This window comes from Xiphias gladius, chromosome 2, assembly GCF_016859285.1.
Source record: "Xiphias gladius isolate SHS-SW01 ecotype Sanya breed wild chromosome 2, ASM1685928v1, whole genome shotgun sequence".
Classification (NCBI taxonomy): domain Eukaryota; kingdom Metazoa; phylum Chordata; class Actinopteri; order Istiophoriformes; family Xiphiidae; genus Xiphias; species Xiphias gladius.
Window position 1 is genome coordinate 20,591,105 of NC_053401.1, and position 72,089 is coordinate 20,663,193.

Consider the following 72,089-nt stretch of genomic DNA (forward strand, 5'->3'; position numbering starts at 1 on the left):
CTATAGTTTGCTCTGTAGTTTGTTACTCGAACTCCTGTTTGAAAAAGATTTGTTAACGGTGCATTTGTTGGGCACTACTTTCAGCAGCAGATGTATCCACATTTGGTGCTCTAGTTGGTGTAAGCGGTGTAAGTAAGACTGAGTCATAAAAAATTACAGTGTGTGTGTTCATGGTAATTAAAGAACATGTCAACCAGTGCAACAGTGTGACTAATCGGCATGGTTTTAATAGTTTTTGGACAACAAAGGAGCCCTATGGCACAGAAAAAAAAGGTATATCACACTTTGTGTACAGTCACAATGCTGGTTAGCAGGAGGCAGACATTGCTTGTTGTCAATAAAAAAAATGTAGAGTAGAACCAGACTTACTGTTTTAAAGTGTATCTCAAAGACAGAAAAAAGACCTTAAATAACAAATGATAGGCCTCTGCCTGCTAACAGAAAAGTACTGCCGCCATCACACTTGAAGATGTCTGTCCTCCAGTCAGGAGCTACAGGCCTCAAATGAAGCGTCGTCGTTTCACATGCTGATGTGCAGTGCTAAGCAAACACACACGTGAGGAAACGTCTCAATCTGGGTCATGCGTTCAGACATCCGGAGAAATTACGTGCAGTTCAGATGTGACAACATAAATATGTGTGAACATTTTATCCGACACCGCTTGCTCAGAAAACTACTTGATGACACCCCGTCACAAGTAGTTTTTTCCTGCCTCAAGTGCTTTCTGTTTTAGCAGCCTAGCTAATTAGATGGGTGATCGGAGTGGCACTGATTGGCATTATAGAAGCTGCACTATCACTCTTCACCGGTTCCCAGCACCCCCACACACACACACACACACACACACACACACACACACACACACCCCACCCGCTCAAAGTTGCCATCACAGGAATTATTTAAGATAAAAGACACTATGGAAAAAAGATTTTCCCCTGACAGATATTATCATTACAACCATTATGGAAAGTGCTAACTTATTTTTTTCCCTTCCCTTCTTCTCTCTTTCTTTCTCCATCTGTGCCACTCTCTCTCTCTCTCTCTCTCTCTCTCTCTCTCCCCGTCTCTGTCTCTGTCTCCCAACGGGTAGAAAAAAAAAGGCAAGGAGAGAGAAAGGAGGAATAGAAGAGTGAGTGAGCTCTGTCAGTTGGAGTCAGTGCACTGCTAAGTCTGGCTACACTACAAAGGTTAGCAGATCTGACTGTCAATAGTGTCTTGTGGGTGGGAGGGGGGAGGAGACATGGAGGTGAGGTGGGGGAGGGGGGCGGTCGCTTTGAGAGAAAGATACTTTGATATTTCGGAATGTTAGAAGGGTGAGTGTGGAGAGCTGGAGGTTGGGGATCTAATTACCGGGCCATAATTGGGGGCTGGGGAATAGGTTGCCGTCCTCTCAACTCGCTGCAGATCAATTATGTTAAGAGAACATCTGTAAGTAGAGCTTAATGAGGTCCATTAGAGCAACATGCGCTGCCTTCCCTAACGGTGCTTGTCAGCTTCTTGGATGAGCTGGAGTGTGCTGCTGACTGGGGACCTGGTGGAGGGGCTTAAATAGGAGAGGAGGCTCGACTCTCCGCCGCTTTTCCCTGCCAGAGAACCAGAGAGACGCACAGACAGGCAGGCGAGGGAGCAGGTGAGGAAGCGACGAGGGGGGGAGAGAGACGCCCTGTGAGCCGGCTCCCGGACGCGCAGAGCCCCGAAGGTGGGGGGGGTCGAGTTTAGTTTGATCCGACGTCCCAACAACTTGAGCAGGGAAGCAACTGTTCTCAAACAAGTTTTTCTGTAGCCAAGCTGGAGTTGAACGAGCTCTGAGAAAGTTGCCCGCTGGACACTTTGGTTCAAGAGTCGACAGGACACGGACGAATCAGACCGCTGCAGCATTTCTTTCTGGGCATCCCCACCTGTACTCCAAGGTACGTGCTCAGTCCCCTTTGTGTTGTCTGGGTTGTGAGTTTTCGGCCGCGCTCCGCTAGAAGATGGAGAGACAGGCGGCGTGTCGGGCTGCTCCTCGAAGCCTCGTCCGCCGCTCGGCATCCGAGAGCGCCGGTGAAACGAAGCCGCCTCCGACGCTGAGGACGCGCTGTCGGGTTTCCCTGGGTACGGGTCCGCGCTGTCACTATATTTCTTCTCTGTAGACGGAAGCAGGGGGGGTGGTGGTGGTGTGGGGTCAGGTGCAGACATAACAAGCCTCTCCTCTCTCCGTTTGCGCATATTGGGGGTGCGTGTTTCCGTCGGATGAGGAGACTCGATCCGGTCTCCTCCGTCCTCCACTTGCACTGCCGCCTTCTGTCTCCATCTTCCATTCACGCGGAGGAGGAGGAGTAATTCGCGGAACGCGGGGAGCGAGAGGAGAGTGGAAGGGCACCGGGAGAGAGGTGGCAGCCTCACACACACTATACACGCTCTGCAGCAAATTGCATGATTACCAAGATAGGCCGCCTTGAAATAATTCAATCCATGACAAAACCTAATTACTGGCAGGTAATACCCTGTCAACTTTAATGCATCTCATCACTCATAATGGCGCGGAGAGCGTTTTATGACCCATCTCATTATCGCTGCGTTTTGGGCTGGAGCCGCATGCCAACTATTAACTTGTCAGCCTGTGGACTGGAAAACCGCGAGGAGCGTGTGTGTGTGTGTGTGTGTATGCAGTAGCGGGTCGTGAGGTAGCGGTGAGGAGGCGGAGGTGTGTGTGTGTGTGTGTGTGTGTGTGTGTCTGGGGTGGAGGGGGGCACCGTAACCTAACATGTGGGCCTCGTCGCGGCCTCGTCCGGTCAGAACTGGGCTGCTAGCTGATGCGGATTGGCGCAATAACGGGGCGAAGAAAGGCCCCGTCCTTTAATTACAGGAATGATTTGAGTAAAGACTGCGCGGAGGAGATCATCGGTCCGGGCAGCCACGGTGGAGACCGGGACCTCACATGACGCGTGCGTGTGCCAGAGGAGCGGGGTTCAGTGTCCTCTGCAGAGATCGATTCAGTCGTCCCGCTTAGATCTGCTTCCTGCTCTCACTCTCTCAGACGAGTCTCAAAAAAAAAAGAAAAAAAACCACCTGAACGAGCCACCGGTTGACTGACACACGCAGACACATGAGGGGCTCCTGATAAATCTGACGGTCGAACCTGACTCATTAAACCATCGGTCTGACGCCACGATGTGGCTGGCGGGGTTCTCATGTCGTTTCCGGGGGGCTGCTCTCGTGGCTTGTGCCCGGCCCGGGATCCCCTCTGTCGGCGCAGCTGCGCTCCTCGTTCCTGTGCCGCCTCTGGCGTAATTTGCGAGGGGCAGGTGTCAGGCAGGTGTCAGGAGGGGAGCGTGCTTTGAGTCCACCGTTGATGACACAAACTTCCGCTACCGGCGGGTTTGGGTGCTCCGGCTGCTCCGCGTGCGCCCGTGAGCCCACGTACCTGTGCCCGTGTCTCCGTAATGTCATGAGCCCGCCGCGCCTCTGCGCGCCCCGAGGGCTGGAGGGGACGCTGATGGAGTGGGCGTTCCGGGGGCGCGCACGCGACGCGTGCCCTCCGTTGTAGTGGAGCGTCTCGTAATGAGTGAATGACCTTATCGTGGCGGTGTAATGTCTCACCGGTGAGGGACTGTGGGCTTGGAGATAAAAAAGCTCGACTCCCCCCCCGTCTCTCGCCACTCAGCCGCCGAGGCCGGGCCACGCGGATGCACACCTGTAGCTGGGCAGCGGTCGCTCTGATCCATGTGGAGCTCGCCGTTCCCATGCTGAAGATCGGTGCGGAGCAACGCGCCCTCTCACTTCGGTCAACTTTTTCTCCTCGCGGGGGGCCCGAAGCTGGAATCCGCGGCCGGAGTTGAGGCTTCTGCTTAACTTGCTGAGAAAGGTGAGCGGGCGGGAGACGAGCTAGGTTCGTATTATTATGGCAGATTTGCATTTTGAACCCACGAGCCTCCGCCGCTGCTCGACTATCCCAATGCATCGGGATTTCGGAAGCGCCAGGCTAGGGAATCGAGATCCGCGTGAGTGAGAACCGAGAGTTCCGGACGCGTCGTGACGACCGGTGGCGAGCGAGGCGGCGTGCAGCCGGAGCCTCTGTGACGGGGCGGCCGGCAGGACGAGATGGTGGCCGCGCCGCGGAGGGGAACCATCTCGTCGTCGCCCCGTCATTCGCTGCCCGCATCGCCCCGGACGGCGATGAGCGTTCGCTCAAACGCCGTGTGACGCCCGACGGCGAGGAGCAGCTCGCTCTAGCTCCCCCGCCGCTTCCCCCCTTCTCCTCATTCCTCTCTGGTCGCCGCGCTGGATTGTTCCCTCTCTAACAAAGCCCGATCCCAGTCTGCCTGCGGGAACGCTGCTCTCCGGACCAGGCGGCTTCGGGTTGCACGGCGGCTCAACAAATGCAGAAAAGGGAGAAAAGTTTCGGTAAGACGCCTTCTTTGCGCTTGGGCTCGTGCGAACGGCGGGTTTCGCGTGTGTTTAGCGGGCTCTGCGGCGACAAGTTGTCCCCCTGTTTCGACGCTACGTGTCCAGATCGGACCTGCCGCCGCTCCGCTCCGGCGTCTCTGTGAATCGGCCGCTAAACCTTTAATGAACGCCTTAATGAGATTTGTGGCCCGGTGCTGTGTTCGTGACCATACAGCTGATATGTGGCGGCGTTCACAGCGGCTCCGGCCGCCGTTATGTGCCGGCGAAGGCTGCATGGCAAATTGAGTGTGTGTGTGTGTGTGTGTTAAATCCGTGACTGGCCTTTACCGGCACTCCGCTGCCATGGCAACAGTAATTAAACGGATAGGGGGAAATGTCAGCGTGTCGCGGCCGAACAGCTGGGACCGAAATAGCGGGCTATCCTCCGCTCCATCCCTCCGTCAGCCTCCACCCGCTCTGGGCTCGGAGGATGATGCATGCGGCCGAGGACGCGCGGCGGCGGCAGCAGCAGCAGCAGCCTGGAAGCCCGCGATGAGAGAATGGAAGGGAGGGAAGGGAGGGTACGAGCCAGCGAGCAAATAAAACAGGCATCATTAGGGCTCCGAGCAGCTGTGATTTCCCCTTTCTTTATGGAAAATGAAGCTTTTGTTCAGCCCCCCTCCCCCTCGGGCAATCGGAAGAGTGAAGCGGCCGAATTCCTGCCACGCTTGCCTCCTTCCACCCCGACTTGATTGCACAGTAAAAGGGCAGTCGAAACTCTTCCTTCCTTTTGGTTTGCTAACGAGTCGCGGGGACTCGGTGGCGGCCGCGGCGCGGCGCGGCGCAGAGCAGCCGGCCGTGCGCGCCGCTCTCCGAATCCGGCCAATTAACGGATCAGCAGCCCCGGCGCCCTGGAACCAATGGGGCCGGGGTGGCTCGCCGCTCTGCAACCTGTTTGATATTGTCTTAGTGACTGGTTGGCACTGAAAATGCATTCGTTTTAATAGAATGTGTAGCAGATGGGGGGGGGGGGGCATACCATGTTTTAAAACTGACTGGCAGCTCTTAGCTTAGAAAGTTAGTTTCTTCTACTTAACTTCCGAGTCCCCCCCCCCCTCGTTCATTCTTGCACAGCGTGAGGTCGGAGCGGGCGGAGACGTGAAACCCCTCCGGACGTAGATAGTTCTCTCCGGGCAACGGCAGGTTTCATCGGCGGACCCGTTCGCCCGTGACAGGACGTGGTGGTGAAAGACAGCGCGGTTTGAAACCACTGGCTCCGGGGAAGGAAGCAAAGCCCCCCCCAAAACAAGGTTGAAGACCGAAGCAGCCTTTTTACTAATGCTTCAGCGGCCGTGATCGGAGCAGTAGTTTAGACTCTGGTGATGTTTGTTTTTGTTTTAAACTTGGAACCGGTACAGACCGACAAGTCATCAGTAAAAGAATTTGCCTACGGACATGTTGAAACTAAAATGGTGAACGGAAAGTTTCAGTATTTCAAAATAACTGAAGCTAAAACTACACCTTAAGAAAAATTGAGGGTGTGTGTGTGTGTGTGTGTGGTGAAAGGAGGACAAAGGGGAGTGGGGGTGTGCCTGTCCTCAGGGAATAGTAGGAGAATACTAATTCCAGCCTGGTGCGAAGCCACATCGCACCCCCCCACCCACACACACACACACACGCACACCCCTCCCCAATCCTCGCCCCCAGTGGGCCTACAAAGCCTCTCCACAGTCAGCTCGGGCCGAACAATGCGGCCGCTGCACAGCTCCGCGCCCGTGGCCACGCCCCTTTCACACACACAGAAGGTCAGCGTTAAAAAAAAAAAAAAAAAAAAAAAGAAAGAAAAGTGTCCGGGGGAAAATGTGAGAGTGGCTTTGTGTCTGTGTGGGCTGCGCCTCGGTCTGCGCCTCGGTCTGGCAACAGTAGCGCTGTGAGTGTAATGATCTTATGGGCCTGCTGGCCCCCGGACGGCCGCCGCCCGCTTCTTCCTCTATGGCCGCGATCGATCCGGGGCTGCTGTCGGACAGAGACCGGCGACGGCGCTTTGCCCACAGCTGTTAAAACGCGCGTTCGTCCGGCTCTGATTGAATAAAACTCTGTTGTTTTCCATGACAATAGTGTGAATGTCTCAAGTGACGAGGAGCTGACCTCTGCACCTGTCTCGTCAGCTCGAGTTACAGTTACTTCAACGCCTGAAAGTGCGGGTCCGAATGTGCCCGAGGAGCGTAAAGGATGGCTCCTCTTCCTGCCCAGCCCGAGTCACATGCTAATCGGCGGCGTCACCTGTTTTCAGCCTTTGTATTTCCATGGGCACTGAGCACATGGCGCAGCTCGTCTCCGGGGCGCCATACTCCACCGGAGGAGGATGGGGCGCCTTCGCCAGCCTTGGGAGGGTTCTTTGTGTGCCCCTACCCCAGTCAGCTCCCTACCCCAGTCAGATCAACATACTTAACAAACAGAAAACCACGAGCATGAACCTGTTTTCCATTTTTTTGCAGTTCCTCCATGTCCTCCGTGCGTTGCATTGTGGGACAGCACTTTGCCTCAACAGCATGCTCACAGGGCTTTTTGAATTTCTGGGCATCACGACTTTTCTCTCTCACCTTACTAGATGTTGTTGTGTATTAAGAATCGTGTACCTTTAGCTCTTTGGTACACTTCAGCACTCTGGGCTAAATCTTTAGCGCGCTTACTTTCGCGTTGAAGCGAGACGCTTATGAACGCCACTGTAAACTCTACTCTCTAAAAAAAAAAAAGGAATTTTATCCCTTCATTTTCTCAGATCTTCCTGAAGCGGTTTTGTTGTTTTGCAGGTTCTTGTGCGGTGCACAAAGCCACAGCCTGCGCACTGGACTTTCCCCCTTTTCCGGTGCGAGCACAACACACAGTCAGACAGCCTCTGAGAATTGTGTGGCGCTGTTGGACATAGCTCTGCAAAAACTCATGGCCCCTCATGTCCCGAGGTTTGAGAGCCACATGTAAATGTTGAGTGACAAGTGAAGACATTCTGATACTTAATTTACTGTTAAAATTAAGGTTACAGGTTAAAATCTTTGATTTTTTTTGACGTTACAGTCTGCGAATGCTCATTTTAACTTTTGTCTCATTTCATTTTAGTCTTATCTCGAATGATTGTTAAATACATGAACATTGCACCACTTCTGCTCAAAGATCAAGGAGCACAATGACAAGTAGGAAACTGTACTTTACTGTCCTTGACCACTCAGCGGAGGTGTATCTGTCATCATTTCCCTTTTCTTGTGAACCAAACAGAAATTAGGATTGTCTTTTTTTTAACCACGAGGACGTCACCATTAAGAAAATGCCGGCCTGCTCCTCAGTCAGTGTGCCTGTATTCGATTCGAGTGTATGAAGCCTCTCTCTCTGTGCTTCTCCCAGGTATACAAATGCTCTCCGTCCAGCCGGACACCAAGCCAAAAGGCTGTGCCGGCTGCAACCGGAAGATCAAGGACCGCTACCTGCTGAAGGCCCTCGATAAGTACTGGCACGAGGACTGCCTCAAGTGTGCCTGCTGCGACTGCAGGCTGGGCGAGGTGGGCTCCACGCTCTACACCAAAGCCAATCTCATCCTGTGCCGGAGAGACTACCTACGGTAAGCGAGCTGACGGCTGACATTCTTGCGGCGCCTGCGTGACGTTCGACAAACACTGCGCTCCATCCAGGAAAAAAGCCCAGTCTGGTCACCGTGTGTTCAGGGGTGTTAGGGAGTTAGCTCACGGAAATCCACTCCACACACGTCCAGAGCTCCAGTCGAGCGGCTTTTTTATTTAGTGGAATGGAGCACAGCCAGACTTTTATTTCCAAAAAGGCTTTCTTTGCCTCTTGGCCTGGGACCTTGCTTTAAGGCCCCAGAACTTGCCATAAGCCAGCATTTAGACAGCAGCAGATTTGACATGTAAATTACTGTGTGGAATTTGTTTCCTAGTTCTGATTTTTCTTTCTTTTTTTTAATCACTTAAATGTGTTTATATTTTTGCTATCTTTCTAAATGTATTATTTTCATAATTAGCAAATATCAATATAACTCTCCGAGGAGTCCTATGTGACCCAATTTCCATAAATTGCAATTTTGTACTTTTCTACTAATGTGTTTATTTGCCTCGCAAAGTCTCTAATTAGCTTCAAATATGGCTGTTGTGGCACCTTTTCGTTTTTCTTTTCTTTTTTTCCAGGATAACCAGGGTTGTTTGAAAATGAAGACAAAACCTTTGGTCTGAATAGTCGCAATCGAGATTTTAATGGATTATATACGTGCAGAATTTAGGTCAGTCTCCAGAAAATGTAGAAATACGACAGCTCGTTACAGGACAGTAATCCAACCGATCAGTGACATCTGTGAGGTTTTTAGTGAAACTGACAGCAGCTACGATCTTAACACAGCATCTGAACTTGCAGTGGGTGGAACACCAGGGTTTCATTGTGACTCATTAATTTGTGTTCACGTATTTTTGTTGTTATCTTTTGAATTTTTTAAGAAAAATGCATGAATTCAGTAAATATGAGTACATTAGTCTTAGAAGTCTCAAGCGACCCCACTTAGTCTTCTGGCCCTCACATGAGAAACTCTGCTGTGGCACAGTTGGGCCTCCTTTCTTTCTGCCTCAGGGAGTAAAGTTGGAGCTTTTTCTTTTACTCTTAGCTTTGTTTTACCTGCACCGGTTTGTTTTTTTCCACGTGACCTCTTCTGATTTGCACCAACAGAAGGTGAAGTCGTTTTAATTAGCGGGAGTACGCTGTTTTGCAGTCCGACATGACAGTTTATCAGTGTCGTTATCAGGTAGCAGACCCAGTGGTATAGCGACGTTGGTGTTAAAGGGTCAACTGATGATCTAAACATCCGGCCAAGGGAGCCCGACTGCTGTAATCGGAATTGATCACTCTCTCATATGACTGACATGTCTCACTAAGTCGGTAGTTTCAGACACTCATTTAAACTGCTCTGTAATGTTTTCTAGCCCTGTAACTGATCATCACTCAACAAACCAGAATTTAGTTTCCCCATCAATAACAAACTCTCCCAGTAATTCCAGAGAATATGTTCAGTCAATACGGTCCAAAATGACTAATTGAGCCTTTTAAAATCCATCTGCGAATAGGCGCTGAGATTATTTCCGACACGAATCAGCCCGTTTTGAGAGATTTCAGTCTGTGAGGCGGAGATCCTTGTTCTCCTCAGAGCCTCCAGTGTCGTGCTGGTTGTATGAGGCCTGCGAGAGGCGAGCAGCTGCTGGCTTTACAGTTGTTTACATAAGAAATGAATTTGTAGTTTATTGAAGCCCGACACATGTAAAGCTTTCTACTGAAAGAATTAGATCTATGGAAGACAAGATAGCAGGTGACCGCATAGTGTATATGTATGGCACTTGGTAATTTGACTTTTCGCCTGCAGTTTTGATAGTGACATGTCTTTACTAAAACCATCAAGGGACGATAGGCCATAGTACGTTCGTGTGGACCACAGAGGACCGTTTTAGATTTTTCCTGCCAACGAACGCCTGGCAGTTTTTGAACAATTCAGTTGTTCTTGCTGACGTTGTTCATAGACATGCGGGACATTCGCACACAAAGTGAACACACTCTGATTCTTAACAGATCAGAAGTAAACGTTGATTTTTAAGGTTACCTGGAAGAAAATATTGAATCAGAAAATGTGACAAGGTGCAAAAGTCAACTTTACAATTTCATGTTGCCTGTCTATATTGATGGCAGCTGCTTTTGGGCCAAGGTTCACATGAATGAGTTTCCCTTTCGTGCCCATGTCTCTGACTTCCTTCTTGCAGCTTCTGCCTCAGTGCGGCTCATCATTCTGGGAACATGTACAGTATGCTGTAGCTAATGGATGCCAGTCTGCGGATGTGTGCAGCCTGCGCACCTGATGCGGGCCCTGGTACACCTCAATCCGTTTAGCGTTGTGAAGGGAGAGTTCCTGTCAGGCGCTGCAGACCAAGTCTTTGAAAGGAGAATAACCTAAAGACGTGTTGAGCCTCAGGCTCATCGATGACCTGCACACTCACACCGGCTGAGTATGCAGACAGGTGTCGGCGGAAAACCATTTGAGAACCCTTTTATTATTAAGTAAAGTTTGTTTCGATCTACCTTTTTTTTTTTTTTTTTACCTTTTTTCAAATAGAAAAACCCAACTGAAAAAAACGAGCGAGAGTGATGTGGCGGTGGCGGCAGCTGTAGCTCAGGTGGCAGCACGGGTCATCCATTAATCAGAGGGCTGATGGCTTGAAACCTGGCACCGCCTGTCCACATGCTGAGGTGTCCTTGAACAAAACGCTGGGCCCCAAATTGCTCCCAATGTGGGCATGTGATGGGTAAAAAGTGCGTTTCCCAAAAAATCCGTGGTGGGAGGAAAGCGGAGAAGAAAAGCCGTGATGTGCCACAGTTACAGGTCCTGTCTTTATGATGCATTAAGAGATCTATCAGACAGTGGCGGGGGCTCAAGAGGTCAGGGGACCCCAAAGCCGGACCCTCTGTTTGAAGTGAGAATGTTAATGACAAGATAAATGTTGTGGAATAGTCAGCGGGTTAGGTCAAAAGTCTAGAAGATCCAGTGAGCTTTTCTCTTTTCTTTTAAAAAATTCTGAGCGTCTGCCCTGCAAACTCACATCTGTATACAGTAAATTATATTTTGTTTATTTCTTCCTACTTACTACAACTGTGCTGTGCATACTCTGCAGTAAAGTTAGTAAAGCACTTCAAATGTTTGACTGCTGAGTAATGGCTCACTTCCCCTCCTTGAGTGGTTGACTTCGATGTTTGTATAATGTCCTATAGTATTTTGTGTGCTAATTGTGTAGAAAAGTGCCAGCGTGAACCTGCCGGGGCAGGAGGGCGTTGGAGAGCAGTCAACCTGCAGCAGCACTTTACATGGCTGTGAGGAAATGTTTCATGCTTTCAGAGGAACTGCTTTTTAAGGGATCTGAAATCTCACTGACGCGAAACATCCTAGTAAACATTAACGGAGGGAAATGCAAGCACTGAATATTTTTGACCCAACCTAGCCCAAGGCCACGGTTTTAAAGTCTCTCTCTCTCTCTATTTTTGACCTACACACACCCTAAAGCAGCCACTGCACTGGGTGACATGTGCCTTCATTACCATGAACAGACATACTGTAGTTTATTCTGACTTGAACCCACACACACCGTCCTGCCGCCCAAAGTACACAGTAGAGCACCAAACGTGGATTAGTCTGCCACTGTCTGCGTCCTGTTTGAGTAACGCTTAAAAAAACTGGGCTGGACAGCTGTTTTAGGAAACTCACCAGTCTCTTTAAATAATGAAACCGTGTATGTGCGAGCCGTCTTCAGTAGGAAGGCTAGACGGCCTGTCTGTAAGCCCACTGCTTCCTACACTCTATTAGTTTGGGTCTTTTCATGAGATCTGTTCTCAATAAGAACATGCAGAATGACGCCCGACTACCTATTTTTTTTGGTGCATCCCCTGCCCTGGACGTGATCGGGTTTATTGCCTCGGTGTGATTGTAAATATATCCACACCTCAAGCTGAGCACCAGGCCCTCCGTCCAGGACAAGTGTTTGTCCGCCTAGAACCCAGCGTCCACAGTGTCTGTCTTTCGCCCTGGTTACTGCTGTGCAGCCGAGCCTCGGAAATGTTATTCTTTCATCTTCAAAGTTCAAGGTGATGTAGACTTGACGCCCGCCGTCGAATGCGCCCTGAATGCGTCCCCTCACTGCCGGCTAATGAACGGCAAATGCGGCGAACCGCCGCACCCCGCATCTGATCTGCGGAGCAACCAGAGATAGCCTGGCTCCGTCAGTCTGGCAATCAATTGCTGCAACATCACGAAGCAATACAGTTTTACACACACACGCACATGCACACACACTCCCTTACTAAAAAGACCACCTCGAATATATTATTTCTACTTATGTTTATCTCAGTCTGTCAGCCCAGGTTAGTGACAGGAGAAGAAAAATGATGACTTCACATTTGGTCCATTTTTATATTCCATTGACTTAAAAGTAGATTATTTGGACCTTCATTATACACCCCCCCCCCCCTTCTCCAAGTCAATCCTCCTCTGCTTAGCAGGGTGGCGTGTTATTAGGCCTGGCATAATGAGGGGTAACAGAATTCTCCAGGGGTCTACAACCATGAGCGATGTGATCCCACCAGCAGACAAATAATAAGCCTCGCAACACATGGACAAAAAAAGTGAGGGGGGTGGGCAAATACAGGTAGAAATAACCTAAAGCTTCAGCAGTCCCCCTGTGATCAAAAAGGATGTACAGAGAGGCATTTGTGTGTATGTGTAACCAAGCTATCCCCTCATAAGCCTGCAACCACAAACATAATTACAGGTATTATCTACTAGAGCTTGATTTGTGCTTTGCTCTCTCTAAATATGGAGAAATTCAGCAACAACATTTTATCAACAAATGATCCCTTTGAAACCGAAGCTTCCATTGATGATACTGGTAATGGTGCGGCGCCACTGTGTATGCTGATGTGTGATTTTTTTTTTTTTCACGGCACAGAGCGATAATGTTTGAAAGCCCAGAGGAGGGAGCAGACAGACTGACACATTTAAGTTAAAAAAACGCTGAGAAAATGAAGACTGCGCCACAGCGGCCCGCTGAGTGCCGCTGCGCGCGCACACACACACACACACACACACACACACACACAACCTGGCTCCAAGGCCGGGTTTAAAAAAAAAAAAGCTGTTGGGCATCAGTTAATGAAAAACTGTAAATTCCAGACATCCATTTTAAAGACAGCACTAGGAGAACACTTATTTATTTATCTATCTATTCATTCATTTTTTAAATCCAACTTCAATTTTCCTCTACAGTGGTTTTACTAAGATTGTAAATGCAAGCAAACTCACAGAGCTGTCAACATGGCTGGATTTATTAACGGAAAGCTGGCTATCAGTGAGAGATAACCAACATGTAGAGCATGGTTCAGTGTAATAAGTTACATTTTTCTCCTTCAGAATCAACTTTGTAGTCCAAAGCCACCTTGTATAACCATATATGTAAATGGAAATGAAAAATGTATCTTCTTTCCATCTCACATTGGGCTTATGAAGCATTGTCAGTTTGTATGTCGGCATCAGGGGTGAATGTGACATCAAGTCAAGCTTTATCTCCTAGGACCGGCAGGGAGTGAAGAGAAAAGGCTCAGGCTGCCTGAAACTCATCTGTTCTTTTCAGAAATCTCATTTAGATACATTCTTCCTTATGAACGTGTGTCATACCTGTAATATAAAAAAAAAAAAAAACTGTTTAGGGGAGGATTACTCACAAAGTGGTAAAATATAGTTTTCTGAGCTCAGGCCCATTCAAATGAAATGTTGAAGGCTTTTAACCACATTCTGAATTGTTCACCATTTTCAGATCCGCTGTACTGATTCATACGTCCGTCCAGACCTTTGTTTGGGGCCACGTTCACCTCCGCCGCAACTCCTGCATGTTGGCTCATTCAGCTTGACTGTGAGCCTAAAGTGACATTAATGTGCTCACGTCCATTAATGTTTTCCTCCTTTGAACTGTAGCCATTTCCCCCTTTTTTACTTTTAATATTTTCCAGCATTCCTGATGAACAGGCGGCTAAATGTGCATTCAGATCGAAGGAGAGGCGAAGATCATTCGGTGCGAGCTTGACCGCTGGACTGTGCAGTTTTATGTTGAATCACCCCGGAAATCTCTTGATGATTTGAAGTCACAAGGAGCCTAAAAGCCTCGGGTTGAAACACTTTCAATGCGCACGGATGCTTCTTTGCCTCGGTTTGTGCCGCAACCGCTGGCATGTTTGCGTCGGGCTTACACGCGCCCTCTCCAAAATTAGTTTCACATTCAGTCTGAACGCTCCTTTAAAGTGATACTCAGGAAACAGACTCTCTCTGTTGACTTTAAGGATGGCTGTAAGTTTTCTCAGCAGAATAAGTATGTATGGCTAAGGATGATATTGTCCATAAACTTCTCAAACCCAATCTCTAGCATAACTCGGTACTCCGCTCATTATGTTCCACAACATGGCAAAATAGTACCAGCTGTGGAGTTTTGAAGAGCGTGATGATGTAGAGCCACTTGTAATTGACATGAATCCAAACTCGGCACAGCCACTATGTAGGACAAAACTACAAACTTTTCACAGCCACACCTCAGGCCTGCAGGAAGGAGTGTTGCTATTTCTTGCTAAACTGTACACTGGCTAGGTTAGCTTTACTGATAATGATGTCAGAGCAGCTAGAAACATCACTCAATAGTGACTGGTTATAAAAAAAAAAAAAAGGAAAATCTCACCCCCCAGCGGCGTTAGGAAAAGCAGCAAAAGAGTAGTCAGTGTCAGAGTGAATAATGAAGTGGTAATTAAATGGCCATTCAGTGTGAATATGAGGCTAAAGATACAAGCTTAGTTCTACCCAAACAAAATACGGCCCTATTCCAGAGAGCAGAGTGGGCTCCCAGCTAGATCGGTCATAAGGCAGTGATGGATGGCAAACAACCCCGCAAAAAGCTGAAGGCCAGGGATTTCCACTGCAAAAATCCCACTCACTGCATGATAGCTGTGCTCCTGGGAGATTTGCGGGAAGCTGGGTATAGTCTTTCATAGCTCTCTCCTCCCTGATTCTCTGCAGGCGGAAAGATTCAGCGCAGCTTCTCTTTCTCTAATGACTATCACAGATGTTCAGCTTTTCTTTTTCAACTAACAGTGAAGGGCACAAGGACATCCTCAGCCAGGCTGCCGGTCAGTGACACCAGAGCTTGCATTTCTTTGGCTGCGCTACTCTAACTGCAGTGTAGGCTCTGCTTAGAGAGTAGAACCATAGTAGTGTTCTTCACATTATTGCTGACCTAAACCATGTAGCTGCGTTACAAGTTTTTGTTTTTTCCCCCCCTTGACTCAAAGCTTGTCTGCTCTCCCTAGGAATATTGTTCATAGTGGACGGCTAAGCAGCGGGGGCGCTAGATGGCCAGCTTATCTGGCTTTCTTGCAGGAAACTGGAGTTCACGTCCTCTCACCTGTAACCGAGCATTTTATTGCTTAACCTTAACCATATCTATATTCTAATTGGCATGGCCCTACCCTTAACCCAGCCCCAGTTTGTTCCCCTCATGTATTAGCATACATTAGGGTCACGGAGGTAACCACCGGTTTCGCTAAAAGATAATTAACCGGGGATATTTGAAAAACCCATAGGGTCATTTAAAAACACTTAAAGCTGTTCTGAAGGGATCTCCAGAGACCTCAAGGACTCCTCATCAGGATGACAGAAACTTCTGCTCGCTGTCACCCTTTTCCAACCAAGTTGCGCCACTGTTCCTGTTTTCTCTGTTTCTTAATCAGAACAAAGATGGCAGCCCGCCAGCTACCTGGAGAGGCTTTGGACACTGATTAAAAATCTTTTTTTATTGTTTGTTGGACAGAATTATTTTTCATCCAGATGGTAAGCAGAGTCTTTGAGGATTTTGAAAATTGTGGATATTATTTTTAAATGACCTGGGTTTTTCAAACATTGCCAGTTAATATCTTACAGAAACCAGTGGTTACCTCTGTGATACCAGATTTATGCTGTTTAAATAAGAGTCACAAACTGAGGCTCATCTTCTCTCTGGCAATGTCATGTTTGCTTGTTACATTATCATTGTGTGGTAATGCAGTTTTAAGTGCAGGCTGATTTTTAAATTGGGTCCTGCCCCAAAACTGCAGTCTGCCAAAAAATAATTGCAGACATCTTGTTCACCAATGAATAACCATACTCAAGCTTGTTTACAAGCCTCTACAAAGTTATTTTACAAACTTGAAATGAATGGCTGTGTGAAAGGAAGAAAAATCCCTTCAAATATCTGAAATAATCTCCTTGAAAACAATTGTCAGTAATGTAAAATTTGTTTGATTTTGTAAGTGGACTGAATTGAGGGTTTGGTTCAGAATCCGGTTTTGTACAGATCTTGAACTTGAGGAAAAAATGAATTCTAGCCACCAACCCACAAACAGGGTCTTTGGAAAAACAAAACAGGAAACAGGTTTTTTCCTATACACTATCCCGTCATTTTAAAAACGAAACTGCTTTTAGATGATTAAAGGAGTGTGACCAGTATACTCATTGGTATGCCATGAAACAAACCACTTTAAAAGCAGGAGCTTGAGATTGAGGTTAGACCACTGTGAGATTCAGAGTCAAATGGGGGTCAACTTCGAGTCGTCTGTAGAATAAGTACAAACTCAGACTAAAAAAAGCTGTAGGTGTACAAATACTGCTTGGTAAGGTTTAGTCAAGGACAAAAGAAGCAATGTTAGCTGTCGGTTTCACACGGGAAATGAAGAGTGCTCTCCTGTGAGAAGGTCCTGTGTTTGGTCGACCCATCCAATCGACCAACCTCCTCCTAAGGTGGACTTTGTAACACTATACACTACGTCACCTAACGTCCTCCTTTGCTCCCGCCATAATTACTATGACCACTAGAGGTCACCTAATAATAACGATGCGTGACGACAAGCTGCTTGCTCAGACGACCTATGGGCCCATTTTCTTTACAGGACAGTCGTATATCTTGTCTAAAATTAAGATCTTTTGTTGAAACATGGCGTGGAAAATAAGCATCGCCTAAGAAACATAGAATGGAGCAGAAGCAGGAGAAGTTTCACGAGAATTTCTCTGTAAATCAATTTAAATCAATTTAGTTGAGCGAAGGACCTGTTTAGCTCAATGCGTCCTCTTCACTCCCTCGTTTAATGGATGTAAGGTCAGCTTCAGCCAGTGTGTGACCTCAAAGATAATGTTTTCTTTCTTTATCTCCTTTGACTGCACCCGGCTTCAAATGTTTGTTTGTTTTTCTCTTTTGGAGGAGAAAGAGGAAGTTTTGCGTCTTTTGAAGGATGCAGTTTTCTAAAAGGTTACAGTGTCAACTGTGCCAGTGAATACCACCATCATTACTTACTCTGTCCCTGTGCCTTGCCACATTTTTGTTTTTTTTTCTTTGGCGTGACCGCAGCAGAAGTACGCTATTTTAATGGCTGCAGTTTAAATCTAAAAGTCAAGTCAGTCACCTACAGACAGAAGAACAGGCTTTGGCTCATCCAGTTATTTGATTTCTCCAACTAAGTGCATTTCCACTTACTTAAATCAGTATCATAAATTAAGTTAAATGGCACATACTGTACGCACCCGAAGGTTAAGTTGGTATGTAGAGATCTCCACCTTTAACTTAAAGATTCCTCTGAGGATAAAATGTTTTCCGAGGCTTCAAAAAGAAGCAGCCTTTAATTTATTTGAGTCCCTCGAGCACTTGAAGGGGAGAATTTGCCTGGATTGCGTCGGTTCTTTCAGGCGCCAGATTGAATCCTGTCTCCAGTGCTTGTTATTACAATAGAGCACTCAGCAGGCACAAAGGGCCTCTCCTGCTCAAGCTTTTAATGGGACCTCTAGGTGGAGAATGCAGCACTCAGTTTGTCAGCCTTGCCACTTTACCTTCTTATTCCTTCATCTTTCCAGACTCACACACACACACACACACACACACACTGGTCCCGTACCGCTCCCTCTCCCTCTCAAGTCTCAGCCCTATTGGCCTTCTTTGATGCTGCTAATAAGACTCTCCGTCACTTTAGAGGAGATAGATGATTACCTGATTCTAATTACACACAAGGGGGACACTTTTTGTTTGATGTCTCCTGTGTGTTGGCTCTCTGGCTTCCTATAGCTTTCACCCTGCCGCACACACATCCGTCTCCTCTACCCACCTTGAGCCCTCTTCCCTATCCCCCAGGAGACTCCTCTGTATGAGGCTAGGTATACACACAGCGGCGAGGCGGCCTCAGCGCTACAAGGTGAACTATTCCCCAGCACATGTTATTATTAATAACTGCAAGAGTGAGGGGTCATCGAAGACTCCTCCTTGAAAAGAACCCCAGGCAAGGCAAGTAGGCCGCAACCGGCTGTGTTGTAAAACAATACCCTCCTTCCCTTTGAGAAGACATGCTGCTTAAAGAAAGAATAATGCATTGGGGAAGAGAGGGGAGAGCCGCATAGCCACATTCTTCGGACGTGAAAAATTAAGATGTCAATGCTGTTTTTTGGTTTTTTTTTAAGCATGCCTTTACCACTCAGCTGAAGGTATTAGAATATGAATAGGTTGGAGCTATCATTTTCAACACCCTTTCTCTCCGTCTCTTTCTCTGCACCGCGGCATTGTCGTTAAACTTCTGATGGCAGCACTAAATTCAATTGGCTGGTGAGTACAGAGCCACCGGGAGGAGCAGTGATGAAAACTGGAGAAATGCTAATCACCAGTCAAATTAGGGGACATCTCTAGTTGGTGGAATTCATAGGGGCTTTATAGTCGTTTTAGGTGTGCAGCACAGCAGTGTAGTTACGGTGAAAATCTACTTGGTGGCAACATGGGCTTGTTGTTTTGGTCAAAGCGGGAAAGAATTTAAACCCTGAAATCGCTCATATCACAATACAGTATATCTGAATTCCACGAGTTCCTGTTTCTTTTACATTTCTTTTGACAGAGGGAAATACAGCCCAGACCTGTGCTTCAGCACATTTAATTTGAAAGGAAATCACGGATACTACATTAAAGTGCCAAGTCCGAGCTTCAATTTGAGTGGGTTTACATCATTATAGAAAGGACTGTGTGGCAAATAGAGCCCTTTTAACACGCAGTGCACACATTTTAGGGGTTCAAAAGTAATTGGGCAGATACACGTGAATTCAAAATCCTCTTATTTAATATTTAGTGGAAAATCCTTTTGCCGTCAGCGAGTGACTGAAGTCTCTGACCCACAGATTTCAGCAGACTCTTTGTATCTTGCCTTGTGATGCTCTCCCAGAGCTTCACTGCAGCCTCCTTCAGCTAATGCCAGTTGTGGGATCTCTGCCTTCAGTCTGGTCTTCCCAGAGTGGACTGCGCCTCAGTCGGACTGACATCGGGTGATTTACTCAACCAGTCGAGGATATTCCACCTCTTCACCCTGAAAAGCTCTTTGTTTGCTTTGGCCGTATGTTTGGGATCGTTGTCCTGAACGAGCCCAGAATGCTCCCGTGTACCTCTGCAGTCATCCTGTTGCTTCCGTCAGCAGTGAAATCATCAAAAAATGCCAGTGTGCCAGTTCAATTGGAGCCATACACGCCTGAGTCATAACTCAACCACCACCATGTGTGACAGATGAAGTGGTGGCTTTGGGTCATGAGCTGTTCCTTTTGTTTCTCCACAGCTTCCTCTACATCATTTTGACAGAAGTAGATTTTTGTTTGTTTTTTCAGTCCATAGAACCCTGTTCCAGAACTCTACTTGTTTCTTGCTGTGTGTTTTTTTTAAACTGCAGCCTTGACTTTCTGTTATTGAGGTTTATCAAGGGTTTGCATCTTGTGGTGAATCCCCTGAGGTTCTGGTCCTGAAGTCGTCTCCGGATCGTTGACAAGGAACAACGTACGCCCACGTCCTGGAGAGCGTTCTTGACTCGCGGGGTTTTTCTTCACCATGCAAATGATTTTCTGCTCATCCTCTAGACTCGTGCTCCTCCGTCTACCCCGTCGTTTTCCATTTTCTAGTTTTCCTGTAAACAGCTGCTTTTTTAGAATTTACCCAGCTACCTTTGATATCTCTCTGATAGATTTTAGCTTTTTTTAGCCTCATTATTTTCTCCTTCACTTGCATGGTCACCTCTCCTCTCCTCATACTGACAGACAGCTCCACCTCAGTCAACTCTGAGTTATTCTTTGTGCATGAACTGACATTGAAATTACACACAGCTGCCCACGAAACATTTAATAGTGAAGTGTCCGATAACTTTTGAACCCTTGCGATTTGGGCACCGTATGTTAGAAGGGCTATATGTCACAAACCTACTGAAAGTGAAGCTGAGACTTGGCACTTTAATGTAGTATCCATGATTTCATTTCAAGTTGACTTGCTCAAGAACGAAAAAAATGTGTAACCGTCCAAATACTTCTGGTCTGGACCGTGTGTGATGGCAGTTTCTTCCCTGTAACCTTTTTCATGAGGTTTCTTTGCCTCACAAATCCAGCTTTAACGTCAACGCTACAGCACAGTTCACCCGTTCAGCCTCTGGTTTGTTGGGCTCGAGGTTCACAGAGTGGCCAATGTCTGATCAGTGCTGAGGAACTCAGTGGGGCGATCCTCCCCATGCAGCTATCACACCTATAGTTTTGTATTTTCACGCCTCATTGCAAAGGCCTAAAATTACTGCGTGACTTTCTCCGGTTTGTTTTGGGGGTTTGAAGGGAACCGTGATGCGTTCTGCTACAGTGATTCCTCCCACACGGTCAGTGAGAGGAGAGTCTGGTGGTTCAGGTTGTTACATGAGAGGGATGATCTCAAAGATTGTCTGAGGAGGAAAACTCCTACATTTTTTATTCTGTTAACTCTTAGATCCCTGAGAGAGGTAGTTGATCCTCTGTAAGACACGAATCTTCTACCACTAACAACACAGCTTGGCATGTACCAACAGCAGTGAAATAACCACATACGGCAGGTAATGAATGAACAGTCCTGTGTACAAAAGGTGCTTTGTCTTTTCTACATGTGATTTGACTTAAAGTTATAGTTTTCTGAATTTTAGGAAACTGAAAGTTGAAGAACTACAAAGTGGACTACAGGTGTCAGTCCTTTACCATATATGGAATAAATGTCAGAAAGGTTTGACTGACAACTAAAAGATAGAGCTGTATTTCCCTACATGATGCACGTTCACACTTCTTATGGTTTGGTCGAAAAAAGACCAATTTTAAAGATATGGACTCTTAAAATATCACAAGCAGCTTTGAAAAAACGCCACGTATAGATTGTGTGGACAGAAGTAACCTCTGAGAATGACTACACTCTCGCAGACAGCAGATTGCAGTTCACCTAGGAGAAGAAGAAGAATTTACATCGTGATTAATACAAATTTATTATAATCCATACGTATACCCATGGAACGCATACATGCAACGGTCAACTATGAGAAAATACACTGGAAGAAAGAAAATAGAATAAATTTGTATGCCTTGATATCTGTGCATTGCAGTTTTCTTCTTATAGAAAGTAAATGCCTCTGGATGCTGTAATTGGCTAAAAAGATATTAACATTAACATTAAAATAATATTGGTGCCTATCCCATGAATTGGTTTTGGTTCTCCTGAGGCTGAATTTGAGCAGAGGCTGAGGTGATATTGATCAGCCAGGGGTGACCAGACAGCTCACGCTAGCTGAGCGTGGTGTTTGCTGTAATGGTTCAGCAGTAGAGTGGGTCGTGCTTGTGCAGCTGGTGTTGTATTAAGGTCTCACAGCCACACGTTCCTGGTAGAGTTATCTAAGTCTCCGAGGTTTGAGATCCCACAGCTTCACCAGAGGTGGCACCTGGTTCACATCTGCTCACTCACCTTCCAACTACAGCAATTACAGACAGCGCTGCCAATACACAGGTAAAAATCGGGGTAAATCTACCTTAGAATGCCCCCGGGATGCTGCATGTATACTATGTAAATTAAACAGTGTTCAGGTCCAGGGGAAAGAGGTGGGTGAGATGATTCACTTGTTATAGTGGATTAGTGTTATTAGTTTGACCAAGAATGCAAAGAAACGAGTGAACACCAAAAGATCACAATTCATCCTGGATGGTGCCAATTCTGGTGAAGAGCTGCATGAGTTGAAAATGTTTCAATGTGAATTAAAAAAGTTGCTTATTCCAAGAATGATTGCATTGCAATGTGCTTGGTGCAGATTGTTAGTTGCCCAAAGTGCTTCCCTTTCTGTCTTTGAATACCTTTTTTAAACAAATACTTTTCCCCATATCAGAATGATGAATTCCAAACACATAAAGAGTGGATCCAAAAGCAACACTAGAATAAAAATACAGCTTCTTAAATGTAGAGATCCTTTTCCTCCTCGTGTCTCAGGTTAGGAGTGACGGAGCCACCAGATGATTCATGTAATAACTCAATAAAATACAAATCCTTTTACATTTCTATGTTGTTCTAGAAATTGCTGTCACCTCTAAATTGTAGGACTTAGTCACAAATTAGTTTGACAGTCACGTAATGTGATATAATGCAAATTCAAATGATTTTTACTCTATTTCCCAGCTGACACTCATTCTAATGATATACAGTTTCATGTTGTGGAAGGAATCCTCGGTAAGTTTGATCACGTGTCTGGTTCCATCACGGACTTAATGACGTGAAAGGCCCTTTCGAACTGCTCATCATTGCCAACGCATATGAGGTGATTCAACTCGCACAAGGGCTCATCTTACCCTGCTCTCTGCTACGGCTGACACATCTTTTTTTAAATCCAACACAGATTTTTTCTATCAGTAATAACAGTACTATTCACACCAAGTTAAATACTGTAATCTAGGAACACAGTGTCATCAAGTCCAACTGGTCAAGATACACGAGCAGTCACACAGTCCCGCCAGGTTTGTCAAACTGTCCACAGTTTGCAGACCCACTCCTGGCTTCAACCTTGACCTACTGTACTTACTGTAGCGGTGTGCGCTCACAGTTTGCCTGTGAAATGAGCAATGATCAGTGACATTTCAGGTGTGCTCACGTTCAGCCGTGACCTCCAGCGAAGTGGTTTTATAAACTGTTGGTTCGTTTCCAACCTGTCTGATCGCCTGACTCGTGTTTCTTGACCCATCAGACGGCGGTGATTTTACCGTGTTCCCAGATATCGGCTTTAAACTTGTTGAGGACGGTTTTATTCTAACCAAAGCAACAAAAGCAGGACAGAAGCTGTAATAAATACCAATATCCCTTGAGCATGCTTTTGCCGACCATCTTTACTTCTTGTAGAAAGAGGAAAAAATAGTCCTTTGCTGTCTTTTTTTTTTTTTGACAACAGGCTAATGAGCCACTATTTCTCAAAATAGTCCGTGCTTCAGCGTTACCATGGAGCCTTCTATCAGTAATTATGGTATAGGTCAGTCATGCTTTCCCGAACACTTGAACAGCACAGTGTACAATCGAACCAAACCTGACCGTATTTCTCTATCTACCGAGACCCTATGAGTCTGCTGCCTTGTGTACGGCCCCGGGGGGCAGCTGATATACATCCTCAGCTCTGTGTTTCATCAGTGGGCTTATCTAATGCAATGTCCCAAACATATCCGCCAGGGTAATGAAAAATTCATTGTCAGTTACGTCGTACAATTGAACACATCCATCATCTCCTGATACTTTGTAATATTGTAAATCATGGGACCGTCCCAGTCATGAACCCCCTCTGACCAGGCAGACCTCTCTGTAATGAATATTGACTTGTATTGCGTTAAATTCACTCAAGCAAATCAAGCCTTTTAAATGTCTGAAGCTCGCTGCGCCCTACTCTGGTCACGGGCACCAAAGTGTCAGCATTAAATTTCTCTCAAGGTTTTCATTTAATTTTCAAACACTGTGGAACCTGATGTTGGGAACTCCATTACCTGCTGACTGGACTCAGGCTAAATTTAACTTCCCTTCCCAGTGATAGCTCATGTGGATTTCTTTCCTCATCCCAACTATTTGATATCCTCTCTCCTTCCAGATTAACCTTTATGGCCCTAATAAATGGTCTGTCTTGACATCAAAGGGATGGGAAGATGGCACTATGCCCTATGGGAAAGGGAACACGGGCCTGCTGAAAGAGCCTGAGCCCAGCTCCCCTTCTCACCTAACAGTAATCGTGGCTGTCCACTTTGAAATTATGCTCTTCTTTGTCTTTTTAATTAAACTCCAGTGCAGTTTGGAGGCTATTTGACCTTTGCTGCCCCCTCTTCATGGGGAGTGCCGCAGGTCATTTCCATGCATATATTAATGGCCCTTTTCCTCTTAGGCAATGATCCTGAAGGCTTTACAGATTAAGGAGAGGTTTTGGTCTCGAGTATTACCCATTTTTAATCTGTTATGTGGGAAGTTCTTTGATAGAGAAAAAGCAAAATGTTTTAGGCTTTAGTACAAAATGGTTGAAGGAAAGTGTAGTTTAAGTGACTGTTTTGTCTGTAGCCCTGGTTAACCTCCTGAACCCCGGTTCTTTATTTTTAATTTTTTTTTCCCCCCTTCAGTTTCCTCTTAAGTAGCTTTAAAATTGAGGGGGGGAAAAAAAAAATCTTTTTTCCTCACTTTTTTGGCAATTTCATATCTATGCTTTGTATCTGCTTGTTTCAGTGTCATTCAAGGTGGAGTATGTGATGCTTATATTAAGTAAAACATTTAAATTCAAATGGTGGTTTCAGTTTTCCATCAAAAGGAAGTATTATGGATGTTTGGTGCATCATTTATATGCTGTATATTTTCCAACAATTCTTTTACCTGATCGAAAATTGGGTTAAGTGTAGGCAGCTAACTACATGATTAAGGCTCAGTCGAGATCAGTGTCATGCTTAAAAGACGCCAACACCAACAGTTGGTAGGAGAGAGGATGTGGACTGTTGTGTTAAAGATCCTTTGGACGCCCAACCATCCACCCAGGTCTCCTCCCTAAGTCGTTTGCTGGCACTGTAACATCACACAACTTTCACCTTTGCTTCTGGGAGACTCCAAGAAATCCTTGTCAGCAAAACATAGTTCATTTTATGCATTTGGAAATGCCGTCATTTTTCTGGGGAAGCAGGGCCGTAGGGAGGATTTTAGAAAGACTGATGTAGTGATTCAGAGTCCCCCAGTGCCACTCGAAGAATTTTTTTACTAGCCATAAAAAAACTCCAATTATTTTACTTATTTATTTCATTTTATGTATTTTGCAGAGATAAATAAAATGAACGAGATCTTAATCAATTTATCACATGCGTACAGAGGAGGTGTTTTGGTGCAGGCGTCAGTCCAGGAAAATAAAGACTTGTGAGAAAAGAATAAGAGTAAGGTTTGGTCATTTAAGATTTAAAATTTTAAAAGTTTGCCATATAAATGTGTGGGAGCATTTTACATCAATATGCTTTTCTCAAAACAATATATACCAAGTAAGTTTCGAGAGGAAGTAAACGTGATAAGTGTGTACACAGTGTGGAAAGATGCCAGGAGTGTTGAGGGAATTAGTGCGGTGCAATCAGTGCTTGGGATAAAATGTACAGAGGACAAACATTTGTAGTCTGTATCTGGATACAACGTGCAATTTACAGGAAAAGCAACTAAAGGAAATGGATTTAACTGTTGAGTTATTTTCTGTAAATTTGATCTAAATGCTGTTTCAAAGCTTTCAGGCTACCAGGATTTAAATCTGGGGGGAAATTCTTCATTCCCTTTATATATATATATATATATATGTCTTATATTTTAACTGAATTCTTTATTTTGTAACTTACAATATAAGATATTGAGACATAATTTTAATAACCTTTGAAAACAGTAAAAACCAGACCAAATTACCAGGCACAACACTGAGGACATGACCTTGGTGTCCTCAGTGGTTGCCACAGCCCTGTTTTGAGGACAGATTCACACTTGCCTAAAATATATCCTGACATCTTTAGTACCCTTTGAACTCAGGGATCTTGGGTTTAACTTGACACCGCGGTGCTGGTTTTGCAATGATTAAGGTAAAGGACATATGGGCCATTAGTCGTCAATCTGACGTTTAGTTATATCACTGCTGAACTGCGCCGCTTGCAGCAGCAGCCGTCCCTGTGTGTTGTGATTTGCTGCCATGTTTGATGTCGTGTGTGGGTAAAGGGCGCTCTGCAGTTACTGCCTCTGCAGCACGGGCCCCATGCCTCGCCTGGAACACACCACTGGCTGCAGCGCCACCACATATTTGGCCGCCGCCTCTCCTCTGCAGGCATGTGAGCGCATGATAACGGCCCTGTTGTTTGACACACAGTGATATGCAGCACCCCGTCCCCTCCTCAGCCCCACAGGCTTTGGCACACATTGGTTTTGTTTTGTTTCGGGGCTATGTGTTTGGGAATCATCCACAGTTTTCAGCTTGTATACAATCACACGCTCAGTCGGTCCAAAAAAAAAAAAAAAATCCTCCTCACCTCTGGAGAGTTGAGTGCCGTGGAGGGCAAGGTGGAACCTGTCTGAAGCCCGAGAGGGAAGACAATCCTCTCCCCGGCGAACCTGCACTTCTCCCTCCTTTTAACCATTGATGCTAAATAGCTCCAAGTGACAAAAGCAGGTGTGTTCCGGCAGGCGGGTCGCATGCATGATTAATGTGGCCTGCCGGAGCAGATTAAGACAGACAAGGGTCTGGCTTCGTGCCCGCCAATGAGAGGATGCAGAGAGAAGACGGAGCAGAGGAGGGAGAGACCCAGAGAGGTGGAAGACAAGAGAAAGAGCACCTGTTAGTTAAACACTCCCCCTCTAGCATGACCTTTAACCTGTGTGTGTTTGTGTTTTCGTGCGCATGCAAACAGTAGTTACCAGCTCAGCGAAGGTCCAACCAGATGTAGCTGTAGGGCTGAGAGGAGCTCAGAGACCAGGGCTCTGGCCCGGGATCAGGTGAGGCCGTCGAGACTCAGGGCGCCGAAGGCTGCTGCTGCAGATTCAGAGAAGCAGCGACTGTGACCTGAGAACTCCACCTCTCTGCCTCCAACCTGGCTTAGCCTGAAGTCGGAACATGTCCAGACACAGGGAAGAGAGTGCATGTCAACTTGCAGCAGTGAGTCCTTCTCCGCAGCATTGGGGATAAATGTGCTAGTGTGTGGAATAGGGCCCCGTCCACATGAGCCTTTTCATCACTGTAAGTGTGACTGTCAACACTGAAATGTCAGAACAAAGGAAACCTCTGCATCATGCCCCAGTTGTTGTTTTTTGGTTTGTCGGTTTGTTTTTTAACGGTGCTTGACAAATAGTAAAACTGCCCAGTATTTTCTGCTACTTTATTACAATTTATTATTATATATATTCTATAAATCTTGGGAACAGGTGACCGTAACTAAAAAGGTATCTGACGGGTAAAGAAACATGAGACACGATCAGACTTCAGTGGGAACTATTTGGGAGGCACACCGTCCACTGTACAGTTTACAGAACTACTTCCCGCTTCTCCTTTGATCGACTGAACGCTTCTCCACCGGTGCACTGTGCTGGTTTCCGAACGGACACACGAATTTGCACATTAAAATTTGGCTGAAACATTGTGGTCGTAGTCACTTATACTGTCAGCAGTCATCCTGCGACCTGCTTGAGTCAGGGGTGGTGTCTCACATTAAGGAGGTCACCTCATATTGTTAATGGAAGTGTGGGAGATGGAGTCAAGCTCTATTATGGAAGAATGAAAGCAGCGCTTCTGCATGTGTTACACTAAATCTGAGCGGCAGTCAGTCAGCTCAGCTGACAGGTGGTGGTGTGTGTGTGTGTGTGTGTGTGTGGATGTGGTGGGCTTCAGCCAGGCCTTCTGCGCCACCCCTGTTTAATGAGGCCTTTATGGAGATGAAGTGGGGGTGCAGGAGAGCAGGATGTGGAGACAAGAGCTAGTGAAGGAGGCTGGAGCTGGCTGCAGCTGTTAGAACAGTGAGGGGTGGAGTGGGGCAGGGGCAGGGCTGTGGAAAACAGGATTTCAAAATGCTGATTGGTTGGTGTCAGCCCCACTTACAGGCGTTATTTGGATGGTATAGGCAGAGCTGCGAGGCCTGCGCTGAACCCCTGAGCGACTTCTCAATTAGTGGGCGGCCTAGCGGAACTGCCAGACACTATTGTGCGCCTCAACAACCCCCCATCCAGCCCTGATCCAGCCGCTGCTTCCCAGCCTGCACGGCAGTCAGATCTCTCCAGTGATCAGCCCTGGTTAAGTTATTCAAGTCACTGAAAGGCACTTTTCAGACATCTTGTTTTCATAGCGCAAAAAAATTGCGAACATAATTTGATGGTTTTGATGTAGTTCTGTCCTTCATGATAACCACGGTGCTCAGAGTGGAGGTGTTTGATGCTTTGCGATGGGTCAAACCTGAATCTCTGAGATAACACACACCACAGCGAGGAAGGAAAGAGCCCGCCTTGTGTAACCAAGCCGAGCCAGTTGTAGTCGCTGTGCTATGCTGGAGTAAAATGAGATGTAAATTCGACAACTCTAACAGCCTGATTTATTCACGGGGAAGCTAAAAGGAAGAGAAGAATGCCAATTCTGCAAACTGGTTTGCCCTTGGCCAGGGCACATCGACAAACAAGTCACTCAGCAAAGGAATTAACAACTTCATTAAGTTACCTGACAGCGCTGGCACATCCAGCCCTGCGCCACTTTGTCTGTGCTGGTTGATGCGCATGAGCTATCTACTGCTACAAAAGGTGTTGGTGTAACCCAAGAACAGTGCTACTTTAAACTGTTTTTAAAGCATCATCTCAGGACGTTTGTCCAAGCCAAGACCCTGATAATTACAAGAAATCACTTTGGCTAAATCCATACAAGGACTCATTATTGAGAAGACATCCAATCTATAATTGGTTCTAGGGGTATAAAAGAATCAATGTGTAGCTGAGGTCATGTCTGTCTCTGGTATATGTGATGTGTATCTGAGCACATGGTGGTAAGAGACAGGGAAAGACAGCAGAGACTGCAGAGGGGCTGCTGCCGCTGCAGTGATTGCACCTTCCACTAGCTTTCCATGCGCTTTTAATCTGGCAAATGCTAAAGAGGCAATCAAAGCCGTGCTGTCAAAGCAGCGTCCAGGTGATTTCTCAGACACCTACACTGCTTCTGAGAGAGTCTGAACAACGGGTGGGAGAGCCGGGCCGTCTACTGCACACAGCCAGAGGTGGTGGGCTGCAGAAATCGTCCTGCCAGCTGGCTTCACAACATATCACACAGGCCCCAAATAACAACTCTGCTTCATTTTCTCTGTGGTGTGAGGATCGTGATGGAGGATTTGATCGGATTTTGTCGATGTACTGTTAGATCTCGTGGATTTAGAAGCTCTTTGAAAGATCAATGATAACACTTAACATCAAAGTATGTGGAAATGAAGACAAAGTGAAAACGGTTTAATCACTTAGTATGAAAATGGAAGAGAAAGTTACAAATGACTGTTGTAAACATGTAAAAACACAGCACTGACCACAGAATAGGAGACAAATGTTTAAACAAGAAACCAAAGATACCAACGTAGCTGCTCACCTGAAAAACTGACAGAAAAATAATTACAGAGCAAATATATTACAAAAATACCCGTACTACAATCACTTCCGAGTGAAAGTTTATTCTTGATATTGAGTTTGCCCCGAGTACACTCTTCACTACTGAAACACTGGGAAGGTTGGCTGGAAGCCCAGAGCAAAAGCCGATGAGTGAAGAAATATTGACACTGGTACCAGCCTTTAAAAGCTCATATCTGAACAGCACTGGTTTTAACTTTCACGTTCACATCAAGCACATTTGTCCTTGTGGTCTGACAGCACAAGTGCTTTTAATGAGGGTTTAGTCATGCTGTCTTGCTCGTGATGTAGACGCTCTCCTCTGGCTGCTGCTAACACAAACGGTTAAAAGATGCTCCACAGCAGCGCTAGAGAAAGCTTCTCAGACTTTAATGCTTGTAATGCTTTTGATACTTAGTGGAATGAATATGTAGAATCTAATATTCACTAGTCACTAAAGGACTTCTTGGTAAAGATGAGATCTGGCATTTAGGCCTGAAAATGATCGGCCCACTTGATAAGCTGATTGACAGAAAAATAATCCACAGCAGTTTTGCTAATTAATAAATGCCAAGCATCCTCTGCTTCTTGGATGCAAGGCTTTGCCGCTTTTCTCTGTTTTATATTATTACAAAGACTGTTGGTCTGACCAAGAAAAGCTATTTGAAGACGTCACGCTGGCTTCTGGGAACTTGCGATGAGTGTTTTACACCGTTTATATGGACAATTTAACAATTCGCAGATTAAATGAAAAACGAATTGAGAGACAATCAACAGATCAAACTAAATTTTCTTTTTGGCATTTGAAGTCTCCTTTTAGAATCAGAAAAGAAAAATGAAAGAGAGAGTGTTATTTGACTTCTATTTTTTTTTTTTTTTACTCAAATTTTTTTCAATCCAAAGACAAAAAAGCAAAAATTAGAACATTTTTTGAAAATGGCAGCAACTTAAAATTGGACTTAGTTTTCAACTTTGATTTAGACAACGAGAAGACCAGTAACTCAGAAACTAAAAAAACGCATTTTTTGTTTCTCTGAACAGCGCCTCCTACGGTGTGCTGTCGTACGTACGGGAAGTTGTCTGACACAGAGAAAGACGAAGTGCTGGGCAGTGTTTAAACGCTGCGTATTTTTGCTCAGTTTCCAGGCGCTGTGGAGACGAAGATTCTGATGAGCTGTGTCAGAAATTGTGACCCCACTGTGCCTGGAAACTGAGCAAAAATACGCAGCGTTTAAACACTGTCCGGCACTTTGCTGGTCTTTCGCCCGTTTCAAAGACTCAATAACGTTAATACTAACAACCACTAATCCAAAGTAACACCGCAGCAACTGCGCCCCCTAATGTCACATTTTATGGTGGTCTCGAGATACGGTGTAACAACGGCATTGACTACCATGGTAACTTGGTGGCTCTTACCAGATGGTTTTGACCTGCGACAACCTAAATAAATAACACTTTCAGATAAATGACGGGTTTATTTATCAATGATAGGTTCTGAAAATGTCCTACTGCCATGAAAAGCATCGCGACCGATTTCATCATGTGAACTTCGATGTTGATTTGACTGTTTTTAAGCCAGGAGATACCATTAATTCAGTCTCTAAGTTCCACAAAAGACTCTGCAATTGAGTACAGGCTGCCGTCGGAAATGTTTTAACCTCGTTGAATCCTACATCCAGTTTCTCTTAACACACCTAGTTGTGTAAAAACTGGGGAAATTCATCAACAGAAAGCTGAATTGGAGGCGTTCTTGAGACTAAAATATAGTAGTTTCCACCGGTTTCCCTGAATGACAAAATAAGCCACAGTATTTATCAAAGATAAACTGTCGGGAGAAAATGTTGACCTTTTTTGATGGCAGACGGTTCAGGTATTTCCTCTGATATGTAGCAGATAGCATAATAAGAGAATGGAATGAAAATGAAAAGATACTGCTGCTGACAGCTTGTGACAGTTGGCTTGGAGGCAGCGCTAGGAATATTTATAATATTCCCACCCATATCGGCGTTCCAACAACGTGTCAGTCAACCAGATTTCACCTGATGTGCCACGTGTCATGCCGGCATCTTCCAGGTGCTGATTTAGAGGTGTAACATGGTTCAGCTTTGGGTGTTTAGGAGTGGAATTGTCAGCTGCACTGCATTGCTTTTCTGTCAAAGACATTTTTTGAGAAAAAACAATTTGATTTGATTTGACAATAACAAGCTGCAAACCAGAGCAGGAAGTTGCAGCATGTTTTTTTGCACTTCCACTAAAGTGGAGTAAGTGTAATGTTTATGAGCACATCACTCGTTTCTAAATTCACAGTCATTTATTATATTTTTCTGTCTCTCTTAAAGGTTCAAATGGCATAAAATATAATACAAAGAAATGTGTGTGTGTGTACCTCCGCAGCTTCCACCTCAGTTTGCAGTTTAATGAGGTGGCACATCGATGTTAAAAGCTCTGAAAGCACACTATAATTGTTATGTTGTGCTTGGGAAAGCTTGGCTGCCATTAACCTCCCAACACCACAATTCTCTTCACACATCTAGCAATTACCTCACCAATAATGCCCGAGCTCGCAAATGCGCGCGTTCTGAAGTTCTTTCTGTAATTAAATTGGGCTTTTCACATGTAATCTGAAAATGCTAAGGGGTCAAACTGGGCGCCGGTAATCACCAGTGATTGAGTCTGAAGGAGGGTCACACATACTGGAGGGTCTGTTTCCATCCAGCGCTTAATTGTTCTGATGAGAGGGGTCATATTTCCTTAAGGAGAGGTTAAGAGTGGGGTGCCTTTGTTTTGTTTCCCCAAAGCACAGAAGGAATGTCATTTGATGGAAAGAAAATGATAGGCCTTCAATGACAATATCATTTAGCCTGCATTTGGATTACAACCTTTATGATTTGAGGAGAAAGCTATTAACCAAAGCTCAGTAGTCTTTTGTCATTTCTAATATCTAAGTAAAGCAGCTCTCCCGTTCATGAATAAGTAAAACCCGCTCAAGGTGATGCACATGGCTCACTAATCCCCAACACTACGCAGTTTCTGTGTGTGGGGATAAAAATTGATTGACAGCTTTTCCACGTTTTTACTGCCACTGAAATCTGGCACTGTAAAAATCGAATTAATATCAAGTTGCTTTTGTCTGTAATTGAGTCCTGAAAGGTTCACACTCATTCAAGTTTGTCTTAAAATGATAGTCGGGTGCTCATACGAACACTGAAACAGTTTTTTAGTGGCTGCAATCACTAGTGCAACAGGCTGTGCCTCGTAATCCAGTGGGGGGCGTTCCTAAAACACACTGTCCGTCTGAGCCGCAGTATGCCCTGGTGCTCTCAAAGCTGTTTGCTGCTTTGTAAAATGCAACCGCCTTACGGTATTGTTATCTTGTCCCTCCCTGTCCTCGTCCCTGAGGGCGATGCCAGTGTCAAGTCTGCAACATAGTTTATCATGAAGTTACAGGGGTTACGGTCAAATTAATTCTGACGGATTTCATGTTAGTTCTCGTTCATTTAAAGTGGAAAAAGTCACCGGCCTCTACTAAATATGGCATCCTGCTGTGGGAAACGCTCACTGAGGCACCACGGAAAACGCTCCTTTTTGAGCAACATTTGCTGAAAACTGTTCAGCTGTTTTGAGGAATTACTGAGCCTTTTTTTTAAAAAATGAAACATTATGTGTGTGTGTGCTGTTTTTTTTAAAGATTCACATCTTGAGTGGGAATCCGTGGAGTTGAAGCTGAGAGTCACAAACAGGTTATGTAAGTCAGAGGCGATTGAGAGGCAAACTAAAGTGGTGTTGGTTTTGGTCTTTTCGTGGGATTTGGTGTGTACTGTATAGAGAATAATGCCTCCTTTAAGTCTCGTGTTCTTAAAACTGCCCTATACTGCACTGCTGCTGTTGTCTTAAAGTATTTTCCAATCCCACGGTTCGGTCTGTCTTGATTCTGTTGTTCTGTTTCAAAATGCATATATATAATTCATTTCTAGAGGAAACGCCACAAATCTTCCGCACAGATCTCTGCTTTTCTCTCGCTGTCCTGGAATAACAAGGCCACCATTTCGTCTCCATGCGGGACACAACAATGGTGCTCTCATTTTAACTAAAATGCTTCAGTTCAGCCGCCTGGACACATTATTTTGCGGACCGTCCCCTCCAGTTGAGATTAGCTAAATTAGCTGTGAAGAGCTGTGGCTCGTGGGACTGTGCATGTTTGGTGCAGATAATTGCAGGGCTAGTGTGCTACATCCTGGCACCCGGCTTGGGATTGCAGGTGGGTTGGCGTAGGGAAGTGCCTATCGAACTGCACATCTGGCCCCTGCGGGGGTCAAAATCTTTCATTCCACCCTCTCCAAAATGGACCCAAACACAGCCCTGCCAAAAAAGAACTGTGCTGAAAGCCTTTCCCCGGTTACTTTGTTTGGAGCACATTATTTTGGAAGTGTTGTTTCTCATTCAAGGACAGAAAAGCGTGGGTCAATTTTGACCACGAATGATGGGATGCTTGGGAGAGGGGGGTAAAGGTTAAAGATAAGGGATAATCTCTTAATGGGTTGGGGCAGAATTTGCTTTTGTAAAAAATTAAATTTCAAAAGATTTGTCCATGCACTCGCTTTGGATAAAGCTAAAATTTGAGGATAGTAACACACAGTTAATTCGGTAACACGCTACCAGTAGCTCATCTCGCCTCCTCACAGTTTCAGAGATGCGTGATGCGTAATGTTTTTCAACCTTTTCCGGGAGTTTCTATAGGAGCCAATTAAGTAGCGCTCTCCGGCTTCTCTTCAGGTTGACAGTTCAGGGGAATGTTCCTCTGCATGGTCGGCAGTCTCTCAAAAAAGCAGGCCATAATTCATCATTAGGATATCAGAGTCCAGGTGCAGATGAGAACTGATAGAGCCGGCAGCCAGGCAAGTCGGGGCACTCAAGGAGGAAAATCTTATCCCAGGGACAATTCCCAGGTCATGCCCACAGTAATTGAAATAATTTTGCCCCTAGAGTTGTTTAATCACTGACAATCACACATGCAGGGAGGACTAAATTGAGCAACGCATGAGTCTGATTACATCTGCCACCCTTAACTGTCTCCTCTCCCCCCACCACCACAGCTCACATCAGCACCTCGGATTTCTGCAGCCCCACCTTTCAGTTGCTGTTCTCCTGCTCTTTTTTTTTTTTTTTACCCCTCTGACTTTCCTGTAATGAAGCCTTGATGGACAAATCAAATCAATTGTTTCTTGCATCTCTCCTCCTCCCTTTTTTATGGACAGACCCTTGAAACTTTAGCTTCTCCTCGCTGTGATTAAATTCAAGGGGGACACCAGCGTGACCCCAGCCAGAGTGGATCATCAAATGGACAAAGCACAGTCCCATTTAAAAAAACAAAAAAAAAACAACAAGCCCACGTTGAGATGCAGCAAATCATTTGTCCGTTATTAACCCTGAGCCTGTAATTATGCAGATTGCCATAGATTTTCCCTGGGTGCCTAGAAGTGAGATCCAGGTGTTGTTCTCAGCGTTGCAGGCAGATGAGGGAACGGCCGTGCATTACTGAACTTGCCACATTCATCATGTTGACTGATGGCACAGGGAGTCGGTCCCCAGGTCCCGGTGGTTAATGTAGTGGGTAATTAACTGTCATTTGCCTAGTAATAGGCCGATGATCAATGGTTTATGAGGAAACAAATTCTAATCCAGCAGCTGATAAATGCATGCCGAGGCTGGAGCAATTGAAGTGGTGGAGAGAGATGGAGAGATGGGGGTTGGGGCAGGGGAGAGGAGAGGAGAGCAAAGCACCACTGTCAATTGGTTCATACTGGTTCCAAAGTTTTAAAACCAAAGTTTGTTCAATAGTCAGCATTCAACAATTACTTTTAAAGGGTCAGTTCACACAAATTACAAAAAAAGAGATATTTTCTCTCCTCCATCTGGTGGTATCTATCCATGCAGAAAGCTTAGGTTCTCTCTCTAGGATTCCTGCCTCGACCTCAATCCGATGCCGGTATTTAGTTTCGCGGAGCTCAGAGCATTGAAAACTGCATTTGAAACATTCGACGGCAACATCCCTCCCCAGAAGCAGCGTCCCTGTCACGCTGAGTCATCCACAGAACACACTGAGCAATTTTCATCGGGACTTTCTCCCCGTGACAACAACAATGTGCTGCCACTTTTTGTACCTGAGTCTCAACTCTGAGCACGTGATGTCGCATTGTAGCGTTCGTCCACAGAAAGGACGGTCCTCACTGCTGCAGGCCTGCGTTTAGCTTTGGGAGCTCTGTGATACTGTAGTTACAGTGAATTGACCGCTCAACACGGGCACAGTAACAACACGTTACCTCCTTCTGGCGTGTCGATAGCCAAAACCTGGTCGGCATTAATGGGAAACCTGCAAAAACATGTTTGTTGTAATTTGTAACTAAAGGTTTTCCGCGCTCATACTTTGTAAAGTGTAATTGAACATTTAAATTATAACGTTGGAAAGTTTTTTTTTCATGGTGTGCCTGACAGAGGAGACTCTGCTGGAACGTGGGCTATCTTTCACCCAACCCGGAGAAGTGAAGCACTGTATGTCTCAGCCAGCGTAAAGAATTCTTTTACGAGAGAAACTTCGCGTCGGTTCCCGACGCGGTACAACTATGCGACACGGAATTTGGAGAGAGCGTAAATCCCACTTCATCATGGCCAGGGTGTTTTCTAGCAGCTGTGATCTGACTAACTCTCTCAAGCTGCTGGAGTTTGGTGTTTCAGTCGCAGCGTATTGTCTGAAATATGAAATAGCGGCGTAATATAAAATTGCATCCATATTCTGAGAGGAGGCTGTGGAAAGTCAGTCCACCATCAGACACGTCTGCCTTGAACAGTATCTGTGGCTCCGTGTATAAAGTCAAAGAGAATTCCTTTTATTTCCTACACCCCAGTCATCACCGAGGGGGTCACTGTATTTTTGAATGAGCTTGACAAAGATGAGAAAAAGCTTTGGCATGACACCGCTGCATTTTTCCCAAGGTGGGCTCCGGGGGCTGCCCACTCGGACTGGGTTTCGGCCTCCGCTGGGCTAAAGCCTTGTGGAATAATTTAATTGGTGTCTGTTTTTCTCTCATCAAATAGGTACTGCTGAGTTGTACCAGGCTGTAATGCACAGCGAATGCCTTTTGACTGAAACAAGGTATTGGACACTGACTGGCTCTATTCTCTTTCAAATTCAGATGTGAGCAGAGCATGAATTTTAATTTCATGTTGTATCTTCAGCCTCTTTAAATATACATGCCGTCTTGTCAGCAATGGATATGAAGTGTATGTCAGGTCTGCTATTTTACATATGTTATTCTGTTTTCCTTTTTTTCAGCAGACCCTCAGTTTGCTGCCTTCTAGAGATGGCAGCCAGCTGTACAATTGTCAGCCTGAGAGACATGCGCTTGAAATGTATATATTTATAACGAATTCTAATCCACTGGTAAAAGCACTGAGTCCCAGGCCCTGGGTCTTCCACAGAAGGCCTCTAAAACCATCATCCTGGTATTGGTTTTTAGCCTGTGCCTTTGAATTCATTATAACCAAACCGTGCTTAATTTTCCTCCTCCCTTGGGAGCCATTAGCGTCTGTAGCATCAAACTGGCGGAACGATGAAAGACGAGTGGCAGGTACGCTCCATCTATCTTCCCTCCCCACAGGGTGAGCAAGGGCTTTCTGTGTGCAGTCGGTTTGAAGAGTGTTTGCCACACAAGAGCCCAGCAAGACAGGCTGGCTAGATGCTTTGGCTGCCACAGATGCAGTTTGGGTAAACCTCTGAAGACTGCTATCAGCACTTTTTTAGCTCAGCTTGTCAGAGACACTAGAGAAATTGTTTGATTTGAGGAGGCTGATGTATGTATTCCCGTAAGTCAGCACAGTTTAGGAGGTTTAATCATTTAAAGCAGTAGTTAAAGTAGCACAGGAAGGTGCGGGATGAATAATGCAGCAAGCAAGTGGATGAGAAGCAGCCAGAAGTTTGGAAGTTCTGTTGGGGGTCTTTGGGGTTTAGTTTTTTTTTTCCGTTTGTTCTTTTTGTTTTTTTAATTTACTTTTATCTTATTGAGTGGGTCTTTCACATCAATTTCCTTACTAAGAAATGTGTGCATTGGTTGGGGGAAAAAAAAAATACACACATTCAGTCTCAGTTTATTAGGTACACCTAGCTAAAATGAACCTAGTCTAATCCAACAGTCCTGCAATAAATCCTCCTTCATGAAGTTTCTAATGTTCCGTTTTTATGAAAACTGTTTTAAAGAGGTGTTGATTCAAATGCATAAGTCATGAAAAGTGGAGAGTTGGTGGTAATAACATTACCCAATACAACTACCTCTCTAAGAAATTCGGGTAAATTGCTGTGCTTACTTCCATAACGTTCAGTGAGAGTGAGACCGCAGCAATCAAACACTACACACAGCACCACGGTTACAGGCAAACCTGCGCCGACGGGCCGTGCTAAGAGTGGCAGCTTTCTTATGAACGACTCCGAATTGTCACCATAATGATTAAGAAATGCCTTGTTAGAGCGATGTGGGGTTATACTAACACTGTCATTAATACGCTGAGTGGTCCATGTGGGACATAACGGGGGGTGTCATCCAGTATCTTAATGTAATGTAATATGCCTCCATTGTCACAGGCTCTCCATCTACTTTGGGCATGAGTTTTGTGGAACTAACTTGTGGCACTGCTCAGGAGATGAGACTAAAGGCGAATTCGGGTTACTCTCAAGGGTTGGCATCGGTGCTGCCGATTTGTGATTGGTCACGCGGCTGTATCGTCTGGCAGGAGCGGGGGCTCAAAGGACCTGGACTCTGCGTCGGTATATAAAGCTGTATCTGCCGTTCAAGTTTGTAGAATGAAATTAATAACAATATCAGTACCCACGGGCACTTAGTTCACTTGCCTGCCAAGCAGCACATAAAAATAATCGCGTCAGTCCCACCGTCGCTTTTTCAGCAACGTATGTCTGAAAGCTCCGTTTGTAAAACACACGGGGAGCGTCCTCGTACCAGAAACTCCAAATATGTGAAAAGTTCGAGGTCATGAGAAGAACCAGGTTACTGGTTTTGAAGTTCCTGCAGTGGAAAGGACTAACTGAGACACACTGCTACTGAAATCGCCCCTGCAGAGGAGCTGATCTTCACGTCCGTCGTTGTAGAGCTACAAAATGCCTTTTGCCTTGTGCTGTTAGTTTAAGAAAACCCATGAATTGTCCCATACTTACACACACTTACACCAGAGAGTTCTGACTTAGACCCCAGTCCATTCTTACAACATTTATATATTTATCGCTATTATTTACATGTATATTTTTAATTCATATGATCATTTTATTATATTTATATCTTATTTTTTGTTGTTTTAGGACTTGTGTTTAGTAGCATGTGCAGCCATACTGACATTTATCTCACCAGTTCCACCAGCAGAGCATGACTGAATAAATAAATATGAAAAAACATGTATCTATCTATCTATATATAGAGATATATATCAAAAATAAAAAAAATGTAAAAAGGAGGATACTAGCTTGAAACACATCATACGTAAGACAGTTTGTTTTTCCTTTAATGTGTTGGCGAGCATTATTTACTGATTCCAGTGCTCACACACAGACACTGGACGTTCACAGATACAACGACTCTCAGCCAGAATTTTTCAGAGCAAAGTAGTGTGACAGTCTTTTCCAGCGGCACAGGCCAGCTTAAATTTGCAAGAGATGAGAGAGGAGCATGGACACACACGACGAACAGTGAAACAGAACACCGTTTTGATTCAAGCTGACAGGCAGAAAGCCTAGAACGTTGCTTTTTTACACAAATGCCCTCCATCATTTATACATGCAGAGCCTTGAGAGTATGCTATCTGAAAATGATTCAGGTTACTGGAAGACAAGGACACTGGGCCCTGCACAGTGAGAGGTGGCTGCATTATGACTCTTTGTCGTAAGCTGCCACACAAAGTGCTGCTGTTGTGCTCAAACACTCAAGCTCATTATCTCACACTAAACCTGTCACTTCGTGTTCTTTTTTAAAAGATTTTTTTTTAGATCAATTACGTGGCTTCGCAAGGAGAGAAATCGTCATTTCATCTATTTCCTGTGAAGCCCTTCTGGCAATGCACATTTGTGCAGAAAAGAGAAAGGACAAGCATGTATCTAAATTTAAGTTGCTCAAAGGAAAAGGAATAATTCATTTAATTAAGTCAGCACTAATCCTTCGCATTGGCCCTCTGTTTTTACCCACCTTCCACGTTACAAGAGATATCCTTCGCTGTCTCGCGGTGTGTTGACAGTGGTCCTTAATTCTGTAGGTATTTATGAGGGCACAATCTATCGGCTTCCTTTGCCTCTGGGAAACATACTTTCTGAAGGTTAATAAACAACCCTGCATATCCCAAGCCCTGAGATCATTTATCAGATTGCGATCTCTTACAGACTCTGAGAGTGGCATGCCGTTTTATCATTTTAACAACGACGGCTAAAAGTGCCTCAAGAAGTCTGCCTAATAGGTTATTTTGTTATATGATTTCGTTATCAGATATTTTTTTTCCCTTGCTGGCCTGGTCTAGGTCGCTATGTAGTAACAGCCCTGAATCCCTAATGAATACTCACATTAATGTCCCCGGAGAAGGCCGAGAAATAATAGGGTCCTCCCTGGGCAATAGTGCTAGCCATGTCCCATCTATTTCTATGGCACAAGCTGCGGCCCTGCTATTATTTTACTGTGCTGCTGTAGCCCAGCTCTGTCCAGCCTATTTTTGTAACTGATTCAGAGACCCTATCCGTCTCAGCAGCGCATGTTAGCGTGTTTATCGAAACCTCTCTGACAGCTGTCACTCTCGTTCTCAGAGTCACCAAGAAGCAGCAGAAGCAGTTGTACTCCTGTTTGTTACTCCGTTTGCAGGCCTAGTGGGATGCAAAGGTGGGAGATAGTGGCGGGTGGAGGCAAAATAGTTCAGAGGTTCAAATGTGCTGTGCCCATGTCCTGAAATCAATGTGGGCCCACTCACTGGGCCATGTTGTCTGGGAAAAGGGTGTGTAACTGTCCCCAGAAGATTTAGAACAAAAGATGGCAAGGAAGAAGTGACCCCTTGTCATTTTTATTGCTTTTATTAAAAACGAATGGACTTCCAAATCTCCGGGATGTGCTTTAGTTTGAAGCTTCCATCAGAGTGTGTATGACGGCAGTGAACTTATTAAATGCAACTTCGTGCAATCGACGGTCAGCGGGAGCGCCTGTACGTCCAGGGGATGATCTAAGACCAGCACATAGTGTTTCGCTGCCATCTCATTTGGCCAGCGCGTCACTTTGAAAGTTGTGTACGTGTGAGATTAAAGGAACAGTCCCGTGGTCTTTAGCCCAGCGTAGCACGGAACTGAAAGCAGTGTTGACGACAAGCCTAGCACCTTCCAACAGCTCCAAAGCCATTTCATTTACTCATTTATGGTTCTGGGTTGTTTTATACTTTTCTTTTTTTTCTTACAAGAGTCAGTAAAAAACATAGAACATGTAACTTAAAACCCTCCCTGACTTACATGTGTGTACTGAGGTTTGGAGGAATGACTTACATCATGTGTCTTCTTTGTGTGTGTGTGTGTGTGTGTGTGTGTGTGGGCGGGTGGCTCAGGTTGTTTGGTGTAACAGGGAACTGCGCAGCCTGCAGCAAACTAATTCCAGCCTTTGAGATGGTCATGAGGGCCAAGGAGAACGTCTACCACCTGGACTGCTTCGCATGCCAGCTCTGCAATCAGAGGTGAGTGATTGGACCACACCCCTGCTCCTCTCCCGTAACGGTGTCCAGGCAGATGGCTGGTCAGGGAAGCGAGATTGAAGCGTAGTGAATCTCAAGTGCTGCTCATAGTTGAGGACAAGTCCCACGCCGGAGATTTATCACCCTAACCAGCGACCGAACAGACACATGCGAGGCGTTAAGGACACCTGCCGGACCCAGCACAGTGCTTATGATCCTGCGCCACTACTGTACATTGTCAGCCTAGAATTATAGGTGCGGCTCCGTGTCCATACATATGTTTCCCATCAGTCTTCATTTCTGGGCCTCTACCTGCACCAGGACGTGGTCAGAGATGTCAAGACACTACTTCTTACCAAAGCACCAGAGAGGGAGCAGTTGGGAGGCACTGAACTCTTTTTAAGAAACTCCAGTGTCACCTTCACTGAACCTCTATGGTAGCCCCACAATGAGTTTATTACGGACGCTGGCACAGTTTATTGCAGTCCGAGACAGTAGCCCTGCAACACATCCGCTCTCGGAGCTCATAATATTCAGTATTATATAGTATAGTTTAAGTGTTTCTAATGTTTTTTCCACCCTCATTTACAAGTTTCACAGTAACGAAATAAGATGCGCTTCTTTCTTTTTCTTTCTCTTATTTAGTATTTAATCTCCTAATGGACAGAACCCTTACAATTACACGTACCTTACACGAGAGTGTGTTAGAGCTGACTCCTAAAGTGCCCCCAGTTGTTAATGCAGCAGCGGGACACAATCCCTCACCAGCTCCCCACCTGCAAACTCTGACCGTAGTGTCTGATGGACCATTTGAAGAAGTCAGACGCACGACTCTTGGTCCAACCACATCTACAGTGTCTACACCAGTTCTGAATGGCAAAAAGTCTCCGGTCATATCCTCGTCCTGGCTGCATCTCGCTGTCTCCCAGTCTCTGTCCGAGAATTGCCGAGTGCATTTTCAGGCAGTCTCTCGTCAAAAGCATAAATGGCGATGCAAGTGGTTGTACACATGAAAATCACATCATTTGTGTGATGAACACAAAACTAATACTGAAGACTGCTGTGTTCATCGCACAAATGATGTGATTTTGCTATCAGAAAGGGGCTCGTAGATGTTATTAGAAGATTTGCAGAAAATGTACTGAAGCCTCTAGCTGTGCACACACTTAGACCCCCAACTATTTATTTATTTTTTTGGACATATGTAAAAAATTCCTCTGTATAGCACTGGGAACGTTGCAGTGACTTTCTCCGTTCCTGTGTTCTGGAAAGCCTCATAGGATTCGTGTTCCCAGACGGCAGTAACGCTGTGAAGACTTTCTGGGAACATTCTTGGGGATAATGAACAAACCAGAATGTTAACAAACGTTTTTTTGAAGGTTACAAGAAACACCATCCAACAGAAAACCTTAGGGGAACGTCATCTTTTTTCCCCAAACTCGACTTTGTCGCAGACACATAGACAAGAGCGCCCACATGCACACACACACAAACCAGACACATTGTGCATGCTAAAGGCAAAGGACCTGGTTACGCACAATTAGCACTCGGTTATTGTCTTGCCACTTCAGCCGGCTGCACCAGACAGCCTCTCCTAATGGAAGAAGTCAGCTAATCTTCATCAGCCAGGCCCAGGCAGGCCAACTCCGCTCTCCCACATTAAAACCCATTTAAGCGCGAGCAAATCTTTCTTTTTACATTAGGGCAGTTGCTGAACTGTTGAATAAAATCGACTTTAGTGTGTTTCACATGGTCCGCTGTGGCTTTGCAAGCACCGTTCAGATGCCCATCACAATTTCACCAGGACCTGGCCGAGATTTATCGTGTGGCGGTGGCTTTAATTGAAGCTGCTCCTCGCCTTGAATTTTGTTTTCCATTTTGTTTCTCTACATTGGTAGAACCGTTACTGGGAACATGCCGGCAAAGGAATATAAATTTAGAGGATCCCTCTGTTGGCTGAGTTCATATTCGAGCGGAAAAGCATTAACAAAAAAGCAGCTGAAAAAACATATTTCAGTGGGGATGGAAACTTTTTTTCATTCCCTCTGTCAATGAGACAACAGTGAAGTCAGCCCACTGGGAAGCTGTTGTTCTGACAGCAACCGTTTTTGTTCTTTTGTGCCACGGTTAGATGTAACCTCTGAAGTAATAAATCTAACATTCGTAACAGAATTAACTGCTAGAAGATTTGGGATTCAGGCTAGTTTTAATGCATTCTCAGTGATGACCACAACGTTGCTAAATAAGTCTAGTCTAAGTGGGGTTCTCAACATTTGTATCCTGATTAATAGAATGACCTTTACAAATTTTCTCATCCTCAGCCTACGATCTATCAGGAAATCTCACTTAAGATTCCCTGAATAGTTTCTCAACATCTTGGTGCAGCCGTCCTGGAAATGGGCTTCTGTTCTTTGTCTGGCATACCGATCTGCCGCCTTTGTTCATCTATACCAGCTCTGCCCCCTCTTGTTTCCCAGCCTCAAACAAACATGAAAACCCCGCTCCCTCCCCCCCCGGGCCCTTCGATAAAGCAATCTAATCCATCTCACAAATGGCCCAGAGATTTCTCTGCAGAACATTGTCATAAAATGTGAAATCTGATAAACAGAGCCGCAATCACGAGGTCACCAGGGGTCACACGGCGTAATTATCCATTGCTCCTGCAGGTCAGCCGCAGCCCATGTTGGCGTTTGAAGGTTAAATTGCTACAATCAAGTATGAACATACAGCCAACCCCACCACACACACACACACACACACACTCACTGGCTCATGCTTCTATCCAGCGTTGGATAGCTTTGTGGGTTTGTCCACCCTACTCTATCCCACAGAGCATGGAAAAGGAACCCGAAGCCAATGATTATTCAGATTTCATCAGGGACTCACTGCAGGAGTCTAATGGTCATTGCCATGCTCAGCTATTGTTGAAGGGGCCTTGTTATGATAGACTAATTAGTGCGGGGCAGAGGAGGATAGACTGCCCTGTTAGCTGAGGGTAGACATGTCACTGCGATCATGACCTGCGACCGCTGTCTTGTTCTTTGTCATCATCACCATCAAATTGTCACTAATCTCTCGCTTGCCACGAAAGAAGACTTCAGAATAAGATAAATGGAGCAGCCTAACCAGTTATCTTACTTGTGCATCTGCCAGAGTGCAGAAGCCTTTTTCCCCCTCTTTCTTCACTCGGTGCGTGACTTTGAAATGGTATCAAGCTGAGCAGAGTGAATAGCTCCTGTCCCTGGTCTATCAATGAAAATATAGGATCCTGCATTGGCTCTGATTGCTCATGTCTGCACCAACTGTGGCCTTACTCTGTTAAACTGGACATAAATCTACCATCGTGACCTTCCCACCAGTCAGACCTGTTATTTTCCCTACCTGAGCTTGGGAAAGGAATCACCACCGTGGTCTCAAAGCCAAAGGGGCGGGGAGCTGGCTCTGAGGAGAGGGGAGGTTTTGGTGAGGGTGGGGGTGTTGGGAATGAAGAAAGTGATATGAGGCTCGATCCAGCAAGCAGTTAGCCACAGATCAGCCCTGGGGGACAGCTAATCGATGGGGCTGTCGTCCAGCCTCATCATCTAGCCAGTGCTGGCCCAATTTCCCCCTGATGAGCTGGAGGCCACAGTCTAGGGAGGCTGGAGGAAGGTTAGAGTAGAGGGGAGCAGAGGAGAGCAGGATGGGTGACAGTGCAGGGGAAGGTCAATGCTGATATGGGGGGGGGGCTCCATACTGGAGCTTTGGAAGGAGAAACTGACACCAATTGGGTTCAGCACAGCTAAGCTCAACCACTGGTGCCTTGTATGTCATGAGTTAGGCTTGTTAGGAAGGGGCCTAATAGGCAATAAGGGACACAGTTGTCAGTTTGTGTATGATTGGTGTTGAGGACTCAGAGCCTGTGCAGCCAGCCTACTAGAGAGGACAATTGAACCACATAATCCTGCACTATGGAGGAAAATCACAATCTAAAGTAAAAATGACAAATTTTATACAAATAAATGTCTTTTTTTCCCCTCCGCTCATGGATCTGATAGACACTGTTTCAACCGATAGCCAGTTCATACATTTTCAGCATTCTAAAGATCCCAGCTAAATCCTTCGAGGCCTGCGTTTTACGACTGGAGCTGGATTTCTATAAGGGCTACCTTTTTCAAAGGACTACATTTGGAAGGGGGGATAGCCTCGCCAACAAAAATCTGGGTGTGCAATGTGAGGCAGCGTTTAAAATGGGACAGAGCATTTCAGCCACATTTTTCACTCTGACGGAATGGGTATGCACCTATTTTAATCAGTCCAGCTGTCCACACAGGGCACGGCGCGACTTGTGTTGTACTTGCACTACACGCACTGCTGCAGTGATTGTGTACTGGGCTCTGAGCGCTTCCCAGACACGGGTCTCTCACACAACTTTCTCAATACTGACCGTAGAGTCTTTTGTGGAGTTTATACTCTGGCAGAGCAGGGTCATACTAAACCGGAAGGCGCGAGCGGCTAGCACGATGTCTACAGGAACCTGACGTCTGTGAGTGCTGAGCATCTTAGAGGCAGAAATAATAAAACACTAAAGCATTTTAACACACAACAGCAGGGGACGTTTGTCACCAAATATGGAGACAAAATAAATAAAAAATTTTGATCTCCTCATTTCCAAACACAAAATTATATTCCCTACGTTCCATTCCCCAAAGAGAAACCCATTTCAGCATGTCCTTGTGCAGCTGCTGTCTGGTTGCCCAGCAGCAATCTGCCACAGAAGATTTACAACATACCGCTACAATTAAGCATCAGTGTCATAGGGCCAAGTGTTTCCGAACCTGTGTGCATCCTAACAGTAATTAGATTTGGTGCAGTTGAGACTATTTTCTCTCTTTGACAATCTCCCTGTTTCTTTATTTGAGTGGAAAGTGAATACTCTAGTTAACACGAGCCCCCGAGGCAAATAGCTGGCATCGCAATACATCTTTTAAGTGTGTGCCTGTGGAAGCCATTCTTTCTCTTCCTCCTACAACAATAGGTCTCTAAAGACTCATTAGTCACAGTCACCTCTAAGTAAAGGAAGGAAGATGGAGGGAAGAAAGTGAAGGCAGTACAGGTAGAGGGGAAGACGGCACCAGCAGAAGCTCACTGACTGTAAAGTTAGAAACCACTATAGTTGTGATAACAGATGTGTTGTTAAGGGAGACCTTTAATGAAGGCTGTGCTATTGCTAGCTCCTATGATGAGTATTGAGCAGTACAGGTGTATGGGTGAGAAAATAATGGAAAATCTGTACCTGAGTAAAAAAGTGAAATGAATAGTTTGCTGAGTGTGAAAGTGATGTCAACCATATGCCTTGGTCTCCAGATTTCAACCTAATTGTGCACCAATTTGAGATTATTTAGCAGCGTCAGTATGATTCAGATGAACTAGTTCATAAAATATGTCATGCAAAAACATATAAAGGGTGTAAAGGGCAAAACTGTTTGCACTGTATCTGTTTTTACAGGCCACACTGGAAGAGGGCGGGTGAAAAGCCTGCCATTATAAACTAAGACACACAAGGGCTGAGGCGTGTTTACAGTTCGCAATATCAGCGCGCATTTTCAGACAGTCCCTCCCCAAAGGGGCCGGGGGGCCTTTAAGCTAGCCAGTCTGGTTCCAAACTTCTGAATCACTGTCCATAGCTCAGATCCTTTTGAAAATATAAATAGTTCTGGTGTTGTGCTCATTAACGAGGGATGCCTGAAATCCGAATTGCAGGTTTTGCAGCTGTGCATTGTAAGTCTACTTAGAGAAATAAGTAACCACCTTTTAATCGAACGTATTTGTTGGGGGAAAAAAAACCCATTACGATAACTGCTCCTGGCAACCGCTTCGTTTTCTGTGTTAACTGAAAATGAGGTTGGCCGGATACAAATTACACTTGCTACGGCCCGTTAGGGCATAACAAAAATAATCTCCTCTCAAACAGAAATCCACTAACGTAACTAAAACATCTGACTGACTGAAGTGAAATAAAATGGTGATTTTAGTCTGATTATATGTAGCCTCATGATCAGAGTGATATGCCAAAGCCATTACGGAGGCTCGCGGTGGGCCAGCACACTCTATGTTGAGTGTTCCATACAACAGCATCCCCCAGTTGTCATCAGCAGACGGTTTTTTATTTCATGGTGTTTTTTACAGACTTGCATGATATTCCTTCATTCACTACGGTCACAGAGATATATAACCATGTATAAAAAACAAAGAATAGTCATAAAAAAAGAGGTGGAGTCGATCTAAAATAAGACAAGATCTCAGTAAAGGAAATAAGTAATAATTGTAAGGAAGAGTTCGATTTCCTGTTTAAATGCTAAGCCAACAAAGTATGCTTTACCTCTTTATCTGAATATTTTCTATTAAAAGTTTGAAGTGCTCCTCAAATCAGGGTGAATCAGGCTTCATTGCAGGTTTTATAGGCTAGTACTGCTGAATATAATACAGTAAAAATATATTATTTCAGCTGGAATCAACGAAAAAATTAGTTGATATTTGAATATTTAGGGAAAGTCTAGTAGCAGCAAACCAATATATCAACATTCTCTAAAAGAGAGCTCTATAGAAGATGTACCTGCACTTGTTTTAAGAAAGTGGAAATACTAGGGCATCACAAGGTCTTTTATTAGACGTGCCTGTGATGGGCCCAGTCTAATATCCTCATCATAATTGGTGCACATATGTCACATATGCTGTTGACATTTCACCAAGCAGAAACAATTTGGCTGTGTGAAATAAGGGCCGGGCAGGGATAAGAGCTGTGAGTAGAAAGGGAGGAGAAGGGGGAGGAAGAGGATGACAAAGAGGGAGAGACAGTACTACTGGTGGAGAGAAGGTGAAAAAAATAAAGGGAGATAAAGCTAAAGTGGGAGTGGGCACAGTGTCAGTGGAGACAGACACTAATAGATTCTGGAAGAGAACATGTCATTTAAACAGGACATTTTTATTGGCGTGAATGACACCATTCCTCGAAACACGCCTGTGCCTCTGCTTAATCGCCGTGTCACACGGCCCAGATGAATGGATATGAGTTGTGGTGTGCGAGCGTCCTGGCATCAGCCAGATATGTTGGAAAACTTGTGCAGTGCAAGCTAAACATTTCTATCTGCTGGGGGGGGGGGGCAAAAACAAAACACAACTGTTCTTGAGTTGTTGGCTTATGAGATCATCCTGTACAGTTGAGGAAAGAGAACCACAACTCCGAAATCCAATACGATTTTATAATTCCTCAGGGTCTGGACAAAAGCAGCTACTCATTATGCTGTCATTCACCTGTTAAAAGCTATGTACAGCACAAGTCTCCAGTCAAAGCAATATCAAGACCATTCATTTGAATTCATTCTTGTTCTGTTGATTTTGTTTTTAGATTAAATATGATTATATAGGGAATAAAAAAGGAAAATCCACCAAACTACCATTTGTTTTTAGGCTGAGGCTGTAGGATTTAGGCTGTGAATTTGTCTTCCCTTGTTTCCTCTTACTTCTGAAAGCAGAAATTTTGGTGAAATCACGGCAGTTTTCTATTTGTCAGCATGAACCGAGAAAAATTCACTTCAAAATTTAAAGCTTTAAAAAAAAAAACCACCTGCCGGGTGAAAGCTGATTTGATTTGCAAAGTCTGCCTTTTACTGGCCCAGGAATCAATGGGCATAGGTTTAAAAGCACTTCCTAATGGGATGCTCTTGAGTTTCCGTGGACAAAGCGTCCAAGAAGGAGTCAAAAAAAAAGGGCCACTTTCTCCGTTTCCTATAGAACTGGGAAGGTTGGCAGGATGGCATCCCTGAAATCCGCTTGGTGTTACCCACCCATATGTACTTCATCCTCATTCCCTCCTTTCCCTTCCATCCGTTCATGAATTCCAAAAAAATACTCCGGCGCTATGAGCGTGCAGCTTTACATCATATTTCTTTCAAGAATGTCATCTCTTCCTCAGAACATTTGGCTTTATTTCAAGAAACGCACCATTCTCACACTTTTTAGTATTTTGTGCCAATACCTACGGTGTATTTGAATCCTGCTAATTGGTCCCAAGTGAATGTAACAAATCATGCTCTCAATCTGCCCTGCAGCCCTGAATAAATGCTACAAACAGCCCGAGCTCATCAGGTACCTGTGTTGCATCCACTGTGTGCAGCTCCCAGCAATGAACTCAGCAGTCTTGACATCCAGGGAAGTCAAACGGAGGCGAGACTCACTGTCCCCATCCCCCCGCCCCAGCTCCACCTCCCCCCTGGTAAACACTGGCACTGCTGCTTTCCGACCTTGTCGAACCTGCACATTGAGGGAGATAAGCAGCCCTCAGGACAATACAGCGAGAGTTACCACTCTTACGTGTTCAACATAATCTCCACTTGGTGCTGTGCTGAAAGGTCAAGCGTAACTGTGGGCCCCCCTGGCTGGAGCAGGACAGGATTGCCGTGGTCGATGGGGGTTTTTGTAGTAGCTGCAGGTGGGAAGGAACCCTGGCCTGAAACGGAGATAATTCCATTCGTATACACCAGAGCCCCCCCTCCACTCAAACTAACAACCACCCCCCAAGCCCTACATTTCCCCCATTGTAATTGAGTTGACTGTCTGCACACGGCACCGTTGCAGCTGAAGGGGGGTTATGGTAGCTAAGGTGGAGAATTTGCACTATAGTCAGAAAGCTACTGCTGCAGCCGGCTGGGCCTGCTAGCCTACAGCTCAGTACTAATGATGAGATTCTAGCTTTGATGCTTATGTAAACCCCCACCCCCCTCTTCTGTCTCTTTGTGGTGTGCAGGTTTTGTGTGGGAGACAAGTTTTTCCTGAAGAACAACATGATCCTGTGCCAGACAGACTACGAAGAGGGGCTGATGAAGGAGGGCTATGCTCCCCAGGTCCGCTGACCCTCATAGGCCAACACGGAGGAAGAGGAGGAGGAAGAGGAGGAGGAAGAGGAGGAGTGGGAGAAAGGGAGAGACCGAAGGAGAGCTTGCAATCACACAACGAAAAGCACTATTGCCTCCTGTCCATCTCCTGTCCCCCACATGTACATAACTAAGCAAGGCTCCCTGGGAGGGGACACATTCTGCTGTACAAAATAGCCATAGAGACGCCAGTGTGGCAGGGAAAGGCCCTTGAAGCATACAACAAACTACAGCTATGAAAAAAAAACAGTTTGTCCATTTCTTTGTTTGTGACTGACGGATGCTGCCTTTTTCCTTCTGGCCAACAAACACCAGCCTCAGAGCAATTTCTAAGCAACAGGTGTTCTCAGTTGTTGGGGAAAAAAAAAAAAAAAAACCCACCCTAAACCAGACTTGTCCCATTGCATCTGACAAGGACAGACAGTGTCCCACCTGACTCGATAGTCCAACAACTTCTACTTGAATCTAAAATACGCTGAGGAATTGTCAATCAATGTAATTTTGCGATAAAGACCTTTTTACTGTATGATATCACATTAAAAACACAGTGAATGTAAACTGAAGAGCGGCAAAAATAACGCCTTTGGATGACTGATGGTTGCTGTGTGCGTGTGTGTGTGTGTGTGCATGTGTGTGTGTGTCTGTCTGTCTGTCTGTCCGTGAGCATGTGGATCCCTCTTCAGGTTGAGGACTTACTTGCTGTGCAGTCTCACGAGGCCTGGTCTGGTCCATATAGTCCTTTCAGAACCTTAAGATCCCAAAGCTGATCACAAAGGTAGCGACATGCCACCAGGTCAGAAAGCTGCATTTGTTAACGCGCAAACAATCGGACTTTTTTGACATAATCAGTGCTTTTCTCTGGATGGCTGAAATCTCTCGCTACATAAAGATATCTGATACCGCTATGTCACTCGGACACCATAGAGCCATTGTACTGTTGACCCATGATGACTAGTGTCACATAGGTTTGCTTTTACGGTTGCACCGTTCCAGAATCGACAAGGAAAAGTGCAATTGGCTGTTTCGCATGTCGAAGAAAAGACATTTTCTCGTCAAAGTAAGCGGCTTTTGAAAACATTAAAGCTGCACTAATCAGCATTTTAACAATGGATGAAATGACGATTTCTAATCTGAAAGGCGTCTCTGGTAGTGATGAAGCCGCCGAGAATGAACATCCAAGTTAGCAACTAGTCGGTGAAGAAAGTGGACCATTATGCAGCTAAAGAGAGTTGGTGGAGACCAAACCAGACCTAAAAGAAGTGTGAATATTGGATGTACATTCACCAGCTGGAGAAAAACACAACTCCAATCACATGCTAAAGTTACTCTTTGTCTGCTGGATGTGTAAATAGGAAACTGTTTGCCAATATGTTGATAGTACAGTATGTCAGATGCTATGTTTTGAGCTTGTTCTGCAGCCCCCAAGTGGCCAAAAAAAAAAAAAAAAAAGATAAATTGAAGCAGCTTTAAACATAATGGACCAGACTTACTGCCTGTAGACAAACACCTGGCTGTGTGAGACTGTCTTTCATGGGGTGACAAGAGTGAGATCCGTTTCTAAAATGCATTCCGTCAGAGCTACTTTCAGCAGTATTTGGGCAACCTGGGTTTGGACTATGTCTCCAGCCCCTGTTCTTGTGAAGGAAGGCTGTGTATTTTTTGCTGGAAACAGTCTTTCTATTTATTAAAACCTTGCTTTCACACTGATCAAGCTGAACTACGGGGAGATTCTCATGGAGGCAGGTTGTCGTAGGGGTGTAGGGACGGTCTGGGTCTGGGATGGTGGGGGGTTGGTTACTTTTTGTACACTATTTATTTGATAAGCATTCAGTGCATCACCAGTTGTCCAGAATTTGGCATTGTTTGACATGCTGGTATTTGAATCCAATCGATAGCTTCTCAATTACTGGCCTATGTTGAGGATGGCTCAGTAATTTGCAACACAGCTTTGGGTACAGTTAACTGCACTCTCCAACAGGTCCGTCACCTTACGACACGGTCATCTCGGTCACGATGGCTCCCTGCTGCAGAAGAGTTGCATCCTTTTCAAACAAACAAACCACCGTTATTTCTGTGTGTTTATATATCAGCATCTGAGCGTGTGCAACAGCGCTCGGAACCATTTCTTAGCTGGAAAAAGAAAAGATCCTTCTCTAATTTGTAAATTATGGGTGTACATAAAAGAAATATTCATTTTTGCTTGCTATTGTACAATGATTTCTTTTTATGTGTCATCCAGCATGAGATGTTTATTTTTAGGACAACGCTTGTACATACTGTAATTGTAATAATTTTAAGCACAAATGTAATACAGTTTTATTGTGTTACCAGTGAGTGTGGTGTCTTTTTTTTCTCTTGTTCTTTGAGTTAAATTGTTTAAATAGTTGTAAGACTGAGATTTATATCTGCAGAAAGTTTGCACTTTCATATTTTACATATCCATTCATAAGTCACTATGTTTACTGAAGCAACTAAGGTTAAATATCAAGAGCACAGCATTACATGCAAACCAGCCTCCAGAAGGAGCCTGTCCCTGTTCATTACCCTAAGCAGCAAAGCATGTTGCAGCCTATGATATATGATGGATCTAAAGTGCAATCATTTCCTCAGTGTATTGTCTCTGCTGCCTGTAAAATGCCCTTTTTAGTTTTGTTAAAATGAAAGGGAGCTCTCAAAAACCTCCGAGTGGAGAGCCTTGGTTTCAGGGTTGAAATTTCCCATTCAAATGAGATCTTCACGCATTTTTCAAATCCATCTTTTGTTCAGCTCTAAAAACACAATAGGCTTTCATCTTGTCAGAGTTAAAAGTGGATTTTCTATTTTGGTACTGTCATGTGTCACACATCGAACAAGAAAAAAAACCAACACTTCATTTATACTTTGCCATTAGCAGACTTCAAGAAGGGGCGCCATCTATCTCCTCGTGGGTTATTTCAACTAATTACCTGGATTTCAATTTAGAATCATCTGGAATGTCGAAGTAAAACATTTGGATTAAAGTTATTGCTCTCATTAGTGAGGTGCTTCTAAAGTGCCCTGTGAAGTTTGTCGACACCACATTACAGAGCATAATATCCAGGCCAATTAAGCTAATTGAATTTCCTTATCCACAGACACAAAGAAGAGAGAGAAACTCTTTGATTAGGCTCAAGCTGTTGAAAGTCCTTTAGTAGATGAAAACACTCAGAGTAGATGGAGATTACAGCCTAGTCAAATTAAAAGAAAGTGTGGCAACCATAAGAGAAGAATTCGCACTAATGGCAGACATGTGTCATGTGTTATTATGGCTCAGCTGCCCTGGAGTCAGATGTTAACCCCAGAGTCCTGCTGCTGGTAATGTGACATCATTACTGCCATGTTGTCTGTAGTCACAGGGATGATGCAACACAATGTGATGGCCATCTGCACCATTACAACATATGCAGATAAATGAAGGTGGCGTTTTTCTATGAACCCTGAGCAAACATATGTCTTCTGTTGGCCTAACAGACATTTGCTGTAGAATGCTGTAAGAATTCACTACATAACAGAAGGTGTGATGAACATTATGGTAGAAACACTGTTTTCATGACTGGTTTACGGAAGGCAATGTTAACAGTTCGAGAGTGAGGCTGTCAATAGCCAATATTTTGTGATTTCACAATTACCCCAAGTATGATGTGTTTTTCTTAAAAATTAGGTTTTCTTCCGCGTAGCTTTAAAGCCCAAGTCCATACAAATTACTTAAGAAAAAATCGAACTTATTTTAATTGGTACATTCAGATAGTTTTGGTTTTAGTTTGACCAGGTTTTGAGATATTCACCTCTGAACCTCTGCTTCCACAATACAATGGCGGTGAAAAGAATTTGGTCCAAAGTATTGAGAAATTCCATTTAAAATATTCACAGCAGCATCTTTTTCTGGAAACTGTGTCCAGGTTACTCTGGATAAAATGGACACACGGGACAGAACGAACTGTCAACAGTTTTCATTGGGACCAGATCTTTGGTAGAAAGTGGTTCCAGGTTGTCTGCGGATCATCCAAAGTAACCAGGACAATCTTTCTGGAAAGACAAGCTGACATGGTCTTCAAGCTTGCTGCAGTATCATGGTGCAGAAAGTAGAGCTCCCGTGATCTGCTCTGACATGCTGCAGTATTCTTTGCCACTCTACCTGAGATGAATCTCACTATTCATAATACCACAGCTAATGCTGAAATGTTGGCGTTAAAAAGAGCCTAAATCGCCTTACCTTTCTTTCTCTAGGCTCTCTGTCTCCCCCATTTGCCTGATACAAGAACAGTACCACAGACTTGACCCGACATTAAGTAACAGACACAGCTGCCTCCGGCGCGGTGATTAATCAGTGACAATAAATCACTCCCAGTTGTCACTGCTATTCAACTGTTTTACTGAACAACTGCATTATTACAGCGACAAAATGTATGGCATTGCATTGTTTACAACTCTCGTGCTATGAGTCCACTTATGTTAGTTATTTCCTGGATATAACAACAGTTCTATGTGACGCTGCCACCTTGTGACTTTTAGTTACTGTACTGTAATTTGTAATTCACAGTACAAACAAATAAAATGTTTCTATATTTGTAATATTTAATCTTTTTAATTATATGAATTATTGTCTCAGTGAGCTAAAGATTCAACCCCCCCACCCCCCCATGAAGACGGTTCATGCATTTAAGTTTGTAAAGGATATAGGAGTTGAACTGGTCTTAATATTGTCCCATCTGATGAGTGCACAGCACAGGTCCTCAAGTCCATCTTTTCAAGAGAGCAGTTCCTTGGTCATGCCAGATTTCCAGATGTGGTGCAAGCTCTAATGATCCATTTTACCTCTTGTCGAACTGCAGGGATCCAATACATTTCTCATAGTTGTTAGTGTCTCTCATACCTGAATGTATCACCTGGTCATGATTGCGTTTGATCAGCATTTTGGATAGTCTGTGATTGGAAGGCAGGATCTGTCGATGCTGCTCACTGAAGCTGAAGTCTGAACCATTTCCATTGAAAAAAGGCTTTTGGACTCTGTCTTTGTGAATGTTTTGTCCAGTTTCCATTGCACTCATTAGTGTTTGGAAACGTTGATTTTGTGTTTCCAAAATCCAGTGTCGTTGAGTTTCTAACAGCTCCTCAGCTGTCGGCTCTCCTTACCTCCTTTCCATTGAGTGAGAGTTGTGGATGAATTGTTTGATCCACGCTGTGAGTCTGAATACAGTTTTCAGTTTACTGTAATTCTCCAGCTTGAATAAGGGATCTGATGGCCCTTTTCGACTCTCTTCTGTGTTACTCAACTGGACTGTGACATTGCTTGACCCAAGCTCAGCCTTTATCTCCTCTTCACAGAGCTCTAGGGCTGGCCCCTGATAGTCGACCAAACATTAGTTGACGAGAAGAGTCTTAGTCGCCCAAGTTTTGACTGGTCGAAAAATCAATCAATTTCCACAGGAAGTGGCGACACTCAATCACTCAGTTAGTCATGTACAGACATTGCTTACATGGCTGGTCCCTGTGGTTATTACATAGTAATTGCATATGTCGGGGAAACATGTAAGTAGCCTAACGTTAGCCATTTAGCGTGGCCACTCGCTCTAACGTTAGATAGCCTAGATAAATATGCGCGATTAGGCTTAGCCAAGTGAAAATTGTGTCATGTTTTGAAATACATTAACAAAATGTTCAGACTCCTTGGTGGTTGTCCTGACACATTCAGAATGATTACTGCTTTTGCCACCGTCGTTAACAGGCAGCTTGTTTCGTGCTTGCACTTGTAATAGTCGGGGGAAGCCATTTAGAGCTTTTCATCAGACGGCTCTGCTTACACTATGAACTCAGGAATGGGGGCCCTGATCACCAGAACTCCTCTTCTTTCAGTTTTGAGACTCTGACCTCTTGTAATGAGATTGGCTGGGTAAAGCCTTCCATTACAATGTGTCCGGGTTTCTGGTCCAGTCAGTGACTTTATGTCCATCACTCTATTAACAACTAACTGTTTCCATCTTTGTGCTGAGCTGCAGACCCACTTGGTGACTATCATGGAATCAGACCATATGCAGATTTTCAACTACATGTCCATTGCCTATAACAGTTTGTTTCCCATTCTAACTTCAACCAAGTCCCAATTTACTCCAGACGTGGCAGGGTGAGTTTCTTAAGTGTTGCTACTCTTCTCTTGGACATGACATCACAGTTTTTCCCTCAGCTGTCTTTCTTTTGAGATACTATATGCTGCTGTTCTATAGGCATTCTCACTTGCGCTACTGAACACGTGAGGAACGGGCCCTTTTCCATTTTGCAGTTTATCAGTTCCAAACCACCTGGAAAACGACTATCTGATGCAGCTGAAGCAGTTCTGTAGACCATTGGTGCTGTTTTTATGAGAGGCCATCTGGCAGCTCCTCGGCCTGAAAACACATTTCACCCTTTCTGTAAATGATATCAGGAATCCCATGGGATCAAATATTTTAGCTGATGCCTGCTGGACGCTCCTGGTTGTGTTTTCTTTTCATTTGAAAATGTCAATTAGATGTATGATATCGAAAACAAAGTTGTCAGTCTCTGGCCTCAATTCTAGAAAATGTGCTTCAGGTTCCTGGTTGAAGTTGAAATCCCGTTGCAGCTACTTGGCTCTCACTTCACAGGAATTTGTGGTCCACTTACAGAGGCTCATACCAGCAGTGGACAAGTTCTCCTTTGCACTTGTGGTTATTGCATGTGTCTTCAGTATCACTTGAGCTGGCAATAAAGTCATTAACATGCAGGGAGTCTTTCATACTGTGGCGTGATGACTTCTCTGATATTCTTCCAAGTGTTTCCTGATTGTAGCTGCAAGCAAGAAGAGGCTTGCTGACAACACACGAGTCATTCGTAGAGTATGTGATTTGGTGTCCTCAGCATCAGAGGTTCTCTGTCCTTATCAGCAACAAATATCTGTAGGAAACCCTTTGTGATGTCTACCACGAATGCACCTGGATGCAGCCTGGGTTTAGATTTGGTCCGGCAACTGGATAGTTGTTAATAGATGGACAGCTGTTTGTATTCCCTGACTACAGCATGGTGAAGCAGATAGTATTAGACATCACTGTTGTCAGTTTCTGCTGTGTGTTCAGTTTCTTGGATCTCTTCTGACATTTCTTGCTTTAGATAGTCCTCTATCACATCATTTTATCTCTTGAACAATGTCATGCCAGTTTTCAGCTTTCTTTTCAGCCCTTCCAATCTTTTCTGGTCAATTCTCAGATTATCTCGGAGCTCTGGTGCATCCTGTTTCCATGTTACTTCCACTTCCACTCTGCCCTTTGCTCTACCTGACAGACCTGTCAAAGTTTTGTTTGGCCTCAATGTCCTCAACCTGTTCCTCAGCTTTGCTGGAGACGCCAAGGGATTCTATTTCACAGATTGCACGTAGCTGGTTTGAAATCTGAGTGGTTTCCTCAACGGCAATCTTCATACATGAAACTTCACTCATGTTTTTCATAGATACCACACTGCCCATTTGAATATGGTTTCTACAGGAACCAGTGATTCTAACAGTTTCTCTAATTTGTCAGACACTGTTTTACAATAGTAACGAGCACCTACCGATACTGATAGCTGTAGTTCTTCATCACTGCTGCCTGACACATCTGCTGAAGACAGCCACCTTTTCTGTAGCTGCTGCTGGATTTGTTCTCCAAGAACCTGCATAATGGCAGAGCTCATTTTCAACAGTGCTTCGACAGCTTCAAACTCAAGATTTTGCGCTTTACTGCTACTTTTCTGGAGGATTCATTTTACAATGCTGCATTCCATTGTTACTGGGGTTTCACTAACAAAGGCAATCCCAGTGCCTTTGCCTGACTTCCTTCCTCTTTCTATCAGGCAATGCACCTTCCTCTTCCCTCTTGCTCCCTCTGCCCATGTGGTTACTGTTTGCAGGAGAACTGTATTCTGCTTCCCTGTGCTTGTCTTTACTGTCTTACTGTGGAGCCACAGAAGAGATGATGGCATCAGTTGTCTCTGATCATTATTTAAGGGTTCAGTTTGTTTAACTTCATTGCACGTTGTGGCGTGGTATCTCCTTCGACACACTGCATTAAAGAATTTGGCAACATGGCATTGCCCGGCATACAAAAGACCTGTCCCTGTTTTGTTTTTTTTTACGTTTTCTTTTTCGTTTTTTCTTTTTGCATCACAGTTCTGACTCTTATGGCTTGTGCTATCACAGAATAAATAAACAGCCCTGGGAAGAGTTTGAACTTTCTGTGTAGAGGGCTGAAGCTAATGGCAAGTTTGGCTTTCTGAACCTTGCTCCACTGACTGAATCTGGTTTACAGCATTGCTGGGAAGTGAATTGGGAGTCCTTGTTAAGGCGTCCTCCTTTGGTTTAGTAAATGGCATTCTCTCTGCTTTCAACTTCCTTCTGTAGGGAAACAAAGAGCGTAGGAACCATTAACTCATGCCTCAAACCTTTTTGGCATGTGTATGTAAGTGTAAGGTCATACGGGATCATCTGGAGGAATATGGGGCACAGCAATCCTCCAAATGGCAAATGGGGCCTCCAAGTGCCACCAGAACAGCTTCAATGCCCCTTGGCATTGATTCTCCAAGTCTCCTGAACTCTACTGCAGGGATGACCACCATCCTTCCTAAAGACATTCCCTCATCTGGTGTTTTGATGATGATGGTGGTGGAGAGCCTTGTCTAACACGTGGGTCCAAAATCTCCCATAGTTTTTCAGTTGGGTTGAGATCTGGTGACTGCAAAGGCCATAGCATATGATGAAAGCATTCAGTGACCCCTCTTGCCCAATGGATGGGGACATTGTCATCCTGTTTCTCCACTCATTTTTCAGCTTTTTCCTTTAATTTGTCATCTGTCTTTATATGGTTATTTTAGAATCAATCAAACTGCAAAGCCAAAGTGAATGAACCCTGTAGTCAACTAAAATTATACTTTCTTTTTTTTTTAGTTTTACATCACCATATCATCATTTTAAAACTACACTGAACATTTCCTCTGTCTACAAGTTACTTGTGTCTGAGCTAAAGTCAGCTTCTTCTTGCGCCCTTGCATCTATCTGAAATTTGGGGTATTCCTTCACATAAACACTCAGCTTTACCAAAGGGAAGGCTGAACTGGGAGCCACAACACTGCAAAACTGTGTTTTATTTAAGAGTCTTTATTACAATATAAACCGCTCACAGCTCAGTGGGGCCATGAGCCGTGGGGCTGTGAGATGTGTACTCCCCTCCCTCCAGAAGAAAAGAAAATACATCAAAGTAGAAGAAACCCTGCGAAAAGTAAAGAAAATGAAAAAGCTACAACTTGGCTGTGTCCCTGGCAGCTACAGTGAGCTGACAAAGCACAAAGAAAAACAGAGAGGCCGAGCTCTCCCACATTAGGGTCCATGGTCATTAAGACCATTTAGAAAAAGCATTAACTGCCAGGCTGTGTATCGTTAGCGTCTTCATCCCTGTGTCACAGCTGACCCTGGAGTAAGCGTTGGGTGTGCAGTTAGCCCTGCTCTCCTTTGCCAAACTGCTCCAGGGGCAAAAATAATGATCTTCACAGACATGCCAATGCTATCTGGACCAGATAACACTGCTTTAATGACTCCTTATCCTTTGGCCCTTTCAAGGAGATGGGCGCCCTGGCAAATATATTCCCGTTGTTGGGTCATTAACTCTTTATTGCAGGAATAATGGTCTTTGTATTTTTGGTCTGATTTGAGTATACTACCCAACTGAGTACTACCCTCTGAAAGATTAGTCAGGACACGGTAACAATGTGCAACACTCAGGTCATCATTACTGATTCACCAGTCAAAACAAATTATGATATTTGCTCTATGAAAAGAAAAGACAAACATCAAATGGACATCGTATTGTCTGGATAATGATTGTTTGTACCAAAGTTTTGGCTCTCTGAAGTTGTTGCTGAAGAGCTATCTCATCACTAATTATGTAGATGTTCCGTCTGTGATAGTAATCTGTGTAGTCCATTAAAACTAGACCCACTTTGGCACTACCCAGGGTCAGTCAAAGCCATTTTGGGGCCTTAATATCAGTCACAGTGGAGGAAGGGGACAGGGAGCAAGGTAAATTAGTAAACTAATTACATTAGTAACTAATAAAATTCTTTAATTCCATAAGCAGTACTCAAAGATAATGGCTGTGTTATCAGGAATGCAGCTGCTGCTACCACCTCAGTCATGGCTGTCAAAGCAACTGCTTTCCATCGACTGTCAAAGTCAAAACAGCTGCTTTGACATCCGTGACTGAGGTGTAAAGAGATTCCATACTGATTTTGATATGAATTTTTGTTGTCCCCACAGAATGTGTCCTACTAAATCTGATGATCCCTTGACCCTTGTTCCACTTACACTTGACATGGTCCATGAAAAGGTATTTTCAAAACAAATAGGTGTATTTATGTGAAATTTTCTGAGGATATTCATTGTCCCCAGGGGATAAAAAAGGGAAAAAGTACCAGCTTGTTTGTGAAGTATAGGATTTAAAGATTTAATGGATAAATAATAATACACCAGAAGATAGATCCTAATGTTGTTGATGATTCCTGACCTTCCATTACTGCCAACCGTAGACATTGACCTTGACCTTGTAAGCATCAAATATTAAAACACACTTCCCTTCACTTGTTTATTTAGGTCACCATCAGGCACAAATTTCAAACACAAGTTGCACACAGGATGTTTCATACATCAATTGGCAGATTGCCTTCAGAGTTGTTAAGTAGGTTCATCTCACAATAGGATGAAACCTTTTAAGCTTTTGACTTTAATAGTCCTATGTTGTTTCCTTTTAGAGCCACTCTCTGGCCAAACTTTAAATGTGTGGTGGCAGCACTTAGGAGTCTCATACTTTTCCACCGTGGTGTGGTTGCAGTGCTCGTGCGGTGTAGTTGCGGTAAGAAGGCAGTATCGTCTGACTCTGTCAGTATGTTCTGCAGTATGTTAAATAAGAGAGGAAACAAAGCAACTTGTGAACTGTCTTATTGTATTTCATATCGCAGAGGGACTGCAAAGGAAAATCTTTTACAGAGGGTTTCAGTCATTTAGTCCAGGATCTATTCAACGCGGTTAACACAGCAACACAAGTCACAGAAACTTTAAACATGATATATTAGGAAGAGAAATTCTCTGTGAACACTCATTGGTCACTCACACAATATGATATATCACTCTCTTCTGTCATTAACCTGTATTTATGTTGATTTTGTCAGAAATCACGGTCATATAACAACCTATACCTTTAGATTTTATCAGCAGCCAGCTTGGAATTACTTCTGCTGAAACCAAATCTATTTCAATGTATTTCTCCTCTGCTCCAATTGCTGACACCCGCAAACTGAAATTATTTGCATGTTCTTGTGAAGGAAGGAAGTTCCTGACTACATGTGCTCTTGGTTGCTACCTGGACAATAAGTTAATATATTGCACTACACACTATGTCAGCGCCAGGTTATATACAACTGCATGGTGCAATACAGCTAACATAATAAATATTTCCTCCATTCTGGACCCTTCACTTCTCAGACTGCAATTGCTCAATGATGCAAATTCGCGTCTCAGAGTTCACCAGAGTTGAACTCTTCATAAGGACGAGGCGAATGTTGGCACGACTGAGCTCTAAGATTGGAGAATGAGCTCTAAAATCAGTACGTTGTTCACTCTGTCGAACACATATGTCTAGTAGGCCGTAACAAAATGAACACATACTTCCAGGGATGTCAGAAGGGCCTTAGAAATGTAAATTTTTTCAAACTGCCTACCTTGTGGAACCATGCATCATAAACTTGCTCATGTTTAAATAGATTCTCCACAGGTTTTCAGTAGATTAAATTTATTATTTGGTGTAATTGTCAGGCTAATCTTTATCGTTGAGCTTTATGGTATCATGCTGTCTCTTCAGAAAAAGCAACCCAGCTGATTATTGACATTCTAGATAGCAAAAGCTGTCAATATCTCTGAGACAAACAATTAGAACCCCATTGATTGTGTAGTTGCATCTCAAACACGTGTTCGAGTACTAATCTGAACCTAGTCAACTGATCTTCCATTCAGAGAACGCGTTAGGCGATTTATCACCGCTGGGGAATCTGCCTGCCATTAGCTTCGGTGCAGTCGGGATTCTCGCAGGCATTCAGCTTCCCGGGGACCAGAAATCTTTCTTTTGATGTAGCAGGTTAACCTCTAGCAGATGCCCTTTTAGGCCTCAGTCTACCATCTCAACCATGCGAGGAAAATTACTGCAATCCGCCTCCCACACACGCGCGCACACACACACACACACACACACACACCGCAGATGACAAACAGAAGCCATGCACTGCAATGCTATTTTAAGTGTCTTGGTGATAAAAGTCAGCCTCTAGTAGTGCTAAGAGAAATACTAATGTTCTTTTCAGATGGCACCGCTGATGTCAATACTGTCGTATCTCAAACACTGAGAACTTGTTTGTTTGTTTAGATATGATTTATGTTGAATCAAAAGAAGCAGCTGAAGCCGTAGTGTGTTTACTGATCCAGCCACAAATCAAACATCCAATCTGGTCACGCTGCTTCGGGAGGAGGGCGGGGGTTCGGCTTCCCCCTTTCTCCCAGTTAGTAACAGAGATCTGTGGATTTCTGTTTGTTTGTTGCCCTGGTTTCTCCCACTGCCAGTGTCATGGCAATCAAAGCTGGATGCACCCAGAACAGGGGGAAACGGTGCCACCCTCTCCATTCTCCATCGCCAGCATACAGACACTGTGTGTTTACGACGCGCTGTTTCCATATGACCTAATCTCAAACAAATTGGAAAGATGATTGTCATCTGCAGGGGGGCAGGAGCTGCATTATTCTCAACAATAACCTTCAGAAAACCTTTCAGGGGGAAAAAAGAAAAAAAATCGAGAAGCAGATTATTCAAAAGGCAATTTTCACCCAGCTCATTTGGTGGAGAAGCATTGTGTGATGAAACATCTTATTTTGCTGTGTGAAATGGCGGAGCAGACTCAAAGGCACTGCTCCCTCTCTCCTCCCCTCTCTCTGGAGGATGAGTGTAATCAAACAGGGCAGATGGGGGATCTGAGGAGAAATGTGTGTATCAGCGATAAACTGAGGTGCAGTTTTAGAAAATACAGGGAGCAATAAACCTCCTACATGCACACTACACACACTCACAAACTTTCGAGTTGCATGTATAAGCAGGCGATGGAAATCAAAAGATATATGTGCACAGTATATGACCAAAAGTATGTGGACAGCCCCGTGTACTTTTGGTCTTCTCCAGGCTTCCTAGTTCCAGTTGGGGGAACTCTTAATGCTTCAGCATACAGTGACATTTTAAACAGTAGTGTGTTTCCGTCATTTTGGTTAGGTTCTTTCATGTTTCAACGTGTCCCTGCAGAAAGCCGCCTCCATAAAGACATTTCTTTTTGGTCAGTTGGGTGTGGAAGGACTTGACTGGCCTGCACGGAGCCCCGATCTCAACCCCATCCAACACCTTCGGGATGAACCAGAACGCCGAATGTGAGCAGAGATTTATCACCCACCATCATGGCTAACCTCCTTGATCGACTATAAATTAGGCTGGATTTATAGTCGATGCAAGGGGTTAACGGGAGTCCAACCGCTGGTACCTACAGCACAGGGTTTGATTTATAATTGAGAGTCGGATTTCAACCATCGATATCGCCTCTGCATTACTGGACGCCTGTGTTGGCTGTATCGTTTTAATTTCCCCACAGTCTACATTCTTTCATTTACTTTGTGAGACAGAGTGATGGTGAGCTACACATATAGATTTATAGAACTTGAGTTACATCTAGGTAACTTGTTACATTATTTCGCTGTCTGGTTATGGAGTGGGAGACTACCACTGTGAAAAAGCTGTGTTTACATTCATTCGTTCATACGGAGTGGCAATCATGATGAGCGGAAGGTTTGCAGTGTAATCGATTTGTTAAATGTCTGTTACTGAAAAGGAGGAGACGGGCTCTCCTTAACATCCTAAATGTAGTCTTCACTCTCAGCAAACTCCACCAGTATCAGGAACACGTAGGGGGAAACAACAATCAGCCAATCACAGTTTGCCCTCATGTGGTATCTCAGTTGACACCGTCGTCCCGACATGTAGTTACATTTTGGAGGCGGCGTACGCCAGCTACAACGTAGCCCATGGCGTAACCCTGGAGCCTACGCACGTAGCCACTGTGGGTACGATGTGGCGCCTTAGTGCAGAATCCAGCTAAATCCATCATGTGACCAGTGGTTAAAAAAATATTCAGATCCTTTACATAAGTAAAGTAGCAGTAACACAATGTAACATTCCCCATTACAAGCAAAGGTTCCGCATTTAAAGACTTACTTCACTAAAAGTAATAAGCTGAATATACCTAAAACTATATACTTCAAAATGTACAAATCAATATTGTTATATTAATCTATAAAATGACTATGTGTAATGTGAAAGTTGTGAATCATTGCAATAAATGCACAGAGAATAATTTCCAGCCTTGCCTCTAGAAACTAGCTGGCGAACATAGTGGAGCATTTAGCCTCGGTCTCGATCCCATGTCGTCACCGTAATATTCGTCGATTTGTGGACCCAAATACAGACACAAATGGAGGCTGGATGAGTGAAGTGACTCTTTAATGAGAGAGAGGTTCAGGTGGACAAGATGGCAGACAGGAATCCAGGAATACAGGTGGCATGAAAATAAACACGAGGAATTCCGAAGATCTGAAGAACCATGAAACAAAACAGACAATCCGACGAAAGTAGAAAAATCCACAGAGAAACACGAGGGAGCGAACACGGATGAACTGACAGGGACTGAGGGGAACACAGAGACAAAAATACACTAGTGAGGGGAAGACAATAGGACACAGGTGAAACTCATTAGGACGGGACATGCAATCATCAAAGGGGGGGGGATACAAAGACAGGAAGTTAAACAGCCAAACACATAACAGGTAAGTGATTACAAAATAAAGCAGGAAGCACAGACTCCAGGCCAAGAGTCACTGAGAGGGGCAGATCATGACGGTCACATACGGACGCTTGGTCAGGGCCAGTTTGGTGTCAGTTTTCAATGCACTGGGTAGCCCTTTAGCATCACTTTTCAAAGTTGAGTTTTTAGTGTCATACTGAGGATATGTTGGTAATTCACCTATTTGGCAACCCGCAAATACGTTGATACTGAACGTATCAGTTAAATGTTCACAGACCACATATTCCAAAATTTTTCCACCGAAATATCGGATCTTGCTGCACGATATCCACCTGTAGTGACTCCAGCATCATTAAACTTTTGAACGGTTCTGTTTAGATTCTCACAGCACTTGGTTAAGGTCTGCTTTAATACAGAAAAAAGTTCACCGTGACTTTAGACACAACCTGCTTGTTTATATTCAACCGAAACCCTAATCTTAATCTCAACCAAAGCGCTTTTGTTGCCTAAACCACAGACGGAACTCTGGTTGCGAACCTCAGTCTCTGGTGTGACAGTCATGCGTTTTGTACGGCCGCCATCCACCACCTGACGGCACCGCTGCCCTTAATAAATGAAATGCTTCATTCATGCTTTACTGTAGGGAGTGACGAGTTGGGAGCGAGAACGTGTTGATTTATCAGACCAATCTAGCGAGGATTTACCATCTGCGCTTTGTGTTTTTTATAGTCAAATATTATTGGCTGTATGGTTGATGCTTTTAGCTTGAAATAAACCGTTGCATTTTTCAATAAATGGACGTGATTGTTGTTCTTGCTGTAACATTATCTGACACTATCCAGTTGTCTTCATTACATTGTTATTTCACTGGTGTTATATATCTGGTTGTAATATAATTATAACTAAATGTAAACATTCATATTTTTAAAACTATATTTTCCATTTATTTTGATAATTGTTATTATTAATTAAAATTATAAAATTTGTGATGACTGAACTGAATACCTTGATTGCAGCCACAACAACAGCACTTTAACATGTAACTTGTTATATTGTTTTTGTTTTTTCTTTCTTTCTTTTACTTAAGCAAAAGAAATTAGTATTTCTTCCAGCTCTGTGTATATTCTGTTAATGATTATCAACACTGATGCAATAATGTGTAAGCAGCATTTTCTTGTCGCTGGTAGGTACTACAGTTGTCCAATAAATATTAAGTAAAAAATAAAAATAATTTATAAAATATTTTTCTCTCAAATGTAGGTGAGGAGTAGAAGCATAAAGAACATCAAAAGTGTATTTCAGTGCAGTATTTGAGTGGGGAGCAAAGGCCTGCAGCCAGGTTTCAGAATCCTGTGTTCAGTTCAGTGCACCTTGATTACTGGATAGGAAATAACAACTAACTTCATAACCTTTTTCCTTTTCCCCAAAATAAACATCTTCTACTTGAGTCCCTTATTTCAGTATTATCTAAAGGTTCACCCTTTTTTCACATGGAACAATACCAAAGAACAGCCTCAGCCCTAGGATTATGGGTAGACTACCAAGAAACCTCTTGGGGCGAAACTTATTATTCTGCCCTTGAGTCTTGCAACTGGTTTCACAGTGTGTCCAAATCTCGTTTTAACAGACTTATTTGGAAGTGATCCACGATTTCCACTGGAAGTAAACTGGAGTTGATGAGGTGGGGAGTCCTCAGGGTTAACTTGTAACTTTGCTGAATCATAAAAGCTATCTTTCCTTTGTATGTTGCCATCTTCTGATGTCCCCTGATGACTGTTGTCTTTTGTTGTGAAGTCTCTTGGCTCCCACAGTGGTGCTATTTTCCCAGCACTCTAGTTCATTTGTGAAAAATCAGGATAAGTGTCTGTGGTTAGAACATGTGAGCCAATGCAGTCTGGTGACTGTCTTACGTTTGTCCTCCAGGAGGATGAAAGCAACTCATCCTACGTCAGAGAGGAAGAAGCGGGGTTGCACAGAGGATTCGTTCTGGCTGCCCTGTCAGTTGGCGCCATGCGTGCCTTTGTTTCCCCTGTTCAGATCTTTCCAGCACCTCGCGGCATGGATCCATTCTGGTTTCCCTTCCACCTTTAGGGCAGTTCTCGTGGTCAGCAGCACCTGGCCTGCCCTTTCTGCCTAGGAGACAAAGAAACTTTATCTAGCGATTTATAAACACAAAATCTCTTGGCTTAAAAGGATGAATAGCCTCTTTTACAGGCTCTGGCAGGCTAGTGGAAACCGTAGGTGAAACTTTCTCAGGATGTTGGTTAGAGCTAGCACATAGTCATGGATTCCTCTGTCCATATTAGGGTAGTTCTGAGAGGTGTCATGAGCAGGCTTACACCTGTGGGCATAGGTCTTCCCATTAACACTTGATATTGACCTAGCCTTGTGGGTCTATTAGGTGTATTTCTGATGGAATATAGCACTGTAGGCAAAGCATGTGGCCACTTCAAACCTGTTTTTTGCATAGTTTTTGTTAGCTTGGTGCAGAATTGGGCACCTGCGATACCATCAAAGTGAGACAACTGGCAAAAAGAACACAAAGTTGCAAAGATGTATAATGTAGTACCACAGAGGAAGGGGTTAGCGCAGTTTGTTTAGCAGCAGTGTCCGCTAATGCATTACAACAGGATTAGTATCAGCTGTGTGAGCAGCACATTTTACATTAGCCAACTGAGAAGGCGAGAGAATGGCTTTCAAAAGGTGTAAGAGATAAGAGCTGAACGTTGGATTGGTTTGCCAGATGATGCCATAAACCTGTGGGCTTCGCCAAATGCATATCTCGTATAAATGGTCGCAGACTTGCCGTCTACCAGAATAAATGTATGTGTAAGGGCACGCAGCTCGGCTTGTTGAGCAGAGAATGCACTTCCATCACACCTGTTTCAGGGGTAACTGCATAACCTGAAAAACATTGTGTATCTGGGCGTCTCAGTGCTGAACCATCACAAAAGAGAATCAAATCTGAATTTGAAATGGGAGTTTGCAAATCAGGCCCAGGTGATCTAACTGTTTCAACCAAAGCCTAACAATTATGCGTACCTAGAATGATCTGATTCAACCAACAGGAGCAGCGTTGCCAGATTTAAAGTGGAGCCTTATGAACATAAATGTTTGAGCTGGAAATAATGTTCGCCTCATAGCCTGATCTACAAGCAGCTGTCATCTGCCGGGTGTCCAAAGTGTTCGGAATACACAAAACAGAATAAGGAACAAAAGCTTTAGATGTGGAGCCTATCGCAGTGGGGGGTGACTTTTCAGTTAAGATAGCTGTGGCAGCAACAGCTCGCAAACAAGCTGGCATCCCCTGCACTACAGGAGGCAGCTTAGAAGAATATAATGCCACAGAGCAGTAATGAGAGCTATGTTTCCGAACCAGAATGCCTGAGGTGAAGCCATCCTTCTCATGCACATGCGTGTGAAAAGGCAACCTATAGCCTGGCAAGTCCAAGGCTGGTGTTGATGTAAGACCAGTAAGTATCCCCAGGCGGAAAAAAGTACAGATTGGCAAGCGATGATCCGTGACCTTGTTTGGCCTTATGTTACAAGAGGAGAATGGAGTCTGTTTTGCAGGCTTCCTCTCAAGGGGAGGCCATTAAGAGATCATCAGTATATTGAAACAATGCACTTCCATCAGGGGGCATAAGGTCATCAAGATCTCTCCTTACCAGTGCGGCATATATCGGAAGCAGCTCCCAGAAACTCTGTCCTCTACCACATGTTGCTGACCCTCAAAGGTGAAAGCAAAGAGATGCTGGCTGTCAGGATACAATGGAATAGAAAAGAAGGCTGAGCATGTACACAAAACAAAAAAAGTCCACTACTGAATAAAGATTTGGAATTGGGTGGTAAGGAGGCCAAAATGCAGTTGGCATCAGGCACAATAGTATTAATTTAAGATCTTTCATAAAGCGTTGTTTTCCAGGTCGGTCAGCTTCAGAAAACGGTAAAATAAGTATATTGGGGCTTAAGGCCTTCCTGTTTGCCACTGCACTTGCAAGATATGACTATTCAGTCATATCTTGCACTGCACTGTATTTTTTGTTTTGTCTGTTTTATCCCTTTTATTCTATTTTAGTTTATTTTTATCTCCTATTTTATTTATTTATCTTGGTGCCTTTTGTGTTTTATGTAAAACACTTTGAATTGCCTTCTGTTGACAGATGAAATAAAACTACACTTGCCTTGCCTGGTACGGGAGCTCGAAGCTGGAGCTAAAACACCCTGTTCAAGAAGAGACTCATTGACGGGCTTAATACCTTTAGCTGCTTCTTGTGATTACTGATATCTTTTTATCTGATATCTTTTCATTCAGAGTCACTCTAAGAGGAGGAACTGAGGTCACCGAGCCAAAATGACTTCTGTGTTCAGCCCACAACGAAGGCGGGACTTTTGCCGACTCAAGAGGCAGCAAAAGCCCTGAATGTGGAACAGGTGTGCACTGTTCAAATGAAGTTTGAAGAGAGTGTGAAGCAATCATGACAAGCAGCTATTCAGAGCTAGATAAGACACGCAAACAACCCAGTGGGGTTGCTCGAGTCGCTGTGCGTTTGTGTGCGTCCGACCTGTGAAAAGGTCTTTGTCGGCCAATCAGTATTTATAAATTGTTGCTACATGAGAGCGTAGGCCATTTACTAGAGTGAGTACTGAGAGCGGATTACGTTTCTTTATTACTTTAACATCTCAGTAGCTGCATTAGTCCCGAACACATTCTGAAAGCCACTGATAAACTCTGCTACAGACACTTTTTGCTCTCTGACGACGTGATGACGACCGGTGCTGGACTGTAACTAAGTACTTTACTTAAGGACAACTTGGAATCTTTTAATCTACTGCATTTCTTTGACAGATGTTGTTACAGGTTACTTCAGAGATTAAGATTTTTACATAGTAAATATATGAACGGTTATAAAATATGACGCTTTGTTATAAATCCTACCTAGTATTAAATGCAAGTAGAGCTGAAATGGTTAGTTGATTAGCTGATTGACAGAAAAGTAATAGCAACTGTTTTGATAATCGTTTATTTCATTTTTCATGGTTCCAGCTTCTCAAATGGAGAATTTTTCTGCTTTTCTTTGCAATTATTGTAATAATTCGGACTTATTTTTGATCATTTTTAGGCTTTGACTATTGGTCAGAAAAAACAACTATTATTAGTTTATTAGTCACAGGGGACATTTTTCCCCATTGAGTCGTTTTATTTTAAATGGAGTATTTTGACACTTTTATTAGTACTTGTACTTAAGTAAAGGATGTGAATACTCCCTCCTTTAATTTTTCTTTGCTTATTTTCTTCTATTATTCCTGAGTTTTTATTTTACTCTCAGTTTTTGTAACTGTTTCTGCTTTGGTAAGACGTTAATTCAGCTCAAGACTGTAAGAAGCAGAGGCTTGTTTTTCAGTCTAGCCTGGATAGTTCATCTTTATCGGCTCCATTTTGGAACTTCTAATCTGCAAAGCATTTGCAAATAGAGGGAGAGTTTCAGCACTACTATTTGCACTTAATTTCTCAATTTCTGAGCACAAAGCCTTATCTTGGTTCTGTCTTCCACCTGTGACTATGCATTGGGACCAAGGGTTGCTTGAACTTAAGACTTTGGTGGACTACGTTTTGGGCTTTTTTTTAAATATTATTTTGCAGCAACCTCAAAAACACGTGCTTTCTTTTTCATAATCTTACTGTTTCAGTCATCAGCTGTATTTTTCTGGGAGCAAATGAACCCCCAGTTGGCCATTCTCCCCTTAGTCCCTCCATTCATGTCAAAGGAGAAAGGCAAGACAAAATACTCTCCTATTTCTTTTGTATTTGATTAAGTGGGCCAGGTTGGATCAGTGGAGGATCGGCCCCTTTCTTTTGTCTCTTTCTTTTAACAAGGAAAATTCAAAACCCTTTCCTCCGTAGAAGGAACGCACATTAGGGCTGGATGATATGTTTTAAATCAATGGCAATATTAATATGGATAGTTTTCTAATATTGATATGCACCCCCATATAACAAACATCCGCAAAATCACATTAAAAAATTGTCAGAATATAATAATAAAAAACATTTAACGAAATGAACTGTGTTCCATGGTTATGCAGGAAACAAGAACCTCCTAAAACAAAAATATACATAACTAGTTTTCATCCTTAAGTAGGACAACAGGAATGTGTAAAGTGATAAGGAAACATTCAATACAATATTACTGTTCAAACTTAATGCAAATAAATGCAGACAAGACTGTCAAAACCATGTTAGTTTAAGACTGAAACCACACGAGTTCTAGTCAAGAGTCGAAATAAACCGGAGACTGAAACAAGAGCAAGGCCAACAAAACAGCCTAAGCTTTAACCAGCGCACAATACTTTTTTTAAGCCTATAATTTCAGAGTTCGCACAATCACTTAAGACAATATGCTGAAATCATGAGCAGTGTAGCAAATAAAATCCTCCAAATCCAGCTGGTATGTGCTGCTATCAGCTACATCCCAAGAAATGACAGCTCATAATCATAAAGGATTTATTTCACTTTGCCTAACTGATAGGAATCTGTCTTCTTTTCTACGCTGAGGCAGCAGAGTATAAATGCTTTTAATGCTTGTGTCCCACATTTATCAGTCATACTACAATACTTTCCTGTAAGCATCACCACTCCTTCATCTGAGTCTCAACTAATCGATAACATACAGTTAATAGAAATAAAAATCAAATCCGTGGTCAGATTGCATAAATAATTACATCCAAAACCTCGACCACATCTCACACATGCAGAAAAACTCAACTGATTATCTGCTGTCAACTGCGAAGCCGGGAAACAGGGTTGCATCATGACAAAATTTAAAGCTGATCATCACCACAGAGGACACATTAGGTAGTTTGGAGTCTGTAACACACACACACACGTACACGGCTGTCTTTCTCTCTCTTACTCTCGGCTGTGGGTGTTTTGGTAGAACGGACCCGTTTAAATTCTTCCTGCTCTGATTCTTAGAGCTGCTAGACCCCGTGCTGAGGCCGCGTCTCGGTTACAGATCTGCCGCAACCGTTGGCTGTTGAAAAATCATAAAAACGTAACAGATGCAGTAG

The 72,089-nt window shown here is 44.2% G+C and overlaps 1 protein-coding gene across 8 annotated transcripts; it reads left to right on the forward strand.

Annotated features, from left to right (window-relative positions):
* Positions 1 to 3,567: 3,567 nt before the first annotated feature.
* Positions 3,568 to 50,486, forward strand: lmo3 (LIM domain only 3). Of its 8 annotated transcripts, none has more exons than XM_040151085.1 (4): positions 3,568 to 3,848; positions 7,769 to 7,982; positions 41,053 to 41,178; positions 49,958 to 50,486. In XM_040151085.1, exons 2-4 carry the CDS (start codon positions 7,777 to 7,779, stop codon positions 50,061 to 50,063), a joined length of 438 nt encoding a protein of 145 aa, XP_040007019.1. In that variant the 5' UTR covers positions 3,568 to 3,848; positions 7,769 to 7,776; the 3' UTR covers positions 50,064 to 50,486. The 8 variants fall into 8 exon arrangements, with proteins under 8 accessions (XP_040007019.1, XP_040006990.1, XP_040007011.1 ...); XM_040151056.1 differs by lacking the exon at positions 3,568 to 3,848 and adding an exon at positions 4,258 to 4,387; XM_040151077.1 differs by lacking the exon at positions 3,568 to 3,848 and adding an exon at positions 6,089 to 6,174.
* The last annotated feature ends 21,603 nt before the right edge of the window (positions 50,487 to 72,089 follow it).

Bases quoted from the DNA above. Each gene is read 5' to 3' on its own strand.
- lmo3 (XM_040151042.1), top strand. From the start codon at position 6,841: ATGAACCTGTTTTCCATTTTTTTGCAGTTCCTCCATGTCCTCC. The intron at 6,884-7,768 runs GTGCGTTGCATT...TGCTTCTCCCAG, and splicing joins GCAGTTCCTCCATGTCCTCC to GTATACAAATGCTCTCCGTC. The intron at 41,179-49,957 runs GTGAGTGATTGG...TGTGGTGTGCAG, and splicing joins TGCCAGCTCTGCAATCAGAG to GTTTTGTGTGGGAGACAAGT.